This window comes from Antechinus flavipes, chromosome 1, assembly GCF_016432865.1.
Source record: "Antechinus flavipes isolate AdamAnt ecotype Samford, QLD, Australia chromosome 1, AdamAnt_v2, whole genome shotgun sequence".
Taxonomy (NCBI): domain Eukaryota; kingdom Metazoa; phylum Chordata; class Mammalia; order Dasyuromorphia; family Dasyuridae; genus Antechinus; species Antechinus flavipes.
In genome coordinates this window covers 295,467,825-295,539,913 of record NC_067398.1, presented here as the reverse complement: position 1 = coordinate 295,539,913, position 72,089 = coordinate 295,467,825, and the positions used below count along the sequence as shown (strand labels likewise).

The following is a 72,089-nucleotide window of genomic DNA, read 5'->3' as shown; positions in this document are numbered from 1 at the left end:
ACAAGAAGAAGATTTATATGATGATCAAATCTGATGGACATAGCTCTTTTCAACAATTAGGATTCAGGCCAGTTCCAATGGTCTTGTGATGAAGAGTGCTATCTGCACACAGAGAGTTCTATGGAGACTAAGTATGGATCACAACATAGTATTTTTGGTGTTGTTTGCTTAAATTTTGTTTTCTTTCTCATTTTTTCCTTTTTGATCTGATTTTTTTTGTGCAGCATGTAAAATGAAGAAATATGTGTAGAAGAATTGCATATGTGTAACCTATAGTGATTACTTGCTGTCCAGTTGAGTGGAGGGAAGGGAGAAAAAAATTTGGAATATAAGGTTTTACACAGGTAAATATTGAAAACTATGTACGCATTTGTTTTTGAAAATAAAAGGCTTTGGAGCAGCTAATTGGTGTAGTGGATAGAGCCCCAGTCCTGAAGTCAGGAGGACATGAGTTCAAATTTGACCTCAGATACTTAACACTTCCTGCTGTATGACCCTGGGCAAATCACTTAATCCCAATTTCCTCAGCAAAATAAATAAAAATTTAAAAAAAAAACAAAACTGACCAGAAAAAAAAAAAGAATAATGTGGAAGCCAAGTTTTTTTAAAAGGGGGTTGGGAATTGTAAGAAGTGAATGGGCATTTAGACATTTATTTAGTTTCTACAGTTATGAAAATTAAATTGGAGAAATGAAATAAATTAGAAAATTGAAATCTACAAGGACATCCAGGAATAATCAAGAGTGGAAGTTATCTTTTCCCAAAAGAATTATAACATTCTTCTGGGCAGGGACTGACTTTTATAATCAGGAATGTTGATCTGAGATTTGAAAAGAATCTTTTGTTCTTTGCCCCTAACCTTCCTCTGTTATCTTCCCCCTTAGAGAATGGAAGCTGCTTGGGGGCAAGGACTGGCTATGTAATGAAGGGTGGAGATTCAGGTCATGTAATTTTCATTATATCCAATTAATAGGGAATCTGGGGAGGGACTTATGCTACAAGATAGGAAATAAAATGCTGCTTTTGGAATCTCAAAGATGTGTCTACCTAGGCGCCCATTCTTGCAGAAAAATTTTCCTCCATTAAAAAAAAATTAAATTTAAAAAAATTTGCACATGTTTAATCCATATTGGATTGCTTGCTGTCCAGCGGAGAGGGGAAGAGGGTGGGAGGGAGAAAAATTCAGAAAACAAAGTTTTGCAAATGCGAATATTTAAAATTATCTTTGCACATACTTTATAGCTCTCTGTCTTTTTTCCTCTAGAACAGTTTTTGCAATAAACCAAAACCAAAAATACAACCTGGATATCTACCAAAATGGGTCAGATTAGTAAATACTAAGTAAACTGGGCCAAAATGATCCTTATGAAATATGATCAATGGAATATGAGGTGAAAGGAGGGAGGATTAGGTTTGTGCTTGCAAAATGTTATCTGTTGACATTATTGTTGATGCTGCTTATTCTTTGTGCTTGAAGAGGACCAAAATGATATCACTATTTTGGGGTGAAGGTCCAGTGTGTCTGACAGTGGCTAATCAAATCAATAAGAGTTCAGAAATCTTTACTACAGATCTTCTTGATGGTTTTTCTGTTACATCCAAGTAGCATAATGGATAGAGAGCCAGTTCTGGACTCAGAATGAAGTGACTCCAAAGCCAGCCTCATACACAACCTATGTCAGCCTGAATAAGTAACTTAAGAGACCAAAGTTCAAATTTGACCTAGCTTGTCATTCTGGGCAAGTCACTTAACCTTTATTTGTCTCAGCGCTGGAGAATGAAATGACAAATCACTCCACTTTGTCAAGAAATTCCAAGTAGAGTCACAAAGAGTTGAACATGATTGAAAGATGAGTCAACAACAATAAATTTCTGTTAAAAGGGAAGATTTCATGTGGTGAAAAATGGCGAGGGTATTTCTTGAGATGATGGGGATATAAAAACAAAAATTATCAATCATTTTAATTAATCATCTATTAGTCCACAAGCATTTATTATATTCTTGCTATGTACTAGAACTATGCTTAGAGGGTTACAAAGAAAAACCAAAAATATGGTCCCTGCCCTTAACTTATTTAATATAAAAGTAATTTTTTAAAAAATCATGTCACTAATCTTTTTTTTGATGAGGTTATTAAGCTAGTAGATCAGTAGTACACATACACATATGTCTGAGTGTATATAATATATATGTGTGTGTATGAATGTGAATATATTTGTAGATCGATAGTTTGCCTAGATTTTAGCAAAACGTTTGATAAATTCTCTCCCTTTAAGTAGTCCATGGAAAATAAGGAGAGATGTGAGATGTAGGCAAGATGATTATATAATTTGGTATATTCACACCTATGGAAAATGCCAGACTCAAAGAATAGTCATGAAAGTTTCTATCTTAACTTAAGAGTACAGTACAGTGCTGTACCCTATGTGTTAAAAAAATTTTTTTAATCAGTTCTTTGAATCTAATCATGGATGTCATGCTTATCAGATTTGTACTTGTAAAGCTAGAAGACATAGCTAACACTACTAGATAACAGAATTAGGATTCAAAAAATCTCAACAGGGTAGAATATCGCCAAATCTAATAACATTAAATTTACAGGGATAAATGTAAAGTTTTACACTTGGTTTAAAAAGTAATTGGATTTTGGGATGAAATGAATTTACTTCTGGTTTAATATACTTCTTCAATGGAGGTGAAAACTGAGATTTGGAAAGAGCTTAAGTGATTTGCCCAGGGCAACACAATTAATGAATCCCTCCCAGACTGAGGAGAAACCTGGCCATTGCTCTGGGAACCCCACCTAGCTTTTTGAGGTGTCCAAGGCCAACACTCTTCTTGATCTTTCCTGGAGAGATGTGAATGTTAAATAATCTGCCCCAGATATATGGAGGAAGCTGCAGAAGCCAGATTTGGTCCTTCATATTTCTTCCTTAAAGACAGCTGTTGACGTCTTTAATGATGGAGATAAGGCTTTAGCTGAGAAAAGAGGCCACAGAATTAAAGTGAGATTTGAAGAAAAGTCCCTACTCTTGGCTGCTATTCTGGGAATCACGAAAGTCTTTACTTTAAACTTCCTAGTCCTTGTCCTGAGTTTGAGCAGGAGCACTGGAGGAGGGCCTGCCTACAGGGGATGATCTGTCTCCCCAATGCTCTGCCCTCCAGCAGGAGTTTGGGGCTCAGTCAAACTCCCCCTCGCTCCAACTCTAACATCACAGGGAATATCCCTAGATATTCCCGGATGTGGCCAGTAGGACCATTGGATTTCTTTTTGCTATGGGAGGGGCTTCTCCATTCTTGCTCTGGCACTCTGATCTCTTTTACCTCCCCCCACTCCCTAGAGTGGGGATTGCAGGGAACTTAAAGTCTTGAGACCTCTCCTCTGCCTCATCAGGTTGTTGACCTATCATTTAAAATGCTCCCTCCTATCCTGCTCCCTTATTGGGACATGATTTAATTGTGAAATTGGGAACCCAATTCTCTCTTCTTAGACCTCCAGAGAATTTCTCAAAGAAACTGGACTCCACTTTCCTAGGATGGACCTCCTACCTTAGGGCAGTGGCTGCCATAGCTCTTTTAATTGAAGAGGCCTCAAAACTAACCTTGGGACAGCCATTTGAGTTTTAACCCTGCACCAAGTTCAGAGCATTTTAGAAGCCAAAGGGCATCAGTGGCTTGCTGGTGGTATCAGGCTCTGCTGCTAGACATCCCAGAATTAACTCTCTGGGTTTGCCACACTCTTAGCCCTGCCACCCTGCTGCTCCCTGACACCACCCTGTCTGGAGAAATTATACAGAATTGTGAAGAAGCTTTGGATTCTGTCTACTCTAGACGACTTGACTTAATGGAAATTCCCCTTGACAGCCCAGATGGGGAATGGTTTACAGATGGGTCAAGCTTTCTTGAAAATGGGGAAAGAAAGGCAGGTCATTCGGTGGTACCTCCCAATGGCACCCTAGAAGCTAAGCCACTGTTCCTGGGACTTCTGCACAGAAGGCTGAACTCATTGCCATGACCAGAGTTTTATAACTGGCGAAGGGAATGAGAGTGCACATCTATGCTGACTCCAAATATGCTTTTCATATTCTGCATGCTCATGGGGCTTTATGGAAAGAGAGGGGTCTGTTGACAAGAAAGAATTCTCCCATTTAACATGCAGAAGAAATTCTACAGCTATTGCAAACTGTCCAGGAACCCAGGGAGGTTTCGGTGATATTTTGTAAAGGACATCAGAACTACATTATAGATATACCCTTTATAATAATTTGGAAAAAAGTAAAAGAAGTACAATGGTACTCTCCTTATTTTGTTTTTCTTGTGCTTATTTCTGGAACAAAAAATGTCTAATTGCTCTTGGTCAGGTAGGAGAGAGTTGAAAGGTGGTAGACTATAGTTGTAGGATGAGATATACATAACTAATGTATAAGATTGTTTCACCTAATTATATTTTTTCAGGGAGGTTTTAATCAGTGGTGTCATGATTTGTTGTGTGTATGTAGGGGAGTGGGGCTCACGGGGAAACAATATTCCTTAAGAAATGATATCAGTGCAAAAAAGGATAAATAAAATACCTATTTCTAAAAAGAAAAATAGAGAAGGTAAGTGAAAAGGGAGAGGGGAACAAATTCTAAAAGAAAATAAATAGATTTTTGCTTAAATAAGAGATTATTTATCTCTTGCAAAATCTTATTATCCATTTAGTTAAGCAATTCATAAAAGAATTAGACACTATATGGTGTTCAATGTGTCAGTGAGGTAGGAATCATTGCAGTAAAATAACTGGGGATAAGCAGGATGAATACAGAGAGGACTGGTGAGACTTACATGAACTGATGCTAAGTGAAACGAGCAGAACCAGGAGATCATTATATACCTCAACAACGATACTGTTGAGGATGTATTCTGATGAAAGTGGATCTCTTTGATAAAGAGAGCTTTAATTGATCAAAGATGGACAGAAGCAACTACACCCAAAGGAAGAACACTGGGAAATAAATATAAACTGCTTGCACTTTTGTTTTTCTTCCCGGGTTATTTATACCTTCTGAATTCAATTCTCCCTGTGCAACAAGAAAACTGTTCGGTTCTGCACACATATATTGTATTTAGGATATACTGTAACCTATTCAACATGTAAAGGACTGCTTGCCATCTAGGGGAGGTGATGGAGGGAGGGAGGGGATGGAGGGAGGGAGGGGAAAAATCGGAACAGAAGTGAATGCAAGGGATAATGCTGTAAAAAATTACCCTGGCATGGGTTCTATCAATAAAAGGTTATTTTAAAAAAGAAAAAAATAACTGGGGATAGAGAAAGGTATCTTTTAATGTTGCTTGTGTCTTGAAAACTTTATATTAAATTTATAAGGCATCTGATACTGCAAAAGCCTAACCTGTTAAGGAAAATCACCTGTATTTTGCATATTCGGAAGTAAAGAAGGTAACTGGAATCCTGTGGCTTATTTATCTTCCTAGTGTTTTGGTCTCTTTCAAAATTTCTATGAAGTTCTATTTGGATTTTGGATCTAATGATGAAAAATAATGGGACCTAATGTGCCTGAAATTGTTTTTGTCCCGAACTCTTATCTTGTTTATCACAGAATCATAGATTTAGAAATGGAAGGGATCTTAGAAACTAATCCAATCCTCATTTTATAGATGAAGAAGCTGAAGCACAGCAGGGTTAAGACATGCCCATTGTTATCTAACCAGTAAGCTCAGAGCTAGAACAAGATTGTATAGTTTGGAGGAAAATAAAAATTATCATGTAGTTTTGAAAAACAATGTTACATTTTACTTTTTGTTATTTAGAAGTCATACCAAAGTAATCTGATGGCCTGATGCATCTGGCTTTTATTAATTCAATCCGATAAACATTTTTAATCACTAATAATGTGCAATGAATTCTGTTAGGGGGCTGAAGATCAGAACAAAATACATAAATACTTCCTCCCCTCAAATAGCTTATATTTATATATATTATGGATATGTACTCAAATAAATAGAGTTAAGAGAGGGAGAGAACACTAACATACCTTGGAGAAATAAGGAAGTTTCAGAGAGAAAATGGCAAGTGAACTGAGAAGGAAAGAAGAAAAAGAAGCTCATATCACTCATATCAGTGCTTTTCCAGTACTTTGAAGGGTTGATTTCCTGGTTTATAGTGTTTTTTTTTTAAGCTTTTTATTTACAAAACATTTACAAGGATAATTTTTCAACACTGACCCTTGCACAACTTTCTGTTCCAAATTTTTCCCTCCTTCCCCCTACTCCCTCCTGTAGATAGCAGGTAGTCCAATACATGTTAAATATGTTAAAATATATGTTAAATCCAAAATATGTGTACATATTTATACAGTTATCTTGCTGCACAAGAAAAATTGGATCTAGCATTATATACCTCAACAATGATACTGTTTGAGGATGTATTCTGATGGAAGTGGACCTCTTTGATAAAGAGAGCCTTAATTGATCAAAGATGGACAGAAGCAGCTACACCCAGAGAAAGAACACTGGAAATGAATATAAACTGCTTGCATTTATGTTTTTCCTCCCGGGTTATTTATACCTTCTGAATTCAATTCTCCCTGTGCAACAAGAAAACTGTTTGGTTCTGCACACATATATTGTATCTAGGATATACTGCAACCCATTCAACATGTAAAGGACTCTTGCCATCTGTGGGGAAGGGGTGGAGGGAGGGAGGGGAAAAATCGGAACAGAAATGAATGCAAGGGATAATGCTGTAAAAAATTACCCTGGCATGTGTTCTATCAATAAAAAATTATTTAAAAAAAAATGGATCTAGAAAGGAAAAAAACAACTGAGAGAGAACAAAATAGAAGCAAATATCAACAGAAAACATGAAAATGCTATGTTGTATTCCACATTCAGTTCCCTCTTTCTGGATGTATATGGCTTTCTTCATCATTGAACAATTGGAACTGGTTTGAATCATCTCATTGTTGAAGAAAGCCATGTCCATCAGATTTGATCATCATATAGTCTTTTTGTTGCTGTGTATAATGATCTCCTGGTTCTGCTCATTTCACTTAGCATCAGTTCATGTAAGTCTCTCCAGGCCTTTCTGAAATCATTCCTTTGGTCCTGGTTTATATTCTTTAAGGAAAAAAAAAATTCTAAACTTAAAAAACATCAAATAAAATGGGCATTTTCATATAAAAACTAGAACAAAAAAAAAAGAGTACATGTAACTGTGGGTTTATATTATGTCATGTTCAACCTGCTTTTCTTTTTAAATATATAAAAATTCAACATGTAACTTTTAAAAGTTGTCCTGCTTGTCTGTGATTATTTCTAGCTTTCCTTCTGTTCTCTTTTGTACATTTTTAAAAATGATTCAATGACCTTCTTTTCTTTAAAAAAAAAAAAAAAAAAAAACATTTTGGCTACCCTGCCATTTGCCCCATTCTTCTTCCCACTCCTCACTGGGGGGAAAAAAAAAGAAAAACAAAGAAAACCAAAGTGCCTAACAAATACACATAGTCAGCAAAATGAATTGCCATATTGGCTGGGTCTGAAAATGTCTTAATCTTCAGTTCTCTGAAATAGTGGTTGATCATTGCATTGATTGTACACTATAAATTTTAAAACAAGTTAGTTGATAGCAACCAGCTGATTCCCAATAATAGTTTTTAAAATCTTCAAAAACTCTTTTTAATACATGAATTTTTCCATTTCTGATTGATTCTAGAAGTCAAAATTCAGGGAAGTTATATGATTAGGGTTCATGATCAATGACTAGTCTCTTTCTTAAGTGAAATTGATAACCAACTCAAAGTAAAACACTATGCCTTAGTTTATCTCTCTATAAAACATTTTCACCAACAGGAGAGCTTGTTAAGTACAATGAAACATTGGCGTGAAAGGTGCTAGATTCAAGTGCAAAAAACTCTAAGCAATGTTAATATCACAGGAATAATGAGCACTGATTTTGGGAGAATGACTTAACTTCTCATTTGAATCAACTCATTATTACCAGTCTTCATTTTTGCTCACACATATATTAAATTATGAGTCTTACATTCACAAAGGAAATGTAATGAAGCAGTCATCACTGAGAGGCATAATTCAAATGTAAATCAATAAACTGGTTCAGTCTTAGGGCTTGCCCTTTTTAGAACATATCATTTAATAGCTCAGTCCTTTGAACATACATATTGTTCATGCCACAGAAGTGGCAAGGGAAATGCATAACTCTTAAGAATTCTCTCGGTCTTAGCATACTAGAGGGAAGAACAAGTTTACCGTGAGATTCAGTGAGATGCAGTTGTTAAACACCATCTATATTTTAGCTACATGAGACAACTCTGACTTCATTTGTATCTTGGCTCTGAATATTGGCATTTCAAACAAGTTAATGGCACTGGAAAATGTGGCCTGCCAAAAACCATAAAGGATTTACTCAGTGGAGCATCCCTTATTCCTGGAGAAACCAGCACAACCGGTCTTTACCACAGTCCATTGAAGGGGAGATGGAGATGTAGAAACTATCAGGCATCCAGAGTCAGAATAAAAATTTGTCAAAGGACTCAAAGACCTGAGACAAAATTTCACACTTCTAAAGTGCTCCATGATACCTTGGCCATATTTCTCTCATCTTTTTCAATATCATCATTAAAATCAAATATCATTAAAGATCTTTTTATACTATAACCCCTATTTATAAGTAAAGTCTTGTAAGGAAGAGGTGGCTTAATATAGTGCCCATTTATATAACAGCAGGTCCCTTTTACTTATAGAAATGTTTAAAATTAAGTCTATAGAACCCAAGTTAAAAATCCTGAGAAAGATTAAGGAATAAATAAAAGGGAATCCCTTTCTCAGGGATTCTTAACCTGGCCTCTATAGACTTAATTTTAAACATTTCTATAGTTTGGTAAATATAGTTTAGAATGATTGGTTTCCTTTATAATCCTACATATTTTTATTTATGAATTTTGGAATCCCCCTGAGAAGGGATCCACAAGTTTCTTCAGATTGCCAAAAAGGTTCATGCCAGAAAAAAGTGATCTATCTGATTTGGATAATTTTATCGTATACTAGCACCTATCCAGAATTAGACTGATGATAGCTCATATGTAAGATTTATAAAATGCTTATATCTTTATCTCATATCAACTTTGTGCTACTTGTCTCTCCATTTTCCAGATGTGAAAACTAAGGCACAGAGGGATTAATTATTTAAATTCACAGTTAGTATCTAAGAGAATTTGAACCCAAGATTTCCTGACTCTTAGTATGTGGGTCGTTCCCCTGAATCATGTTGCTAAAAATAACAAAAGATGAATTTATAACCTAGTAATCAGACAATCATGCAATTGTATTTATCAAGTACAATAGACAGAAATTGTTTGGGGGGGCTAAAAAAGGAGTGCATGTTTTATAGAGTTAAAGTTGGAAGAGGCCATAGAGACCATGTAGTGCAATCCTTCAATGTTACTGGTAAAACTGAGATCCAGAAAGGCATTCTCTTCTCCATATCAATGAATTCTTTTACGGGGCTGAAGATCAGAACAAAACACATAAATACTCTCTCCCCTCAAATAGCTTATATTTATATATATTATGGATATGTACTCAAATAAATAGATTTAAGAGAGGGAAAGAACACTAACACACCTTGGAGAAATAATGAACTTTCAGAGAGAAAAGGGCAAGTGAGCTGAGAAGGAAAGAAGAAAAAGAAGTTCATTCCACTCATATCAGTGCTTTTCCAGTACTTTGAAGGGTTGATTTCCTGGTTTATAGTCTTTTTTTTTTTTTAAGCTTTTTATTTACAAAACATATACAAGGACAATTTTTCAACATTGACCCTTGCACAACTTTCTGTTCCAAATTTTTCCCTCCTTCCCCTTACTCCCTCCCGTAGATGGCAGGTAGTCCAATACATGTTAAATATGTTAAAATATATGTTAAATCCAATATATGTGTACCTATTTACTTACCAAGTTTTATTTCACTTTCTCAACAGTGCTGAGAAGTCCTTTTCTTCCTTTCATATCATAACATAGTCTTTCCCCTACTCCCCTCTACATACTTTGTGGTCCAGTGACACTGGATTCTTTCCTGTTCCTTGATTCCATGTCCTGACTCCCAGTATTTTCACTGGCTGTCCCCTTTGCCTAGGACATTCTCATCTCAGTAGCCAAATTTTTCTGGCTGCTTCCTTCAGACCCTATCTATAATCCCACCTTCAGCAAGAAGTCTCTCCCAATTTTCCTTAATTCTACTTCCTCCCCTCCAAGATTATCTCCAGTTTTTACTGTGTTCATCTTGTTTGAAAGTAGTTGTTGTCTAGGGGAGGGGAAGGAGGGAGGGAGGGGAAAAATCGGAACAGAAGCGAGTGCAAGGGATAATGTAAAAAAATTACCCTGGCATAGGTTCTGTCAATAAAAATATATATAAAATAAAAAAATAAAATAAAGATGCAAAAATAAAAAAGTAGTTGTTGACGTTGTATCTATTTCTATAGATAATTGAGAGCTGGCTCTCTATAGAAAAAGTGAAAATCTAATTGAGAAGAGACAACAAAAGTATGTTGATCAGTGTTCTCAAGACCAGGCTTCTTTGAGATTATACTCCAGACAGAACTTTGGATCTCTACTGATCAATTTACTCTCATTCAAAAGTCCTCCCCATCTTGAATAGTGATTTAAAGATTCTGATTCAAGAGGCAGTATATTGAATTTCAAGTAGACTTGAGATATTAGAAAATATGACTGTCACATTTCGTGCCTTGTTTTATTTGCTTGTTTTTAATCAATTAAGCCTGAGAGACAAAGCAAGCTTTCATTAGAAACTGAGGTCCAGATGGCAAAAAGGAAGACAGGTGTTAGTCTCACCTAGTTTACAGGGAGAACAATCTAAAGAGGATGAGAGAACCTATGGAAGGTCAGGGGAGAAATTAACAAGATCTTAGTTAATGAAATCTTCATTTAAAGAGAATACCATATTTTGACAAAGTGAAACTTTGGACAAAAATAGACTTAAGTGAAGCTATAGATATTGAGAAACTAACCCCCAAAATATATAAGCAGCAAAAAGTCTTTTGAAAACCTGCCTCTCAAAACTAAAGAGTTGCCAAAGAGTAGTATTTCCTTAAAATTCAAGTCTTATTTTTAAAAGCCATTGGATCAGTGTCCTGAAGCATTCGAAAGTTGGGTCAAGGTTTGTCTGGAAAATAGAATCACAATTTTGGATATTGAAGGGACCTTAGAGATCATTTGATTCAATTGTGCTGCCCCTCTTCTATTTTACAACTGAAACAAGGTAGCTTGTATGAATAAGAAATTCTTACTAGTATGCTAGAAGATCTCCTGAAACACTTGGCCAAGCTCTGGTCTGGCAACATGTAACTGTCCTAATTAAGGAAATTAAAGTTGATAGCATTCTATTACAATAACTTTGATCTTACCTGTGGTCCCTATAACAGTAATGCTAGGCAGTGTTTCTATTGGGCTTATATCCCAAAGAAATACTAAAGAAGGGAAAGGGACCTGTATGTGCCAAAATGTTTGTGGCAGCCCTGTTTGTAGTGGCTAGAAACTGGAAATCGAATGGATGCCCATCAATTGGAGAATGGCTGGGTAAATTGTGGTATATGAATGTTATGGAATATTATTTTTCTGTAAGAAATGACCAGCAGGATGAATACAGAGAGGCTTGGCGAGACTTACATGAACTGATGCTAAGTGAAATGAGCAGAACCAGGAGATCATTATACACTTCGACAACGATATTGTATGAGGACATATTCTGATGGAAGTGGATTTCTTTGACAAAGAGACCTAACTGAGTTTCAAATGATAAATGACGGACAGAAGCAGCTACATCCAAAGAAAGAACACTGGGAAACGAATGTGAACTATCTGCATTTTTGTTTTTCTTCCCGGGTTATCTACACCTTCTGAATCCAATTCTCTCTGTGCAACAAGAGAACTGTTCGGTTCTGCAAACATATATTGTATCTAGGATATACTGCAACATAGCTAACATATATAAAACTGCTTGCCATCTAGGGGAAGGGGGTGGAGAGAGGAGGGGAAAAATCGGAACAGAAACGAGTGCAAGGGATAATGTTGTAAAAAAATTACCCTGGCATGGATTCTGTCAATATAAAGTAATTATTAAATAAAATTAAAAAAAAAAAAAACAGTAATGCTAGGTTTGGAATTAAAGGACAGAATTTAAAGTCTAGGTGCCCCAAGTAACCACTTGGGACTTATTAAATCAAAGATGAGATTTAGATGTATAAGAGATCTTAGAATCTATCTAATCTCATTTTACAGATGAAGAAATTGAGGTGCAAAGATGTCAAAGTTGACAATAAAATTTGAACCTAAGCTCCTCTGAGGTCAGTCAATAAATTTATAATAGAATGCATTCCTTATATTGACTGAATCACAGACCTTTTATATTTTGGGATACCTATCGTTCTTGGGGGCAAAATAATGAAAAAAGAAACTCTGCTAAATTAAACTTGAATTCATCACAAAGTGTGATAATTCAGGGCCACTGGGAATGTTAAATATATGATCTCACCACCTTGTATGGTATCTAGTGAAAATATGGTTAGAGGAGGCATCCTAGAGTTAAGTATTTAAACTAGATGCATATGTTGATTTTCATGGGTAGGTTGAAGAGTACATATTTGAGGCAGAAGATACTTTTTTGTGCTATTCCATGACATGGTCATGGTATGATTTTACTATTAGGTAGTTCTATTTTTTCCCTCCGTTTCAGTCACATTATATAGCATTAATTAAAATTTTGATGTTTAAAGTGCTGATCCAGTTCAGTAACAGAAAATACTTAGTAAATATATAGAAACATTGATGTTCCTGTTGATGGGGATGATATATTAAACTTCATTTGTTTAATAAGTTTTCTATAAACCTATGTCTTAGAATCACAGGACTTTAAACTTCCAAGGCCCTTAGAGGTCATTTAGGCCCATCCTGTTTTCCAGATAAAAAAACTGAGGCCCATAGATCAAGTGACTTGCCCAGACAAGTCATAGTAGGTAATAAGAATCAGAATTCAAACCTAAGGCCTCTGATTCCCTTCCAGTTCTAAACTGTGTGAACCACCGAACTAAAGGGCATAAGATCTTTTTTTTTTTTTTAATTTTTATTTAATAATAATTATATTGACAGAATCCATGCCAGGGTAATTTTTTTACATTATCCCTTGCACTCGTTTCTGTTCCAATTTTTCCCCTCCCTCCCTCCACCCCTCCCCTAGATGGGAAGCAGTCCTATATATGTTGGATATGTTGCAGTATATCCTAGATACAATATATGTTTGCAGAACCGAACAGTTCTCTTATTGTACAGGGAGAATTGGATTCAGAAGGTGTAGATAACCCGGGAAGAAAAACAAAAATGCAGATAGTTCACATTCGTTTCCCAGTGTTCTTTCTTTGGGTGTAGCTGCTTCTGTCCGTCATTTATCAATTGAAACTCAGTTAGGTCTCTTTGTCAAAGAAATCCACTTCCATCAAAATATGTCCTCATACAATATCGTTGTCAAAGTGTATAATGATCTCCTGGTTCTGCTCATTTCACTTAGCATCAGTTCATGTAAGTCTTGCCAGTCCTCTCTGTATTCATCCTGCTGGTCATTTCTTACAGAACAATAATATTCCATAACATTCATATACCACAATTTACCCAGCCATTCTCCAATTGATGGGCATCCATTCATTTTCCAGTTTCTAGCCACTACAAACAGGGCTGCTACAAACATTTTGGCACATACAGGTAAGGGCATAAGATCTTAATGAAATCTTCATTTAAAGAGAATAAATATTGGTTCTCTCATGTAACTCCAATCATGTAAAGGACTTCATTTAGATATTAGTTGGTCCTACAAAACACTTTGTATTAGAATCAAGTCAAAATTTCATAACCAAGAATATACCTCTTCTAATGAGAAAAAGTCCAAATTCAGATTTCCAGGAGTGTGAAATGCAAATGACACTTAAAACCAAATTATACAATCATAGAATTTAGGGCTGAAGAGATTTCAGCAATCATTTTATCTAATAACCCTGTGAACACCTCATAAATGAAAAAGTAGCATAGGTCAAATTTGAAACCATATCCTTTACCGCCACAGCCAGTTTTTTCTCCAAATTTTCCTTAAATTTTAGTGTTCAGGATCCAAAGTTTTATTTTTGTAAAATTAAAAAAAAAATTTAAAATTAAGAGGGAAATAACAATCATAGTTAATTATTGGATTTATTTGTGCTAAAATTAAATTGTTTCATTTTTGGTATACTTTTAAATTTTCTTTGATATACTTTTAAATAAAATTTTCAAAATGTTTAAAAATACAGTTCAGGGTTCAGTTTTTGAATTCTATTACAGTAAGAAAAACAAGGAAACATAACTAATCTTGATTTGTCTACTATTGGGTAGATTTCCAGTAGGCTGAACCTATCACTCTGCTGATATAAAAACCCTATGTTCTCTGGATATGAAATACTTAATCAAGGATTGTCAAAATGCTTGAAAATAAAACATGTCCTCAACAAGACTACTGCTATAATATCTATTGTAGAATGTGATCTAGCATTTAAATGAGTAACAACCCCCCCCCCCCAAAAAAAAATCTTTCTTCATTCTTTCTTTTCCTATATACAGAATCATCCAACCTTAGGCTTGATATGTCATTTCCTCCATGAATGAACCTGCAGTAAATAAAATAAACTGAGGTCCAGAAAGGGGAAGTAACTTTTCCAAATTCACACTGATAGTAAATAGGAAAAAATAGAATTTAAAAATTTGATTCCAGATTCCAGGTTCTACAATCTTTTTGATAGTTTTTGTGTTGTCCGTTGGTTTACTCTAACAAACAGATACTGGAACTCTTATTCCCCATCTCAATCCTGCTTTTGGGGGAAAACTAGGGCATAGGGATTATGTAATTTATAAAGCAATACACAGTGAGTCAGTGTGTCCAGACACACCATCAGCACTATCCTGGAAGCATTTGGGCCCTGTTTATTTTATGAGCGGCAGGGAAGCTTCCTGATTTTATTGTCTCCACTATCAAACACGGACACGGGGAAAGGTTCCAAAGTGTTCGGCAGAAAGTTGGCTGGCAGCAGGGAGGGTGGGAGGGCTGGGGCATAGGCAGAGGCAACCAATAGCTTCTCGTAAGGATTCTGTAAAGAGGAAGAGAAAAATGGCACAAAAGTTGATTTAAAGAGTAAGATATAAAGCATCCTATGCGACAAATATATTTTAAAAAAGATTTAACTAAGTTTTCAAGTTATTGCTGGAGACAATTTCTACGGTGATGAGCAAAAAGAATCTTCAAATTCCAAATGGAAAACTCCTCCAGCAGGAATGAGTCGCCATCCCCAGAAATCCTAGATGCTGCCCGCCCAGAAACCGACCGCCTACCCCTCTTCCTGCCCCTTCCGTTCCCCTTCCGTTCCCCTTCCCCCTCTCCTGCTAACAGGTGGGACCAGCCGACTAGCTAACAGCAGTCCACCTCCTCCCTATGAATGCTGGGAGGCAGAGTCCTTTCCGGTTGCCCTCGGGCTTAGGCCACCGCCTCCCGCGAACTTCAACTCCCGTCAATCCCCGGGAAAACCGCATCAGGGTCGCGCGGTATCTGCCGGGATTCGTAGTCCTTCGGCTTCCTGCTTCCCATAGACCAGAACGGATAAGGAAATCGGCTGCGAACTACTAGGGCGAAGGTACGGGTGGCAGAGAGGGGTCAATCCGTACCGGGCGTGGGGTTGGTGGCGAGGGAGTCGGAGGTGGTTGGGGTTGGGGTGGGGGGGGGAGGGAGGGAGGAGATCTGCACACACTCGCACACACGAGGAGTGGGGGGGGGTTGAGCCGCCGCCGCCGCCGCCTTTGCCGCCGCCAGGGTAGAGTCGGGTCCGAGGCTGTAGCGGCGCCGCCGGGGTTTGTGTCTCTCTTCCCCTTCTCCCTCTTCCCTCGTCCCCCTTTCCCCAAGTCAGCGCGCCCCGCTCGCCCCCCATCCCTGCCCCCCTCCCCCATTTCCCGCCCTCTCCTTTCCACACATACGGCCCCCCCACCTCCCCCGACCATGGATCCGGGCAGCGGCGGCGGCGGGAGCAGCAGCGGCAGCAGCAGCAGCGACTCGGCGCCCGACTGCTGGGACCAGGCGGACATGGAAGCCCCAGGCCCCGGGGGCGCCCCTCCGGCCGCCACGGCCGCTGCGGCCGAGGCCCAGAACCTCAGCGCGGCCTTCAGCCGGCAGCTCAACGTCAACGCCAAGCCCTTCGTGCCCAACGTCCACGCCGCTGAGTTCGTGCCGTCCTTCTTGCGGGGCCCGGTCCAGCAGCCGCCGCCACCGCCGCCGCCCCCAGCCGGCGCCACTGCCGCCCAGGGAGACGGCACCGGAGCAGGAGGCCCCGCCGGCCCCAAGGGTAAAAGGCCCGGGACTGGGGCGCAGGGCGGGGCAGCCCCCAAAGTGGGAAGACAGAGGGGGGCCTAGGCCTCACGGAGGCCACCAAGGTGGGGAAGAAAGGAGACTTAGAGCTGGGGGACCAGTAGGGAAAGGGGGCAGGCAGGAACATAGGCCACAGGGAGAGAGGAGGAGAGAGAAGGAGAGCTCGCAGGGGAGAGAGTAGGGGTTGGGGAAAGAGCATGGCCCACTCCGGGGGGAGCCCACATGGAATGGGGGTGGGCCAAGCCCGCCTCCTCGAAGACGGGGTGTGGAGGGGAAATGGGGGCAACAAGGTGGGCTCTTGAGCTTCCCCCCACGTGGGGTGGTGACAGCGGGCACATGGGACCGACTGGGACTGCCAGGGTGGGGCAGTAGCAAGCATGGGGACAGCAAAGATGGCTAAGAAGGCCGCGCTTGGGATTGTGCGGTGTGGCCGAGAGAGCCTAGGAGGGAGACTGGACTGGAGAGGAGCGGCCTGGGTAGGTTAACTTCAGCTAGGTGCAGCGATGTCTGCCATATATGTGATAGCGGGGGATAAGGAGAAAGCAAAATTTAGGAAATACAATGTATGTGCGTGTTAAGAGAGACCCAGGGAGTTGGGGGAGGGAAAAAAACCCTTTACTTTCCCCTTATGTTAAGTAAGGCCTAGCAAAGAGCGTTCTTTATCGTGACTTTATTACTAAAACTTAAACTATTAGTAAAACTGTAACCATGTATTTATACTGTACCATATGCCCCTGAAGAACCCACAGTGCATTGCAGCCTTCTGATAGCTTAGCAATTTTAATACTTGGGTATACAAACTTTTTCTCTCACCATTTTATTATTTTTATAAGGAGTCAAAATAACTTAATTATACCTAATTGGTTTGTGTGCTCTTTCTCACCAAGCTGTAGGTTTTACATTAAGGTAAATCCTAATTCTCTGGCATCAGAAATATTAAAAGTTTTCATTCATTGTTTTAAAACTCCATGTTGCTAAGAGATATCTGATGTTTGCTTTTTTGCACATTAGAATTTCATTTTACACTTAGCAATTTGCTCTATTTTTTCTCTCTCTCTTCAGACACTTGGATATTTGTTGCAACTTAATAACTAGACTTTTTTGTTGTTGCTGTTCATAGTTTATTAACAGGCTCTTATAATTTAATATAAAATCAAGATTGGACTGTCTTCTTACATATTCCAATACTTAGAACTTCTTAAATGGTAGTACAATATATTTTCTAGGTTTGGGTTCTGAAGAAATGTCAGTTGAGACAACATGAAGTACTCTGACCATTTAATGGTGATTTTGAAAACTATCAGTGTTGCAAATGACTGCTCCTGAATTTTATTGAATTTTCAGTATTCATTAAATATTGGATGAGCTAGATCATAGACTTTATATAAACTATGGACAAACTTTTGGATTTCTTTTTTAAAAAATTATGTTGTATTTCACTGGTAAGTATAAATTGTAAAGATGCTCTCGGAGTTGAGTTTGGATTGTGTTGCTTTGGATAAGTGTGTCAAAGTTTTCTTAAAGTTGGGGCAAAAGATGGAGTTTACAAAAATTAATTTATAGAGATTTAAGCACACATTCATTTAAATGAGTTTTACAGTCATGCTGTAATTTAGAATTTTCTTTAAAAAACACACCTGGTATTTAGCTCCAGATTTCATAAGTGGTTCCTCCTTCCTCCCTTCCTCCATTCCTTCTTTTGTTCTCTTCTTTCCTTCCCTCCCTCTCTCCCTTCCCCCCCTTCCAGTTTGTATGCTCTTTTGAAGTAGGACATTTTGGAAATCCAAGATAATTAATTTAGCACCCTTTGAATAGTACTACTGGTGCTTGTGTAGTGCTTTTGTGAATTGATGCTTGTGGTTCCCCCCCGCCCCCCCTTCCAAAGTTTTCGAAGTGCTTTACCTGTGACTTGGTATAACAACCTTATGAAGTATTTACTGCTGGTATTATTCCCTTTTTATAGATAGGAAAAACTGGGGTTTGAGAAAAGTTTCTTTCTCGTGGTCTACACATCTAGTAAGTTTTGTAATCAGGATTGGAACTTAGTTCAATTTAGTTCAGCACTCTTCTGTCAAGATTAAAAATGACTATTACCCATCTCAATTTGTATGAACTTATGCATTCCTTCTGCCAACCCTTGTACTTTATTAGTCCATCCTATTCTCAAGCATCACTTGCAAAAATCAGGCCCAACTTGATAGTTAAAAAGAGCTGTTACAAAAATAGTTGTCAAGAGGAATGATCATTTTGTGGATATATTTGCTTCTGAGCAAATGAGAGGTCTTTCTTGTCTCTTTGTTTCTCTCTCCCTGCAATTTAAATTTTAATACTCTTTTTAGTAGAGATTAGGAATTTTGAATAGGTTTTTTTTTTTTTGTTTGTTTGTTTGTTTTTACTGATTAAGAAAACCCTGAGTCCAGGAGATACTGCTTAAAACAAAAAAGAAACCATATTTTCTACCAGAAGCCTATTTGGTGCCCTAGACCTTCCCAGTTTTCTCTGTGAAATGTGTATAATTATATTTGAATGTCATAATTAATGCTATTATGAGAGTATTTCTTTTACGAAAAGAATAGATGCTTGTGGATTGGTGTTTCCCAAACTGAGTTCCAATATCTTTTGTGATAGAATTGTTTTCTACTGTTCAAGGCCAGAAAAATCACATTATGGAAGGACCAAGTAGTAGAGTCAAGTAATTTTGGATACAACCTAGAGTGAATCTTTTAAGAGGAAAAAACTGGAATATATTGTAGTCCTTGCAGTGAGAAAAGGATACAGGAGCACTCTTTCATATTTTTTGTGTTTTAAAAAGCAATGGAATTGAGACTAAGGGTGAAATTTAAGTATATGTTGTCTACACTGCTTAGATGCCAGAAAAACTATCAGAAACATTTGCAAATTGGCGCCTTAGCTGACCTCTTTAAAAGGTCCTTTCCCTTGTCTTGGATGAATAGCTGTGATTTTTCTCTAACCAGTATAGCTAGTTTGACCTCTCCCCCCACCCCCTTTCAGAAATACCTTCAGTATTACCCCTCAATAACCAGTAGAGGGGGTTTCTTTTGAGCAAAGTATCATTCACCTTCATAGGAAATTAACCTCTACTTTATTGTCAGCATTGTTTCATCAGAAATTGAATTTAGGATTCAGGCTTGACACTTGGTAGCTATGTGAAACCTCATAAAATTTATAAACATATGATTCAGGGGAAGTGGTTGAGTGATGCTAATTTAAATATAGGTATAGTACTTCAAGTATCTAAGCAAATTGATCTCTATATAAAAAGTCTTAGAATCATAATATAAAAGGGAGCCCAGAGATCAGAGTTTATTGTGCATTAGGACTGGAAATTTTGCATGATAGTTAGGCAGCCTATTGTTTTTTTCCCTTCCTGTATTTTGCTTTTCTACCTTCTAACTCCTTCCAATAGCCCATATGTGTGCCTGATCCTTAGAAATTTGGGGTCTAATCTCTTGAGGTTTTTTAGATGTCATATTCTTACAACTGGCATTAATCTTTCTAGGCATTTATTTAATTTTTTTCATATGTGAATTGAGGGGGTTGTACTTAGTGTCCTATAAACATGTACCCAATCTAGGGTTTTCTAAAGTTAATCTAATTGCTTCTATACATTGAGCTAGACTGCTGACATACTTTATACTCGATAATTTTCTTGGTCTTTGTTTTTATTTTTTAACATAATCACAAAAGAACCCCACCCCAAATATCTAGAATTTCATTAGGTTAATAATATTAATTTTCCTAGTCTCCATTTTTAAACTCTAAAACAGTTTTCTCAAGAAAATCAGCTTGATACTTTGTAGGTTTGAAGAGTTTAGTCTTGGTACTTATGCTATAGGACTCTGAGTCAAAAGTCCTGAATTTAAGACACCTGGTTATTTTCCAGTCAATCTCTTTTCATAACTAAATCCCAGCTAAATATCAAAGTAAATCACTATCTCTAGAATTTTAGAATTAGAGATCCACCTATGCCTTCACTTTTCAGAGAGGAAACTAAGGCTCAAATTGATATAACTAGAAGCTAGTGTTTTTTCCCTTGTGCTGTTGCCTTTGAATTCTTTTGTAAAATCTTATTTTATATAGCAATTGGGGAATATGAATAGATTGTCCTTATAAAGAACAATTTAAAATGCTTTACTTCATACTTAAAAGTTATATACAGGAAAACATAAAATATAGATTCTAGAGCTAGAAAGCCCCTCAGAAAATTCAGCCTGAATACCAAGACCCAGAGGGTAGAAATGACTTGTCCAAATCACCCAGCTGGTTAGTGAAAGCAGGACTAGGTCATATACAATATTTCTCCATCCTGATCACCCTTTCCTAGACACAGTTCAGTTAGCTTATGTACTTCTTAAATGGACTTTTAAAAATAAAACACTCAAAGTGATGCTGGGGCCTGAACACAGTTTCCTGAATGTTAACCCAGGCTTTTCTTTCTCTACTGTGTGGGACGCTGCTAATATTAACAGAAAAATGGTCATTACTGAAAATTACCTTCTCCCTCTCCCATGTGTATGTAGTTCTTAGTGGTATTTTACTTTTACTGAGTGCCATAGTCTGGATGTTCTGGGTTCAAGTTTAAAATCGACTAACTGGTTACACACAGTGGACAAATAATTCTTGACTAAATTGCTGAATAGTTGCAAATCTACATTGGTAGCTAGAGTTTCCTTATTAAGATTTTCCTGTGGGGGAAGGGGAGGCACATTTTATTAAACATAAATAAAAGCATCAATACTGTGTCAGCAGGCATTTATTTACTCTGTGTTGGTGTTACACTATGTACTATGTGCTGAGGAAAGATGTCTTGATGTCTTAACTGATTTTAGTATTTTAAAAGATGTTTTGTTGGTTTCAATCATTTGTGGAGTGCTTTACAGATACTATGTATTCAATAATGGGGAATTTCCTGGGTGGCCCTTTTGAGAATTTCCAAAGCTCTAAGCAGGTTGCAGATTTTAGGCTCTTGTAAATCAAAGATATCTGTTGAAGTAGATCTGTATAAGATTCCTGATTGAGTTTTAAGTTTTTATTTGTTTTGTAATCTAAAATGTTTGGTAATTGAAGTAGATAGGAAATTTTTCTTTTCTTTTTTTAAAATTTTAAACATAAAGCACTAAAAAAAGGCAGGAAATTTTTCTTTTGGTTGTAGATAGGCAGATAAATTGCAAGAGAGGAGAGATCAAGCAGGCTAAAATTTTGCTAGTACTTTCGTACTCTTAGGAATTCATCATCTAACTGTTTATAATGGGTTTTTTGGTCTTTTTTTTTTTTTTTTTTAAAGCTTACTATATCAACTCAAGTATCAAGAACAATTGATTTTTGTTTCATAGTTTTCACAGTTTACTGAGGGCATGAGTTCCTGTCCAACCTCTGACATATACTGACTTTTGCAGATCTGCATTGATAGAGAAACCTTCCAGAACCAATGAAATTATAGGTCTCACGTCCCTTATCCTATCCCTTTATCACTTCCCCCCACCCTAAGAGTTGTGACTGAGAGACTCAGCATTGAGAACTAATGGAATAAATGAAGCTACTCACTAATGCTGGCAGCTACTTAAAATACTAAGAGGTAAGGTTTGGAGGATGTTCTCCAGAGTGTTTTATTTTACTCTCCCCAAGATTAGTAGCTTATTACAGGATATTCTTTGTTCTATCTGGTTAGGAGAGGTTTGGAGGAGAGAGAGGGATTGTACATGCACATAAAAGTTAAAATTTGGTCTGAGAAGTTGGAAAAATACTGTGAAAGAAAAATAAGGAAGTTACACCTTTGGGGTTTGTTTGTAAATATGAAATGTCTTCATACATGACGATAGTATTTCTGCTTTAGAAATCATCAGACCTTTTTCACCCTAAATCATAAAATTTAAGGAAAAATAATCAAACCCCATGCCTACTTTTCTTTGTAGAAGAATTTAGGGATAGATTTGTTAGGTATGCTTAGTATACTTAGTACTGTGCTCATGCTTTTTAATTCTAATTTGAGCTTACCCACAGCAGATGCACATATGTATTTAAGACACCTTTTTGATATTCCTTGTCATCTAATAGTAGTACTTCTAAATCGTTCAATAAATTCATCACTTTGTAAGTGCTTATTATGTACCAAACACTGTGCTAAGTGCCAGGGATACAAAGATATATGTTTACAAACAAATGATTTTAGCACCATTCTGTCATGAGTGCAATTTTATGTTTAAATAACAAGATCACCATCTTCATGTATTCATTAATCCTAGTTTGAGGCCCTATCCTTCCCAATGTGCATCAGGAAACAATTCATATTTATAATCTAATCTTTGTAGATCTAAGAAGCTGTTAGCTGTGTTTGTGTATATGTGCATGTATGTATAAATGTATCATAAATATTTGCACATATATATGATACTAGCAACTCTTATTTTAAGTGATGTGGTTTTATGAAGTAATTTCATCAGATTTTAATAAATAAATGTATATAGGTTTGATTAATTGGTTTTTTCCTGTAACCCAATTTATTTAATTTTCAGTTTGAAGTTGAACCATTTATCAACATAATTCTGTCCTATGATATCTTTCACAGTATGGATATTCCATATCACATTGCAAGATGGATAACTGGTATTGACTTTTAAAAATTATACATGTTGTAGTTTAGCTGGACCTCATTTTCATTTCTATTATTAACCATTTTTATAAAATTTAATGTGGGTTATATGATATTAAACTTCCATTCTTATAGATAAAAAGTTATCTCATTACAATTTTGAGATAGCTTTGAAATAGCATATTAAAAAGATGAAGGCATCTTTGTAGGTAAAAATACATTAAACATATTCCCCTCAAGTTCTACATCAGTGCTTCATTGTGTTGTATAGGTGGTCCCAGAACTTAAATTTTGACAAGCTTTACTGCAGCTGTAAAGGATTTTTGTGTAAGACCAGCAAGGCACCATGTGCATTCTGAAAAGACACCATCAAGATAAGTTTGAAGGGATTCATCACCAGCATTTATCTGGTGATAAATATTTTCAACCATGGAAACTCATGAAGACTTTACACCAAACTTTGAAGAGTTGCAAACAACATGGGCATGTAATCAATTCTTCAAATAAGTTTGTTGGTATGGTAGAAATGCAGTATCCTACTATGGAAAGGATACTGAATTAGAAATCTTAAGGATTCTAGTTTCATCAGTCCTGCCACTTTACTCCTTGTATGATCTTAAGTCATTTAATTTCTATGACTCAAATGAGAGGGTTAGACCAGATATGACAAATTGATGGTCCGAGTTACTTCAAGGAAGGAGTTTGGAGTATAGGATTCACTTTAGTAAATATTTATTGCATGGGCTGCCCACTGAGTATAGCACTGAAAGCCTTGGAGGGTAGAAAGAATATACCCTTTTTCTTATGAAGTTTATAATGTAATAGGGAAATATAACTTCAAAAACTATGTTACACAATTATATGCAGTACATGCTAACTCACAATGGAAAGAGGACTATGTAAAGTCAAAAAATAGGATTTAGTTTTTTACCTGTTTTCATAGAAGGCTGCCTGGTAGAGTCAGCATTTAAGTTGAGCTTTAAAGGATATATGAGTTTAATAGGTAGAGAGGAACTTATAGGCATTGAATCAAAAAGATAGGTTATTTTCTAATACAAGTTCAATTGGCTGGAATATGTACACAGGAAGTGGTGTAAGAGAAGGGTGTGGTACCTCAGATTATTGATAAACTTAAATTCTAGACCAAGGAATTTGATTTAGTAGGGAGTCATTGAAAAGTTTTGAGCTGAAGTCAGATCATCAGTTCAAGGAAGATAAATTAGTAGTATTATGAAGGAGGAACAAAGACAGGATTTGCTGTGTATAATGGGAAAAACCCTGGATTTGAAATCATGAGACTTAGATTCAGATCCTACCTTTATTATCATCAGTATTACTTGGCCTCTCTGTGCCTTGGTTTCCTCAATTGTAAAATAAAGGGATTGTACTAAATGGTCCTTCCAGCTCTAAATCTGATATGCTGCCAGAACTGGTTGAAAGCTATTATAATACTCTGATTAGGTGGCAGTAGAAATAGAGAGAAGAGCATATACAGGTAGAATTTAGGAACTGAGGAGAGGAAACACCAAGGGTTCAAACATAAAAGACTGATGGTTCCACTAACAGAGATGATGGAATCAGGAGAAGTAGGTTTATGAGAAAGAACATATATATAGTCTGGGATTTTTTATTTTTTTAAAGATATTTATAGATGAGAAAATAGGCCCAGAGATCTTTGATTGACGGGGTCTCCAGATTTGTTGGTCTAAGTGTCTTACATGAATCTTTGCCCTAATTTTTAAAAAGAATTAGTAGCATTTTAATTCAACAAATACTTAAGCAGCCCTAAATGAGGCATCGTTCCCAAAATACTTAATTTAAGCAAGACTACCTAATATGTGCCGTAGCAATTGATAATCCACTATTTTGGTAAGAAAAGGGGAGGCTATGTATTTTAAACATTAAGTGTTGGTTTTGACATCCATTTTATTGTTTTGGTGTAGGACACCTTTAAGGAGCCAGGATTGGTTCAGATTTCATGACCAGTGGTATCTGAAGAAGGCCAAAGAACATATAGAATGTGAGATTATACCTGTTTTCTTAGATAGATTGATTTTTTTTGTCAGTATCACTCATCTCTTGATGTAAATTTTCATTCACTTGAAGTAAATTTTCAAATTCCTTTCTTTTTTTCTTTCATCTTTGAAAATGTGTATGTTGTGGAATATTTTAAACACTTTCCCTTTACATCTGTAATATTTTTTAAAGGATGGTTAGGTAATTAGAGGAATGGTTGACATTTAATCCTATTGTTGACTTTTCAGGTTTTCTTTCATTCCCTGTATTGTTTGAGAAAAGACTCTTAAGTATACAATGTTGGCAAAACTGTTAAACAGTTCTTCAATTAGAAGATAAGAGATGTTACAATTTGTTTAATGTTTCAGAAGATTTTAACTTGTCTCTCAAATTCTTACAAATTGTCTTAATCTTCTTTCTTGAGCACTTGGTTCATTTATAACAGTTTTTCTACAGAAATGAAATCTTTAGGGCATTTAATGGTTCATCAGCACTGAAGTCAGGAGAACCCGAGTTCAAAAGTGATCTCAAACACTTAAACACTTCCTAGCTGTGTGACCCTGGGCAATTCACTTAACTCCAATTGCCTCAGGGGAAAAAAAAAAGAAATGTGAAAATGAGAGAAAACAAAGTAGAATGATGATTAACTACATAATAATAATGAAGGCAATTTTATGCTGTTATAATCTAGATTTTTTTATAATTGCTCTTTTTATTGACAGAACCCATGCCAGGATAATTTTTACAACATTATCCCTTGCACTCTCTTCTATTCCGATTTTTCCCCTCCCTCCCTCCACCCCCTTTCCCAGATGGCAAGCAGTCCTATACATGTTAAATAGGTTACAGTATATCCTAGATGCAATATATGTGTGCAGAACCCAACAGTTCTCTTGTTGCACAGGGAGAATTGGATTCAGAAGGTATAAATAACCCAGGAAAAAAACAAAATTGCAAGCAGTTTATATTCATTCCCAGTGTCCTTTCTTTGGGTGTGGCTGCTTCTGTCCATCCTTGATCAATTGAAACTGAATTAGCTCTCTTTATTGAAGAGATCCACTTCCATCAGAATACATCCTCATACAGTATCGTTGTTGAGGTATAATGATCTCCTGGTTCTGCTCATTTCACTTAATTGCTCAAGTTTTATAAAATAGCTATCAATAGCTCACAATAGCATAAGATAGTGTGGTTTTTTTTTTTTTTTATCACAACAGCACTTTGAAGTGTTGATAATTTAAGAATTGGTATCATTTTACATTTGATAAAAGTGCGGCTCAGAATAAGTAAAATAACTTGTCTATGTATGGCCTCATGCCTAATAGATATCAAAATGGAAGTTTTCTTCTTTGGGGAGGTCTTTTAAATATTATTTTATTTATTGTTTAATAGCTTATTATTTTTCTTAATTACATGCAAAGATAGTTTTCTACTTTCACCTTTGCAAAAACTTGTGCTCCAAATTTTTCTTCCTCCTGCTCCTGCCTCCCCTTAGACAATAAGCAATCCAATATAGGTTAAGCATGTGCAATTCTTTTAAACATATTTTTCTATTCTTCATGCTATGCAAGAAAAATCAGATAAAGAGGGAAAAAGGAAAAAAAAATAAAGAAAATAAACAAACAACCAACAACAAAGGGGAAAATATTATGTTTTGATCCATATTCAGTCTCCATAGTTCTGTCTTTGGATGCAAATGATGCTTTCCATCACAAATTGCCTTGAATCACTTCATTGTTGAAAAGAGCCAAGTCTAATTATATTTGATCATCACATAATCTTGTTGCTGTATATAATTTTTTTTTTTGGTTTTACTCATTTCGAATCAGTTCATGTAAATTTCTAGATTATTCTGAAACCAATTTTTGTTTTTGTTGATTTGACAATAAATACTACCCAAGCCTCAGATTGAAATTTGTTAGAAAAATCACATAAGAGAGTGATTGCTTGTCTCTTTCTACTTTTGTAGTTTACTTATTGGTTAGGATATATCAATTTTAGGTTGTTTCGCCCCATAACGTTATGTTCTCCCTAATTCCATGAGAGGTGATACTTCAATGACACACCTTCCTAGTAAATATTTTTGGCAGATTTAAATTTATATTTTTAGTAAGCATCATGTTATTCAGTTCTGGATAAAAATGAGTTTGGGAGCTAGATATAAAGTGGATATTGAATACTACTTTATTTATTTATTTATTTTTTAAATTTTATTTTATTTAATAATAACTTTGTATTGACAGAATCCATGCCAGGATAATTTTTACACAGCATTATCCCTTGCAATCACTTATGTTTCGTTTTTTTCCCCTCCCTCCCTCCTCCCCCCCCCCCAAGATGGCAAGCAGTCCTATATATGTTAAATATGTTGCAGTATATCCTAGATACAATACATATTTGCAGAACCGAACAGTTCTCCCGCTGCACAGGGAGAATTGGTGAATACTACTTTAAAGATTAAATAAAAATTAATAACCCATAAATAAAAGAAGAGATAAATAAAAAGGTACCCCCCCAAAGCTCTGTATAAGAGTATGCCTAGAATTTGGGAGTCAAGCAGGAGTCTTGTCAATAGGTTCTGAAATAGCTGAATTTGAACTTTAACAAGAAAGTGAGACAAAATGTACTTTTTCCAAAAAGGTTTTTTTGTGTTTTGTGTTTTGTTTTAGCTGAGGCAATTGGGGTAAAGTAACTTGCCCAGGGTCACACAGCTAGGAAGTGTTAAGTGTTTGAGGTCAAATTTGAACTCAAGTCCTCCTGACTTCTAGGGCTGGTGCTCTATTCACTGCGCCAACTAACTGCCCCCAAAAATAAGTTTAAAAAATAACAAAACCTCATTGTGTAATATTCACATGACAAAGAATTGGAGAAGATTCCCAAACTCCTAAAGCAATGAGATAGAAATGACTGGTTTGAAAAGTCTAAAGAGTTGTGAAAGTTCTTAAGACTTTTCATAAACTGGCCAGTTCTAAATACCTGAATTTCAAAGTATATAGCTTGATTAAGAAATTAAGCATTCCTTTCTCTGTTTATAGATTAGCCTTTTCTTCCTTGGTGTTGGCATTGGGCATTAGAAAGCTGACATTGTAATATGTCTTCTTCCCATAATGAAAAAAAACTCCTTTTTGAACCTAAACTCAAATAATAGTCATGTTATATCATCTCTCATTTCTTGTAAATCACAAGTAGCATTGCTGCTTCAACCATCTTCCCTTGTAAAAGGTTTAATGCTCTTTACTTATTAATAAAGATAAAGTAATCACATTTTTTATAGACTACTTGCTATTTGCAATTAACTTATTTTATGTAATAGAATTGGCTTATGTTATATCTAGATTTCTGAGCTTTAGTTGTCTAAGTAAGCCTTAGAATTTAATTGGCTATTTCATTCCCCAGACTAATTTGGTCTTGGAAACCTGGGCATTATACATATTGTTAGGAAACAAGCTGATCCTGTAGAATTTTTTCTTATCTCCATCCCTTCTTCATTCCTTTTCTTCCCTTATACCCAATACTCTAGGGACATTGCTTTGTATGTAGTTGGCACTTAGTAGAAGTATATGCTTGTTTAAATTGAATTGAATATCAGATTAAGACAGAATTATATGGTTATATTCCCTTTCTAACTTTGAATATGATAAATATGAACTGGTGGTGCACATTCTAGGAATTTAGTTTTTTTTTTTTTTTTAACTTGAAAAGTTTGTTGTTTTTCATGGCATTCTTACTGCCAGTTTTGAATTGAAAATTGGATTTTTTTCCTATGAATTTCAAACTCCTTATTCCATTAACACGATTTGAGATATTAAGAATTCTTGGTGTTTACTGCTAGCAGACAATCCAGTTAAAATACTTCCTGACTTTTAAGATATTCTAAAACCCTTTGAGTGTTATGAGTAAAACTAAGTTAGATTGAAGACATAAGAAGATGGCTTAAAGTTAGTGGGCAAGTTGGTCATTTTGTTGACAGTGTGTTTCATTGCTTTGACTTAATGGCATTACAAAAATATTAGTAATAATAGAAAGGGCCCTGGAATCGAAGACAGAAAATTTATTCTCAAGATATAGCTTAACAGCTCATTAACCTCTGAACCTCATGTTTCCTCATCTGTAAAATGTAGCTATTACATGTACTTTATTATGTACAAGATTGTTGTGAAGATTAAATGAAGTTTTATTTATATTTATATATATATACATATATATATATGAAAATGCTTGGTAAATTGTAAAGTATGTGAATGTCTACAGTTAATAGAGGAATGTTTCTTCAGCATGCTTTTTAGGTGTTAAGAAGTTTTAAAAGTTCTTCATATTAGGAGATTTATGTTTTAACACTTAAATTAAACAATATAGATGGGGAAAATCTTAGCTCCTCTGGAATCATTATTCTCACGAATTAAGCGCATATTCCATATAGTAACTTGACACTGATTTGCCTTCAAAGCTTAGTGCTGTTACTAAAGAGATAAAAATGATGCAAATTGGTACAGAATATGTAGAGAATTATGAACAAGAAAACATTTGTATCAAGTTACTATACTAGATAGAAGAAAATTATTTCATTCTTTAAAAAAGAAACTTGTAATCACAGCAGCCTTGGGGATGGTTATAAAGTAGACACAACATTGACATTATTATGCAGAAGCATAGCTATAGGACCTTTTTTGATTGTTACATGATTTTGAGACCAAGAAGAAAACTTAGCAAAGTATTTTCTGAATAGTTAATTTGATAGATACTCTCAAGGTTCCCTAGATATTTTGCCTCATGGTTTTAACAAATATTTGAATGACTTAGATGCCAGCACTATACTGCACCATTTCTGGTTTTCATGAACTAAAAGGTATACTTTGCTGGAAAAATTACTGAACTAAGAGAGGTAACAAAGTTATTTAACTTCTACCAAAGTCTCAAGTTTTTTTGCTTTTAAAGGTTAGGTACCGATCTAATTTAGTCTGATCTTGGCACTCAGGATATATCACACTAGTGTTATATAAATATAAATCTCAGGTTTTAGAGTACAGAAAGGGACCTCAAAGTTCAAAGCAGGGGATTTGAACTCAGATTTTTTGAGTCACAAGAATGATGTAGTAAGTATGTATTGTACTTATTGTATAGAATTATATGCTAGGTCTTGAGGAGGTCCAGAGTTTAAGAAATTTTAAACAAAGTAAGTCTGCACATTTTCAGATTTTTTTTCCTAGGATACTTTGTTGGAAAGGAAGTATTCTGTTTTATTTTAATTTTTTTGTACTTTTAAGTTTCTTGGGTTCACTTGTAAGATAAAGTCAAAATTTTAGGAATTTACAAAGTCTAAGAAAAAATTTCAGAGAATCTCAAGTAAGAAGGGACCTATCTCGTAAGCCTATGTTCTCTCCCCCACCCTTAACAGACCAGAAAATAAACATTTCAAGACTTTTGCTAAAGGTCTATTCAGCAGAGCAAATACAGTTCTTTTATTGTGACTCTACTTTTAAAGCCTATTCTATTGATGAGTTGGCTTTACAAGTTTTCTGTATTGCTCTCTTGTTCTGTTAATAATAGAATGTTGAGGGTTTGTGTGGGGAGAGGAGAGGAAATACCATAACCTTTTTTATTCTTTAAATGGTTACAATACTAGAGTCTTAACAGATTTTAACATAGAGATTGTGGACAAAGTGTTCTAACAGTAGTAGGAAATAAAGGGTGCATTGCCTATGTTGTAGGAAGTAGAGTTCCTTGGTATAAATTCCTTGAGTGCATATTGTCATGAAATTCTGCTGTATAATCATTTAAATATGAAAACTAGGCTTTTTAAATTCTTTTATCACTTAAACCTGAAAAATTATAACCTAACATAATAGTATTGAAATAGGCTTAATAGTATTTTAGTCCACTAAGAATGGATAACGATTCACACCTAAATCTTCAGTCATTTAACATGATTACTTTGTAATATAATCTGAATATTGGTTTTATTATCAATATCCAGATATGGCTAAATCCTGAGATATGTCAGTATTCCAAGGATTTGAAATTCTACCCAACTTTCTGTTGCTATTTCTAAAACACATGCTTTCTTTGACCCAGATAAAGAAATTTTAGATTTAAAAAAAGCAGTGACAAACTCTGTGTGTGTGTGTGTGTGTGTGTGTGTGCGCGCCCATGCATGCACAAAATTAAATTGAATAGAAATCTGGAAGTTGATTTTTTTTTTTTTCCTTTGCATTTGGTTTGAAGTACTTAATCCCACATACTCTGCTGTCCAGTGACATTGGCCTCCTGTTCCAAAGACTCATTATTATCTGTAGGATTGTAATGCCAGAAAAACTGAGGCAAGACAGAGATTGGTTTTTAATCATTTTAATTGTGGAGAGTTTTAGATTAACCAAGACTAGCCGGCTGCATGGGACTCTTGTCCGAAGCATTCAGTAGTGAGCAACTGAAGCAGGGAACTTAGTTACAATCTTATAAGGGAAACAAAGGCAGATGAAAGGGGGGGGGTGAGGATACTGGGTGAGGGGACAAGCCCTAATTCCAGGAAAAGATCATAATTTAGTCGTGATAGGATAAGGTTCAAGAGAAGAAGGTTGAGGGCTGGAGACAGCAAGGCAAGGGGCAATACTCAAAAAGAGGGGGAATTATCCCAGCAAGGATTTAGAGAAGGCACCTGGAGTTTTAGGATTCAATGGTATTTTAAGGCTTCTTTTCTAACTCAATTCCCTTAGTCCCAATTGGCAAGGAAAGGGAGGGGGAGGGGGGAATTGGCCGTAATAATTTTATTCAGGGCATAGCATAATAATTTTTAATAATTCAGGGAATAACAGGATCAAACATGTAATTCTATATTCTATGATCTGGCTCCTGCTTTTATAATCTTAGAATTTGTACCCATCCATGTACTCCATGGATAGAACACCAGGCCTGTGTGAGGAAGACTAATCTTGAGTTCAGATTTGGCCTCAAGTACTTGGTAGCTATGTGATCCTGTTTGCCCCAATTCCTCATCTGTAAAATGAGTTGAAGGAGATGGCAAATCACTTCACTATCTTTTCAGAGAATCCCAAATGAGGTCTATCACAAAGAGTTAGCTGCAATTGAAAAATGACTGAACAACAAGTACTCTACCTTCCAGTGATGCTGCAGTCCTTCTCCCATGCAACACTGCAGCTCCTAATCCTGGGTTTTTCCCTTAATTGTCTCCACATATTTCTGTCTTTCCTCTGTAATCCTTTAGTTTCACTAACTTTCAAATTCTAGCTAAAATGTTACCTTCTACAAGAAGACTTTCACTATGTCTTTTAATGCTAGTGCTTTCCCTTTAAGATTATTTTTATGTCTTGTTTGTACATAATTGTACTTTGTCTCCCCGTGAATTGTGTACTCCTTTAAAGCAGGAGCTATCTTGTCCCTTTTTCTTTTTTTTTTATATCATTTACTCTTAAAACTGTGCCTAGCATACATAATGGGCACTTTAATGGCTTGTTGACTGTTTTTGATGTTTAGGTTGAATTGGCATGTCCGAACTAAAATCCTGCCCAAGAATTCTTTATCAAAACTCTTTAAAATGATTTCTACCTCTGAATTCATGTTTTCCACTTAATATTAATTTTTAAAAATTTTATTGCAAATAACATTGTAAGAAACATCTTTGTAATAAAAATATTTATCAGCTAGTGGTTCATTTAAAACACTTTTGACTCTTCCATTACCCATTTGGGTTTTTTTGGCAAAAATACCAGAGTAGTTTGCCAATACCTTCTTCACTCATCTTTTGGGATCACACAGCTAGTAAATTGTCTGAGGCCAGATTTGAATTCAGGTTTTCAGATTCTAAGCTTAGTGTTTTATTCATTGCGCCACATTGTTGCCCTTCAAAACTGTAATTAGAAAAGAATTTTGGATAATATCCCCTAATAAGTCAGTCTTAAGTATAAACAAAGAAATAATTTGAAAGTAATTCCCACTAAATTAGTTGGTTAATATTTATTAAGTTTATACTTTTATGTTTCAGGCACTGTTAGGCACTAAGGTTACAAATAAAAACTTAAATAATTTTTACCCCTAAGGAGCAAAGTTCTTGTATGTGCATATATCAGTTTATGCAACATATATATAATATGATTGTATCAGGAAGATGTTGTGATATTTTTAAAAATCAGGTTGATTTGTGATGTCATTTTGTGCTTAGTCCTCATTATGCCAGGCTTTCTATTTTTTTTTTTTTTTTTTTTTTTTGCTGAGGCAATTGGGGTTAAGTGACTTGCCCAGGGTCACACAGCCAGCAAGTGTTAAGTGTCTGAGGCTAGATCTGAACTCAGGTCTTCTTGACTTCAGGGCTGGTGCTCTGTCCACTGCACTATTAATCTGCCCCAGACTTTCTAATTCTTGAAGGGAGTATTCCTTTAGATCACAATCTTCCTTAGTCATTAAAAAAATTTTCCATTTTTTTGCCATTTTCATTTAAGGCTCACCTTTGCATTGAAGTCATTGCCCATCATCAAAATATTTGTTGATTTAATATAGGAGATCTTACAGAACATTTTTTTTTTTTAGTTAACCTTTTTATGGTCTACAACAGATACTGGGTGTCTAAGCTTCAATTAAGTTTTGTATTGTTTTCCTTTTGTTTCCTCTACCAAATAGTTCCCTCTAAAAAGGATAAAATAGTTTAGGTAAATCAATTAAATAATCAAGTTTAGTAGTATATGCATTGTTCTGCTTCCAATTCATTCTTATATCCAATTTTGGGGGAACTTAGTTATAATTATATTACTTTTTTTCCATTTGTATTATTAATGTGTACATTTGTCCTGCTTTATTTCACTTAGTATTAATTCAATATGTCTTTATAAGTCTACTATGTTTTTTATATTAATTATTATGGTGCAGTAATAATCCATTACAATATGTACATAGTTTTTTCAGTTATTTTCCAATTGATAGACAGCTACTTTGTTTCCAGTTTTTTGTTACTACAAAAAAAGAGCTACTATAAATATTTTGGTGTAGGCAGGAACTATCTTTGACTTCTTTGGATAATATGCCTGGTAGTTAGATATCAAAGGATATGGATTTTATGGTGAGTTCTTAGCATAATTCCAAATTGTCTTCCATAATGTGTGGGGTTAATTCCAAATTTCATCAAGAGTAAAGTTGTGTCTCTGACTTACTGCAGTCTCTCTAACATTGACTTCAAATTTATTGCTTTGAGATGAAGATTTAAAGGTTTTGATTTGCATTTCTATTAATGATTTGGAGTAATATTTATTGGTTAATTATTTGCAATTCTTATAAAAAGTTTACCTATGTTTTTAAAATTTATTTTTTTAACAGTCTTTTAAATGTGAGTTCTAAATTTTCTTCCTCCTTTCCCATCATCTCTGCCACTCAATGGAAAGGCAAGCAATGACATCAGTTATACATGTTAAATTTTGCAGAACATTTCCACATTAGGTATATTTTTTGAAAAAGCAAGAAAGTGCGGAAATTATACTTAAGTTTTTAAAGTTCATCTGATGGTGGATAGCGTTTTTTCATCATGAATCCTTTGGAATTGACTTGAATAATTGTATTGTTCAGAGTAGCCAAATCTTTCATAGGTAATCATAATAACTTTGCTGTTACTATATACAGTGATCTCCTGGTTCTTCCCACTTTACTTAATATCAGTTCTTGTAGGTATCTTTTTAATTTCCAGTTTTTTGCCACCACAAAAAACTACTATAATTTACTTTTTTCTAGTTAATAGTGATTGAATGCATTTTTTCATGACTATAGTAGCATTGATTTTTCAAAATACATACAAACATAATTTTTAACTTTCACTCTTGTAAAACCTTATCTTCCATATTTTTCTCCTTCCTTCCCTTCTCTCCTCTCCCCCAACAAGGAATCCAGCATAGGTTAAACATGTGCAATTCTTCTAAACGTATCTCCACATTTATATCCCCCTAAAAATAAGATCAAAAAGGGGAAAAAAAAAACAAGAGGGGGGGGGACACCAGGCAAATGACAACAAAAAAAGTGAAAATACTGAGTTGTGATCTTCATTCAGTTCCAATAGTCATATCGCTCAATGCAGATGGCTCTCTCTGTCACAAGTCTATTTGAATTGGCCTGAATCACCTCATTGAAAACTTTCTTTTTATATCAATTTATCCATTGGGGAACGTCTTATTTTTATATATTTTACTCAATTACTATATTCATTTTATATCAAAGAAATAAGAGCTTTCTCAGAGAAATTTGCTGCAAAGTTTTTTGCTATTACATCATTGTCTCTAGTACAATTTTTTTCTAAAGTTTCCCTGATTATCCCTCTTAACTAGTTCTCTTTTCACTACCCTTGCCTTTTTATAACTTAAGTTAAAGCATTCTGTTCTAGCCTTTTATTTCAACTCTGAATGTGTCTTTGTTTGAAGTGTGTCTTCAAAAACAACATATTATTGATTTCTGGTTTCTAATCCATTCTATCTGCTTCCATTTAAGAGTAAGTTTACAGTTGTAATTACTATGTATTTCCATTCATTCTATTTTCTTCTTCCCTCTCTTTTTATTCTATCCCTTCTCAAAAGTCTATTTTGCCTCTAACAACGACCTCCCTTAATTTTCCTGCCTTTTATCATTCTTCTTCCCGCTTTTTAAAAAAATTCATTTCTTCTCTTTTTGTTTTCCTCTTGGTCAAGTTATATTTCTATGCAAAATTGATTATTATATATTCTTTCCTTTTTGAACCAATTTCTATGTGAGGTTCAAGCATTACGTGCGTTGTCTGTTCCCCCTTCCCTCCACTCTAAAATCTCTTTTTACATGCCTCTTTTATGTAGAAAATTTACCCTCTTCTACCTCGCTTCTCTCAATGCATCCCTCTCCTTTTTTTTTTTGGAGATTATCTCAACATAATCGACTTAACACCTATATCTGTCTTGGAAGACTCTCATCATCTTTATCCTGATATTAAAGTTCTTAAGAGTTAATATATTATCTTCTGATAAAAGAATGTAAATATTCTAATTTTCTTGATTCTCTTATGAGTTTTTCTTTCAGCTTTACCTTTTTATGCTTCTTTTAACTCTTGTGTTTGAATATCACATGATATTTAGCTCTGATCTTTTCATCAGAATGCATAAAAGTTCTCTTATTTCATCACATATCCATTTTTTCCCTTGAAAAGAACATACTCAGTTTTGCTAAGTAAGTTATTCTTTGTGGTAATCCTACTTCCTTTGCTTTCTGGAATATCATATTCCAAGCCCTCTGCTCCTTTAATGTGGAAACCACTAATTCTTGTGTGATCCCGATTGCATCTTCACAATATTTGAATGGTTAATTGCTGACTGTTCGTATTTTTTTCTTTTACCTGAGAGCTTTGAAATTTGGCTATAACATTTTGGGAATTATCATTTTGGAATCTCTTTGAGGAGGTAAATAATAGATTCTTTCAATGTCTATTTTACTCTTTGAATCCAAGTGATTGGAGCAGTTTTTTTTGTTTTTTTTTTTTTGATAATTTCATGAAATATGATGTCATGGCTTTCAGCAATTCTATGATTTTTTTTAATTCAGTATTTTATTTTTCCAATTAATTGGAAAGATAGTTTTCTACATTCATTTTTTTAAGATTTTGAGTTCCTTTTTTTTTTTTTTTTTTTTTTGCTCCTTCTGTTAACTTCTCTCCTCCCCAAGGTAGCAAACAATCTGATATAGGTTATATATCATGTACAATAATTTTTAACATATTTCCATATGAGTCAGAGCAAAAGAGAAAACCAAAAGAAAGAAAATGTGCTTTAATCCGTATTCAGTCTCTGTAATTCTCTCTCTGGATGCAGATCCCAAATCTGTTAATCCTATGATTCTTAAATTATTTTGCCTTGATATTTTTTCCAAAGAGATATTTCACATTTTTTTCTATTTTTTTCCCCTCTCTTGACTTTTGTTTCTTGATGTCTCTTGAAGTCATTATCTTCCATTTTCCCACTTCTAATTTTTAAGGAATTATTTTCTTTTGAGATTTTGTCCCCCCCCCCCCCTTTTTTTTAAACCAGTTCTACTTTTTAAGGAGTTCTTATGTGAATATTTGTGCCTCCTTTTTCATTTGGCCTATTCTGTTTTTTAAGAAGTGATTTTTATCAGTAAATTTTGTGTACCTTTTAATCACTAAACCAATTCTGTTTAAGACAATATTCATTATTTTTTTGTGCTTTCTTTACCAAGCTGTTAATTATTCTTTCATAATTTTCATCCATCACTCTCACTTTTGTTATTGTTATTGTTGAGACAATTGGGGTTAAGTGACTTGCCCAGGGTCACACAGCTAGGAAGTGTTAAGTGTCTGAGGCGAAATTTGAACTCCAGTCTCTCCTGATTTCAGGGCTGGTGCTCTATCCACTGCATCACCTAGCTGCCCCCTCTCACTTTTTTTTAAATATTTAAAGTTGTCTTTATTAATATGAAATCATTAGAATCTTTCTAAAGTAAAAATGTACATACTTGAGCTCAACCAATAATTTCCTAACCTACGACAGCTAGGTTGCCAATCTGGTGCATCAGAGTCTAAGAACAGCAAATAAAACTGTATAGAACTGCTCAAGGAAGGCTGAGACAGAAGTGGAAAATCATCTTTTAATTGCTAGATGATCTTCAATCTTATATTTAGCAGCACCAATATTTATTTTATTTTTGCTACCAATTATAACACTATAAAACTGGACTTGTAGAGGCAGCTTTGGTAGCAATCGGAGTGGGCAGGTTACAGTTATTGAAGTTCTTGAAGATAACATTGCTGCTGCCCATAGCTATTTGGTCCTATCAGAGAAGTAGGAGACAGAGGAAAAGGAATGTCCAATGATTCAAAATTCTGCAAATCAAGATTTTTGTATCATAGCTTGAATTCCTATTTAGATTTAACATTCTGTAAATGGTGAAATCTGAGGTGCAATATAACAAAGAATACTTATGGTGGGTACAATTAATACTAAATTAATAATACTAATGCAGTTAATACATATCTGGTTGATATGATAAAATAAAATTGGGGAGGGGAACCCTTTTAATAAAATTATGTCACATTCACATGTTTTTAAATATTTTTTCTGCATTTTTCAGTAGTTCTATTTTCATGACTTCATACTATCAGTGAGATATTATTAAAATATCAAGTATATTTTTGCATAGGTAATAATGTTCATTCATTTCCCTTCTTCTAGTAGTAACAAATAGTCCATTGAGATTCTTTGGCACACACTTAGACTGGCTAAAAAAGATAGCTCTGTTGCATTGGGTTATAATACAGAATAGCCGTGTGATTTTTCTTCCCGCAGGTTTCCACATAAGCTATCATTGGTTATTTGATTTGATTTATAAAGCTTAGATTATCCACTGCACTTTTCAAAGTTAAAAAAATGACAAGGTTAGTAGATGCATACTTTTAACCAAAAGTCAGCCCTTATGGATGGTTAGATCACTGTATTTTTCTATAAATATTACTTATATATTGAATATATGTGTATGTATTATATGTGTATGTATGTATATTTTACTTGCATATATACACTCGCACACAGAGAACTTGGTTTAGGTCACACCCTGTGGGATTTAACAGCTCCGTTGGTTACTGGCTAGGACCCTAGGCAAATTACCATTACTCTCTTTTCCCAACTTCTTTCTCTTTCACTCTTAATTTCTTCCTTTAATTCTTCTAGGAATTCTTCTCAGACTTGAAGTCAGTGAGCAATTTTTTGTTTGAGATTCTGTGGCTAGTTTTCACATTTTTTTTCCTTTATTAGTTTATGATTTGGTTTTCCCTGCTACTGTAATCACTTTATGGTTAGATTTTGTTGTTTGGTCATTGTTCCATCATATTTCTTGACTTTGAATTCATGTTAATGTTGGGCTCTGATCACGTTGGGATGGGGAGATACAATGCCAAACTATAGGCTTTTTTCTGCTGATTTTTCAGAACCATTTCTAGGAATTTTCAAGTTTTTCGTGCTTCCAGTATGGTATGATCCTGGAAGAGAGTTGATTAGTGTTTGTCTGTTTTGCACTCTGTTCTTTATCCTTACTTCAGCCCCAAGTTCTATTATTCTCTTTACTTTGAAACTATGACAGGGCTCCTGCTTCCTTGTAACTGACCCCCAGTGCTGCTCTCTGTTCTGAAGATGGGACTCAGAACTATGCCTGAGCAATAAAGTTGCCAATTAGTGCCAGCAAAGGGGTTTTTATTATCTTTCTGACCAATTGTCCTACCACCCTTAACAGCTGCTGCTATGTCTACTCTTCCTGTCACCATTTTTGGATTCCAGATAAGCTTTTATCCCAGTGTCAAAAACTTTTGCCAACTTCCTAAGTTTTCTTAGGTAGAAAAAAATGTCTTACCTTGAACTTGCTACTCCAAAAATTTGATGTATCATTTTAACATTTTTTGGAAGGGAATATGGAGGGAGTTTAGCTGGTTGCCTCTAATCTATCATCTTTAGCTCTCTCCATCCAGAACTGTTTGTTCATATCTTTTGACTGTTTGTCCCTTTAGTGTCCAGATTTTTTCAGGGTATCTTTTTTGTGAATAACATCATGAACTCTGCAATACAAAATGAATACATAAGTAACTTTCTTGCTTTTGCATTCATGGGAGGGAAGAAAAAAAACAAAAACCAGCTCTCCTATCTCTTTTAAGAGCCTCCCCAAGGAGAATCTCTTAAATACCCTATTTTTCTGTAAATTCGTTGTCTTCTGGTTTTATTTATACCAAGAATGTCAAGATGGATACAGTTCCTTTCTTCATTGGTGAGTCTTCTTTGTCAGTGGAGTAGGATAGATATTTACAATATCAGCTAGATAAATCATGATAAAAAGCAGATTGGAACAACATTGGACTAATAATCATTTGTATTTGTCTTTATTAATGGGTTGTAATGGTCAAATAATTCATTATCAAGTATTCAACCTGTTGGCATTACGTCTTCTTAGCTTATTTCTTCTTTGTACAGTAGAATTAGTCTGTTGTTCAGACTATTCTCTTGGCGTAGCTTTCATAGTGTCACTTTTGCTTAATGGGACCTAAGAAACATGAAATATATGTCACTAGCCAGTTGCTAAATTAGGAGTAATACCTATATACTTGAAAACATTTTCTCTAGCTTTATTACTTTCAATCTTGAGAACAAATGACCTTGGAGTCATAGAAATTTTGCAACTGCTGTTAACTCTGAAAAAAGTCAGAGTTCATACAGATTATCAAAAGCACAGTTGGCTCTAAAAATAAAACAAGTGAGCTAACAGTGATTCAAAAAGCAAAAGCTTGGCAGAGCACACACGTGCTGAGGTCCTTTCTAGTAGGACACTCAATTTAGTGTGACCAAATCTTAGTATGTACACTTGTGATAATATAGTAAGCTATAGCCCTGGTAATGAAGGATAATGTAAAAATGAGAAAAGTTTAGCGTAGCAGGAATTCATGATCGGAACATGGGTACCACAAGTGCTTATCCAAGCTCAGGAACCATCTGATACTAGTGTGAAACAATTCTGGAATTTTGTTGTGGTTTGAGATCATCTAGACCCTCAAAGGATTGTTGTTGTGTCAAGCTTAGGGCACTTCTTGTTTCCTGGTCTTGCTCTAGCAAATGGGCTAATAGTAAATATCTATCCTTTCTTTTTTTTTTTTTTTTTTTTTTTTTTTAAATAATTTTTTATTGATAGAACGCATGCCAGGGTAATTTTTTACAGCATTATCCCTTGCATTCATTTCTGTTCCGATTTTACCCCTCCCTCCCTCCACCCCTTTCCCGAGATGGCAAGAGTCCTTTACATGTTGAATGGGTTGCAGTATATCCTAGATACAATATATGTGTGCAGAACCAAACAGTTTTCTTGTTGCACAGGGAGAATTGGATTCAGAAGGTATAAATAACCCGGGAGGAAAAACATAAATGCAAGCAGTTTATATTCATTTCCAGTGTTCTTTCTCTGGGTGTAGCTGCTTCTGCCCATCTTTGATCAATTAAGGCTCTCTTTATCAAAGAGGTCCACTTCCATCAGAATACATCCTCAAACAGTATCATTGTTGAGGTATATAATGATCTCCTGGTTCTGCTCATTTCACTCAGCATCAGTTCATGTAAGTCTCGCCAGTCCTCTCTGTATTCATCCTGCTGGTCGTTCCTTACAGAACAATAATATTCCATAACGTTCATATACCACAATTTACTCAACCATTCTCCAATTGATGGACATCCTTTCATTTTCCAGCTTCTAGCCACTACAAACAGGACTGCCACAAACGTTTTGGCACATACAGGTCCCTTTCCTTTCTTTAGTATCTCTTTGGGGTATAAGCCCAGTAGAAACACTGCTGGATCAAAGGGTATGCACAGCTTGATAACTTTTTGAGCATAGTTCCAAATTGCTCTCCAGAATGGCTGGATGTGTTCACAATTCCACCAACAGTGTATCAGTGTCCCTGTTTTCCCACATCCCCTCCAACATTCCCCATTATCTTTCCCTGTCATTCTAGCCAATCTGACAGGTGTGTAGTGGTATCTCAGAGTTGTCTTAATTTGCATTTCTCTGATTAATAATGATTTGGAGCATATTTTCATATGTCTATAAATAGTTTCAATTTCCTCGTCTGAGAATTGTCTGTTCATATCCTTTGACCATTTATCAATTGGAGAATGGTTTGATTTCTTATAGATTAGGGTCAGTTCTCTATATATTTTGGAAATGAGGCCTTTATCAGAAACTTTGATTGTAAAAATGTTTTCCCAGTTTATTTTTTCCCTTCTAATCTTGTTTGCATTTGTTTTGTTTGTACAAAAACTTTTCAGTTTGATATAATCAAAATTTTCTATGTTGTGGTCAATAGTGATCTCTAGTTCTTCTTTGGTCATAAATTCCTCCCTCTTCCACAGGTCTGACAGGTAAACTATCCTATGCTCTTCCAATTTATTTATCATCTCATTCTTTATGCCTAATATCTATCCTTTCTAATAATAAAAAGAAAGGGATCTTGGAGTGGAGTTCCTGACATTACTTAGTACATCAAAAAGGACTTATACTAGAATGTATTGTTAATGTTCTCTGAATGGTTTTATTATGTCATTTTGAGATTGACTTAATTTCCTTTTCTTTTATTTATATTTTAGTGATTGAGAGCCAAAGCTCTTTTTTTTCATTCATTTATTTTTGCTGACTCGTTTGGGGTTAAGTGACTTGCCCAGGGTCACATAGCTAGGAAGTACTCAGGTCTTCCTGACTTCAGGGCTAGTGCTCTGTCTGCTGCGCCAACTTAAATTAATTTTGAAACAAGGCTTTATATGTGGAATAGCAAGGTCCCAAACTTCTTTCTTTCTAAGCTTTTATTCATTTATTTTTAGCCATCAAAATAGAGGAATAGTTCTCTGTGTGTAAGTAATCAGGTTTATACAAAAATAGATATTTTATAGCCCATATTCTTTCCTACTAACTACCAGTTTGATATTGAACAAGTTGCTTCACTTCTCTGGCTCTCAGTTTATTCATGTGTGAAATGAAGAGGTAGATGATATCTAAATGCTCTTCTGATCTTTTTCTCTAATTTTTGAAAATAACTTTGGTTCATTTCCTACAGTATGCCCGAATTTGTTATTTGAGACTCAGTTATAAAAGCTGTGCATTATTTTTTAACTACAGAACTGGAAATGAGGAAGAATCTAATCTAATCTAGAGTTTTGGAGTAGTAAGCACTTCTGTAAATGTTGGGAAAAGTGTATAATTAATATAGAACAGCATCTTGTACAAATGATGTGTTTTGCTTTCATAAGGTTTAATTTAGCTTAGTTATTACAGTGTGGCATAATTATGTACTTTAACTAGATTGACTTTTGTAGAAATTGAGCTTTGTGTGATATTACATGTGCTGTCAGCTGCAGCCTCTATTGGACTATTTTGCTTAACTTTTTTAAAAAGGGAAACTTAGAAGTAGTAGTCGTTTCAAAACAAAATGTATTCCTTCCTCATCATGCTGTACTTATTTTATAGAAAAAATTTAGTTCATCCTCTGGTAATTGATGATGATTAGTCCTAACCTGGGCAAGTTAATTTATACAATCCATTTAAAAAAGAGTTTGCAAAACAATAATATAAAAAATTAGGAGGTTGAACAATTTAGTAATTACATATATTTTTAACAAGAACTTATTTTTATTAAACAGCACCTGTGGAACCTTCTCAAGAAGAACAGTCAGTGTTGTATGAAGGTAATTTTCTGTTATGCAATCTCTTCGTCAGAAGTTGGTTGTTTTGGGGTTGGAAGGATAGGTATTTTTTTGTAAACGTGCGTTATATCTCAATTTCTTGTTTAGGTTCAAATTCAGCTGTTAGCATGGAAGTTTCAGAACCTGTTGGTAAGACACTTTCTGACCATATTAATACAGTAATATGAAACTTTCAATCTCAAGATTTAAGGTGCAAATGTAAGTGTTATATTATAATGGCTAAATTGAGCACTGGCTTAATTGAGTCTTTGCTGTTAAGTGATTATGTAAAATGTATATTATGTTTTTCAGTTAGTTTTGGAACATTTTAATTAGATATGAATGTTACTGTAGTTAATGTGATGATCATAAAAACAACAGGACTAAGTGGTAGAATGCTGTTAAGTAAATTTAAAATATTTGTACTTGTTCAAATTTGCTTTTGGCCAAAACTTCTATTTCTTTCAGTGTTTCATTAATATTTTCTGATAATTCCAAACTGATGGAAGTTTAGATCAGATTTATATGACAGTTTTTAAAATGTCCAATAAATTTCTTCTTGAATTCCTACTTTTTATTTGTTTTTCCCATTAAGTTAAAATAATTTTCAATGTGTTTTTTGACTGTTAGAATATTTGGTGTTCACAATTAAGCAGGTTTAAAATTCACATTCATCTTTACTGTTTTTCCTTTATGAAAATGCTCCTTAACCTTTCTGAGACTTTTCTGGTGTCAGTAGCCAACAGTTTTAAACCTCTTATCAACTTCAGAAATAAGTGGAAATTTTCCTGCTTTTATATATGTGGCAGGACATTAGGAAATGAAATTGTTTTCCTGTGAGTATTTTTATAAAAAGAATCTGTTGTTTGTTGTTAAAGTGAATTCAAAAATAAATTTAAGACATTTGTCTTTCTTCTAGTAGAAAATGGAGAGACAGAAATGTCCCCAGAAGAATCATGGGAGCACAAAGAAGAACCTAGTGAAGCAGAGTCAGGGGGTGGCTCTTTGGGAGACGGAGGGCCTCCAGAGGAGAGTGTCCCAGAAATGATGATGGAGGAAGAGGAAGAAATACCAAAACCTAAATCTGTGGTAGCACCACCAGGTGCACCCAAAAAAGAGCATGTAAATGTAGTATTCATTGGGCATGTAGGTGAGTTGTAAATGGCTAAAGGCTGAAGCATTATTATATTGTTTTCATGAAAGTATTCAGTTCACTATGGCATTTCAGTCATTGAGTGCTTGCATGTCCTAACTTATTTGTATCTGTGTATATAGCCAAATCCTTTTTTTTTTGCCTTTTTTTTTTTTTGATAAGATCTACTTAATACTTTAATAGTAATTCCAACATTAAGTTTCTATGAAATCACCTCGAGTGTTTTTCTTTGGGTCTACTTATCTAGCCAAAGACAAATTTAATTAAATATTCTCCATTGCTGCTTTTGTTGGATGGTTTAGGGACCTGGGAATTGGAATGAGTATAAGGAAGAGGAAGTTATTTTCTCAGTGTTAACTCATCGTTTGTTTTCATGCAGTTTTTAGGGATCCCATTGGTGAAAAATTACAGTTCATATTGGACTTGTGCTCTCTTGACAGGAGAGCAATTTCCCCAAATAATTCTTCTCCTTGCACATATCTCTTAGGGCAAGATTATTGAACAAATATATATCATGACCAAAGCATCAATTTTTGAGGAACCACTAAAATTCTTTTGTTGTTTGTATTTTTGGTTTGGCTACTTTTATATTTTGAAGAGTGGCTATTAATGACATGGGATATTTTTAGAATTACTCAGATTCAAATGCAGCAAGAAGTAGAAAAGGAGTGAGTATTAAAGCTCAGTACTCTTGACATTCTTGATAGAGATTATTTGGAAAGAAAGTATAAAGTTGCGATTAAAAGTGAGTTGCCTCCATAACACCCAATGTATGGTTTTTATATTTCTAAGGCTGGAGGATTATTACATTATAGTTGTATGAAAGTATTGTTCATTTCGCTGTGGCATTTCAGTCATTGATAGCCTGCATGTTCTGTGTATGTTAGTAGCTAAAACCTTTTTTTTTTTTTTTTTGCTTCAGGTTTTGATAAAATCTACTTAAAACAGTAATTCCAACATCAAGTTTCTATGAAATGAAATTAAATGAACTTGAGTGTTTTATAATTCTTTAGATCTGCTTATCTAGCCAAATGTTTACTCAAATAATCTCAAATAATTATTCTTTATGATAGCATAGATAGCCTCTCCTACCTAACTTTTTAATAGTTTGCATTTTTTCAATTTGTCAGATGCTGGTAAATCAACTATTGGAGGACAAATAATGTAAGTTAGTAACATGTTTTTAATAAAATCTTTTGTTGTCGGTGTTCAAGTATGAAAACATTAACTAAGCAAATCAGTTCCAGCTACTTAAGAAGCATCAACTTTAAATCAATCTTCCAATCTCCAAACCAGTATTTACCATAGTTGAATCCATAGTCTTATACAAATTTAATTCAAAAGCTAACTTATTTGCTGAAAAATCTCATAGTGTTGTTAAAGATATCTAAAAAATGACTTTTAGAATTCAAAATTCTTGATGCATTCATTGTAGATTTCTTTTTTCAATCAACTTGAATTTAATTCACTTAGGGATTTTGTAAACTAGATCTCAAAGTATTGGATTAGGAAATGCATTCTTCTCCTTACCTATTAAGTATCAAGAACAATAACTGGATTTCCCCTCCTTAACATAGTATTAAACCTTTAAAGTAATTAGACTTTTACTCATTGATAGCTTTAAAAGTTTTAATATATACACCTATATGTGTCTTATTTTTCAGGTATTTGACTGGGATGGTTGACAAAAGAACACTTGAAAAATATGAACGAGAAGCTAAAGAAAAAAACAGAGAAACTTGGTATGGAAAATTTTTTTATTGTAATACAAAATTACTGGAAATTTGCTTAATTTTATCTAGATGTGGGACCATCATGGCTAATCTTGTGGTGCATGTTAATATTCAGAATTCTAATCATTCAGCATTTCTCTCTATTGGAATACATCTCAAATTTAGAATTATTTGGGTAGTGTGTCTTTAATAATGAATTTTAGAATCTTCGAGAGGTATAAGTTTGATTTTGTGCTAAAAAACTGAATGGCTTTTGTTCCGGTTTTCATCCATCCTTTCAGTTGTGTGGAAAAAGGCATTAGGGAGGTAGTGCAAAAAATCTAATTTATATAATCCTTTGAAACATTTATGGAGTGTAAGGCAAACTCTACATAATAGATGAAATGCTGAAAGAAAAAATGGAATTGTATTTGCAAAGTGGTATGACAATGAAGAAAATTAAAATTCCTGATTAATATTCAAAATAATTTTTTTCGTCACGTCAGGTTAGATAGAAATTTGTCATTGTTTATTGTTCAAACATACTTTGAAACATCGTTAAAGCGTTACTTGTCTTTGTGAACAGCCTTGCTTTTTCCCAGAAATTATTAGGTGGTGGGTTTTTTTGTATTATTTTGTTGTTTTTTAATCTTCATATTAATTTCTGTTATCTTAATTATACAGACATATATCCCTAGGCAGTCATATTTTGCTGCATTATTTATTATTATTATTAAATAAGAAGGTTATAACTTTTGCCCACAAATAATTTGAAATTGTTACTCCCAGGGGATTGATATTACTGACATTTTAAATTTATTTTACACACTTCAGTTAATTATAGTGACTTGGAAATAATGAGTTTTGAGATCATTTGATTGGCTCTGTTGAGATCTTAGTAATAGCAATTTTTAATACTTGATTGCTGTTTCTTATGAAGGGAATTGGGAATTGTCAGTAGGTAAACAGATGAATTCAAAGCTGGCCTTATTTACACTTGACCCTGGGCAAGTTACTTAACCCTATCTGTAAAATGTGCTGCAGAAGAAAATGGCAGATCATTTCAGTATCTTTGCAAAGAAAACCCCAAATGGGTTTATAAAGAGTTGGACATGACTGGAAAAATGACTGAAAAACAACACTGACTTTGGGCAAATCACTTCATCTCTGTTTGCCATTATCTACTGGAAAAGGAAATGGCAGTTCACTTTGCAAAGAAAACCCCATGGACAATATGGTCCTTGGGGTCAACAACTCTTATTTTTCCAAATACTTGTAATTTCCAAGATTAATTTTTGTAAGACTTTGTGTCCCAAATTTTTCTCTCTCCCTCTTTCTCTTATCTTTAACCTATACTCCAAGACAGCAAGCAACATAGGTTAAACATGTACAGTTCTTTTAAACATTTCCATATTTGTCATGAACCACGCCCTGTTAAAGAGGGAATGGGGTGGGGTAGGATTGATTCACGTGATTCCAAGTATCAGTTCTTTTTAGTTTTTAGATCACTCCAAGTATTTGTATGTAATTTTTTTAAAAGAATGATATGCAGAAAATCTTATGTAATATGGGTGCAGTTTCAAAAATAATGAATCTTTAAAATTGTACTTCTCATAGGTACTTGTCATGGGCCTTAGATACAAATCAGGAAGAACGAGACAAAGGTAAAACTGTGGAAGTGGGCCGTGCCTACTTTGAGACAGAAAAGAAGCACTTCACCATCCTAGATGCCCCTGGACACAAGAGTTTTGTCCCAAATATGATTGGTGGTGCTTCCCAAGCTGATCTGGCTGTGCTGGTAAGAAAATATATTGATTGACATTTATTTTACAGCAACTTAATTTGAATTCCAGAGATTTGAGTTCATTTTGAATAAATTGGCAAGTGGCAGAGTTCATGACTTTTTATTCAATCATTTCTTTCCTAGGAGTTTGATGATGATTATTTTTTGACTAAACTTAACTTGTAGGATGTGTGTTTGATAGAGGTTCCTTTAGCTGCTTCCAATTCAGTCTTATATACCTCCTAGATTGGAACCTAGAAAGAGAAATTACTTCTTTACACTTTATTTTTTACATCTCCGTATGTTCTGTGGGTCAGCTTGTATTTGGCAAGTGTGCTTCGCATCTAGTAAATGCTTAATAAATATATACCTACTTTACAATGTACTTATGAAATTTTCAAAAATCAGTAGTAGTGATATGAACTGACTTTTCCCCTGTCAGGAAGAAGCTCATCAGATATAACCAATTCCCAGATTATTCTTTAAGTCTTGGAGATATTGATTAGCATATCTTTAGAGAGTTCTGGTACCTGGCCTGCCAGGTGCATTCCATACTGCTCCTTGATTTCTCCTATCTTTGAGCTCCCTGGCACTTCTTCTTCTAGTCCTGGATTTCCCCTCCCCTCTTCAGTTTGTGCTTTTATGCCTGAAAAAGTCCTACGCTATTATTTCCCCTATAAAGCATCTGCTTATAATGACAATTTTTGCTAAATTCTTTTCAGGACTAAGCCCACTTTTCTTCCCTCATAGTGCCATCGCCTTCCCTTTAATGGCAGTTTTCTCCTTACTCTAGCTAACTCTGATCAGTCTAATTTGCCAATCAATGGCTTACTCCCACCTCATAGGTGTAACTCATAGAGTATTTCCTTTGTTATTTGGAAGTAACCTTGCAGAACCTTTTTTCTTCTTCTTTTTGTTACTTTTGTATATATGCTCTCCCAACTGTATTTCATATTTACCACCAACTTAATTTCATATTTGCCACTCCTGGTGCCTTTTCCATTGGCCAGACAACGGTAGGGGTGTGGAGGACACACACACACACACACACAGTGTTTCTGTGTCTCCATCCCCCTGTATTCTGCTGCGTGGAATCTCCTTCTGGGAGATTAGTAGAAGAATAAGATACAAATGGAGTAAACTATAATACTAAGAGCTATGTGAGTTCTTTAATTGCAAAAGTGCTTTGTGAGGTCCAAAGAGGAAAAGTTAATGTTAAGGCTTAGGAATAGATAAGGTTGAATGTCAGAGAAGATTTCAGGGAAGAGATGATACTTGAATTAAACTGTTAGGAGGATAATAGGAAGTTGTTTGCTGAATTGGGATGACAATATTCCAGGCATTAAGAAACTGGGTAAAAAACTTATCTGTATCTTCAGTCTATAAGATAAAGGTAGGAAAATAGAATAGATCCATTTAACTTTAGGATCTAGAATGTCTCACAAAGAATGAAGCATTTCATTCACTAGACAGTAAGGAAAGGAGTTATTGAAAATTTTTCAATAAATGAGTGAAGAAACTATACATTCATTGAGCAAAATTATTCTGTTATGAATATGATAGGTAGTTTGGAAAAGAAGAGAAAATGGAATTGGCAAGAAATAGCTATTACAAAAGTCTTGGGTGATGATAAGACCCTACTTATATTAGAGTGGTGATTGATAATACTTATAGGAATTATCTTCTTTGTTTCTTGTCTTCCTAGTTTGTATAATTGAAGTATGTAACATTTTCAAATTGGAAATACGTAAAAGAAAAACCAAATGGGTTTTTTTCTTGGATTAGGTAATCTCTGCTCGGAAAGGAGAATTTGAAACTGGATTTGAAAAAGGAGGACAGACAAGAGAACATGCCATGTTGGCAAAAACAGCAGGTGTAAAACACTTAATAGTGCTTATTAACAAGATGGATGACCCAACAGTAAATTGGAGCAATGAAAGGTGAAGAAAGCTTATATTCATTTTTGGGGGGAATATCTTGCTGTTATTTAAAATCATTTTATTTTTCTCAAAATTTTCATTTCTCAAAAAATATTTTTCATCGAAGCTCTTTTATTTATTTGTTTGTTTTTTGAGGCAGTTGGGGTTAAGTGACTTGCCCAGTGACACAGCTAGTTAAGTGTCTTGAAGCCAGATCAGATCCTCTATCCACTGTGCCATCCAGCTGCCCTCTTTTAAAAATCTCAAACCCTTCCCCTAACAAACCTCCTTGACAAGAAATAAGTCAAGTAAAAAAGATCATTTGTCCACCATTTCTGCCAGTTTTGGGGAAACATGCTATGTTCTTTTGAAGTACAGTTGATCATTACATTGATCAGATTTGAAATCTTTACAATATTAGTGTAAATTGTTGTTTTATCTTCCCCAATTTTTTGAATGTTTTATATTTGCCATTTCTTGTGTTTCAATAATATTCCTTTTCTTAAAAAATAGCCTTTTATTTTCAAAATATGTGCAAAGATAGTTTTCAATATTTGCCCTTGTAAAACCTTTGTTTTCCAAATTTTTTTCCTTCCCTTTCCTCTACCCAAGACAGCAAGTAATCCAAATATATGTTAAACATTTACAATTCTTCTATACATTCAGTAATCCAATACATTGCTTTAACAGTTTATTCTTCTGCCTTCTAGTAAATAGGAATCCACTTACCTTTTTTTTTCCACAAAAGCTCTGATGTAATTATTTTTATATCTATGAGACTCTTCTATGTTTGACCTCTTAGTGATCATAGGGGTATTCCTGGGTGACAGCAATGTATGGCTTAGTTGAATTTACATTGAATTTTAGGGTATTTTTTAAAGTATGATTTAAATTGTTTTCTGAAATAATTGGTTGAATTTTTAGCTCTATTAGAGCTATTATTATTAGAAGTACGTTAATATACTTGTCTTCCCACAGTCCCTTTAACATTTATTGATTTTGTCTTGTCTGTTTTGTCATAATATAAGATGGAATCTTGATTTGTTTTAATTTGTACTTATTTATGATTTTGAGCCTTTTTTTCATGTGGCTATTGATAGCCTGCATATACCAAGCTTTCAAAAACTTTAAAACCCTTCATCAGCCTATGGGGACTATTTGAGTTCTTTTTGAATTCTTAATGATAATATGTTATCTTATTCTTTTTCACAATTGGCTAATTTTTAATAAATATTTGTAGATATGAAGAATGTAAAGAAAAGTTGGTGCCATTTTTGAAAAAAGTTGGCTTCAATCCCAAAAAGGATATACACTTCATGCCCTGCTCAGGATTGACTGGTGCAAACCTTAAAGAGCAATCAGATTTCTGTCCTTGGTATATGTAAGTATCTTTTAGATTGAGGAAAATAATAACTATATAGTGTTCTTATCTAATAAGTCCAATACTATCATCAATTTTAAAGGTGGTTTGTCTCCCTTATCCTCTAAATACATGATCTTGTGAAATGTATTTATAGTAATGAAGAGGGATATTTTAAGAGAAATAATTATGTGAAATCCTAATTTTGGGATTGAGATCTGAGCTATCCTTGATTTTATAGAGTTCTATCAAATGCTTGCTTCAAAGATTTTTCCTCACTAGTCTACATGACATAGAAACAAAAGTAACAGATAAACAGATATTTGATGTAATTAATATTGAATTACAGTGGAGAGAATGTCGTCTTTGAAATCAGAAGACGTGTTTTTAAAATTAATTTATCATTTGTGAGGCATTGGGCAGTTCACCTCTCAAATCTTAGTTTCTTAATTTATGAGATGGAGCTCATAGTGCTTGTTTCACATATGATAAGATTAATATGAATTTATATATGGAAACACATGGTCCACTATAAAATGTTATAAACTCCTTTCTTATCCAATCTCTGGGAAATAATAAATATTGTTTAAAGGAAAAGGCTATTTGAAATCAATAGAAAATATTGTTATAATGCTTAAGCTTATATTTTTTGCGTTAGTTATCTATACCAGTTACATAACTTTTTTGATTTATGTTACTGGGCAAAACTAGTGTTACTAATTAGTATGTTATTCTTTTCAGCGGGTTACCATTTATTCCATATTTGGATAATTTGCCAAACTTCAACAGATCAGTTGATGGACCAATTAGGCTGCCAATTGTGGATAAATACAAGGTATCAAGAAAGACCGGGGATATTAGATGGGAGTATTTTAGCTTAGAGTAATTTCTGCTAACAAAGTAGCAAAAAGAGATAAAAACAATGAATTGTAATCTTTTAGTTTTTGAGGTTTTTTAATAACTCATCTTGATTCTCTAAATCCTTAGGTTGCTCTTATTAATAGTTTGTGGATAATAGCATTGGATATTTCTTGAAGAATTTACTATATTCATTCAAATGATAATTTTGGAGAATATATTATTTATTTCAAATCTGAGATTTGAGCTAATATTTACCTTTTTCAATGAGCCCTATGATTGTCCTATAATAATTAGTCTGAATAAATTTTTTTTACAAGTATTGTTTATAATGTAATCAATAAGGTTGAAAATGTAAGCCTGCATGTCTAACTAAAAAAAATTATTTCTAAAGGACATGGGCACTGTGGTCCTGGGAAAGTTGGAATCAGGCTCTATTTGTAAAGGACAGCAGCTTGTGATGATGCCAAACAAGGTAAGAATGAAAAATTTTCTAAGTAACTTATAAGATTTGAGTTAATTTTTTTTCTCAAAAAAAATCAAAGATTTGGAATATGACTATATCAAGATTTCGTAGTTACAAATCAAAGAAAATTAACCTTTCATCTAAGTAAATGTTTCATCACAGTCTTTGAGAAGAGAAAAAGAAATAGGTAAAATTGGGTGAAGGGAAATTAAGGGGCTATGGCTGGCTGTCTTTCAGTTTAAAAGAAAATAAGGGAAGATTATTTTATGTCTTTCATCAGGATCTTAATCTTAATAAATGTAGTTTTTACTATATATAGTTTAAGATGTGATTCCGTGTGTACAACTCTGCATTATAAACTATGTTGTTGATTCCCTAAGTTCTTGTTTGTCTGATTTCAGAAATCTGCCAAGATCTAAAGGAGGCCCTTGATAATTCCAAAAATAGATATCAGTATTTCATTTAAACATGCCAAACCCTAGAACTCAATTGTGATCGTTTAAATAATGTGCTTTCTAATAGTATTTGAATTAGTGACTTGTGAGATTAAAAAAATCATATTCTTACATATATAATGCCAGCTTATAATACTGTAGTTCTGCCTATAAATTTATTATTTCAATTAATGATCCCTGCATTATTATCTTGAATGTATGGAATTAGAAAAAATAACTGCTCAATAAATTTTCATTGAAATGAACTGAATACCTATGGCCTAGTAGTGGTAGACAATTAACTATTTTCTGGTGGGCCAGTTTATTACATGAGCTGTTAGGGAGTTTTATATGATAAGGATAATTACTTTTAATCCCACTGAGAAACTCCAAAGCTGTTTATCCCATTTGGCCCTTAATGGAACAGAATGGCCTAGCAAGTTGGAAACTATAGACTAATAAAGATATACATTTAAAAAACAGTAAGAATACCAGTTTCTTCATTTCAAGGCTTTTAATGATTGGCATAAAATTTTTTCTAAGGTCAAAATAGACTATAGTAGTATTCCATTGACCTTACCCTAAAACTGTAACAATGTCTTTCTGTCTCTTTGTCTCTGTCTCCTTCCCTCTCTCTTTCTCCCCCACTTCTCTTCCTCTCCTTTTCTCTTTTTCTCCTCCCTCTCTTTCAACAAGAAATCATGTAGTCTTAATGTCCAGAAATGTAATTAGTAAAAAACTTATCAGATATTACATATGAGTAAATAATTTGCTTTTGAATTTGAATCCCTAAAGAGCTAGGGAATAACCTTTTTATTTCAAAATTCACGGCAGTCATTCCTGTTTCTGAGATAAATGTATAGAAAGGGTTATATTGTTCATTTAATGAGTGTTAATATGTACCTTAGTATCATGTTTTGAGGTAATCTTGAAAGTTTACTTAATCTTTTTCCCTGACTTGAGCCAAAGTCACATCTCAAATTACTCAAACATATCAGAATTAGAAATCCAAGAGAGGAGATGGTACCATCTCAGGAATCCATTCCAATGTTTATTAATCCTCTTATCTGGAAATTCTTCCTTATATTTAATTTAAATCCTTCATGCTGCAGCTTAAGCCCATTTCCTCTTGTTCTATCCTCAGTGGAGATGGAGAACAGCTGGTCACCATCCTCAGTATAATAACCCTTCATATACTTGAAGAAGTTGTTTGACTCAAACCCACATTTGACAAAGGAATCTCGAGATAAAGATTCACATCACCTTTAGATTAGCTCCATTGGTCTTAACCATTAAAGGACATTTGTGTGTGGGGGTGGTGCTGGATTAGTTGAGCATAAAATAGTAAGTAAAGATTTCTTGTTACACTTCTGTGTGGTGGGGTTGTTAGTTTCGACCCCTTTTCTCCCTTAAGATAGACAGTTTAGTTAAAAGTATAATTCCTATCTTTAAATTCATAAAGATGAAATTGAACATTTACAAGAAATAAACATCCTTGCCTATTTTATTATTTAGAGTCATGGGGGTGGGACTGGTTGAAAATTGGTATAAATAATATTGAATCAGAATTTCACAAAGGATCCTTTCTAGTTATTTCTTCATTAATATATGGATAACATTTTAGAAAGATACTGCTTCAACACTACTAATGTTTTTTTTCATCTAATCTGTTTTAAAATTTAAAATACCTGAACAACTTTGAAAAAATGAAGACTTTTATATTACTGGGAACTGATAGGAATTGGGAGATTATGCCAAAAAATTTAAGGAAGTTGGACCTTAGAAGAATCAAAATAACTAATTCCCACTATATTGCCACTTGTTTTTATAGAATAAAGATCTAATAAATAAGTGTAAAATAAGGGCATAGTAAATGGAAGAATAAATATACAAATGATGACCTTAATTCCCCCTTTGAATATTATCAGAATAAGACAAAAAACATTTATTTATTAAGTTATTTTCTGCCAGGTAATTTTATTAATGTTTAAAGATATGAGGAATTGTTTTCTATTTTGAATGTCAGTTGTATTGTTGGTATATTTGTTCTATTTTCATCATTGGTTTTTAATGGAATAATCTTTTCCATACAACAGATACTTTTCATTGCTTAATCAGTAAGTAAAAAAAAAAACCCAACAAATTTAGCTCTACTATTTAAGCAAATATTCATAAATAATTTTATAAATTATAATATAATGAACAAGTATTTCAAATATCAAAAAAAAAAAAATCTAATCTTGGTTTCTTTAAGCACAATGTGGAAGTTCTTGGAATCCTTTCTGATGATGTAGAAACTGATTCTGTAGCCCCAGGGGAAAACCTCAAGATTAGACTGAAGGGAATTGAAGAAGAAGAAATTCTTCCAGGATTCATACTTTGTGATCCTAATAATCTTTGTCATTCTGGACGCACGTTTGATGCCCAGGTAAATGCTAGTGCACATATACTGCACATTAAAACTGAATATAGAGTACTTTGTTTCTAACTGTTAAATATTTTATTTACCTTTGCATTGTGTTACTATTTATCAATTTATAATGGTACCAGATTAACAAATAAAATAATGACACTTTGCTCATACACTCTAAATGTGTAATCTCTTATTCTACATATAACCTCCAATGGAGCATTAAAGCCATTTCTCAGAGAGCTCTGAACTTTAAATAAACATCACTTTAAAAAATGCCTGTTAAGTTGTTCATTTGATCTTCCCAACAAACTTGTTAGGCAAGGGAGAGGGGGTTGTGTCCTCAATGAAAAAAGACTCAGTGAGCTTACTTGATTTGGAGTAACATAGTAAGCAAAAAGCTAAGTCAGAAGCATTACCAACTAATGAATCTAACTCTAGCTTTTAGTTTATTTTCTTTTGACATGTTCAAATGTTTTTATCAGGAAAGATATCAGTATGCCTTTTTTAGATTATCAGTATTTTACCCTCCTTTAAAGCTATTAATGTAGCTTGTAAAAAAATTACTCATTGCAAGGAACAATTGAAATCCAAGCCATTGTGTTATTAATGATAGGCTAATTAGTGTGTTTTTTATATGCAAGAATACCATATGCAAAACTGCAGTATACTAGTTGTTTAACTTTATAGTAATAAACTTTATGTTGCTTTTCAGATAGTGATTATTGAGCACAAATCTATCATCTGCCCAGGTTATAATGCGGTGCTGCACATTCATACCTGTATCGAAGAAGTCGAGATAACAGTGAGTTTGTAATAAAATAAAAATTAACAATACCTCATTGAAAACTAGAGCTATTCTAATTCTTGATGTTACAATTCTTCCGTAATCCATAATGGCATTTTTGGGGTATTGTTGGAATGTGTTTTTGATATTGAAATTCTTGCAGAGATTGTTGAAAAATTTTTGAAATTAAGGCATATGTCTCAGGAGTCTGTGTGTGGGAGAGTTAGTAGATATTAATCCAGTTTGTTTTTTCTTTAAAATATATTTATCTGGTTTCATATAAAGCTTCTGGACTTATGTTTTGGATAGGCCTTAATCTGCTTGGTAGACAAAAAATCAGGAGAAAAAAGTAAGACACGACCACGTTTTGTCAAACAAGATCAAGTATGCATTGCCCGTTTAAGGACAGCAGGAACCATCTGCCTTGAGACCTTCAAAGATTTCCCTCAGATGGGTCGTTTTACCTTAAGAGATGAGGGTAAGAGGACTAAAAAAATAACATTCTTATAACTCTGCCTTTTGAGATGCTTTTGCTTTTAATAAAATACTTCATTCGAATCCTGTAATATTATGGGTTCAGAGAGGATTTGAAACCATGGACTATCTGAATTGAAAGGGACCTTTGAAATTCATCTATTCAAATCTACCTTCTTTTATTGATAACAAGGGTAAAGTTATTTGTATGATTTGGGAATAGAACCCAAAAGTCCTGTCTTCATAAATTGTTGAATAAAGTGTGCATCAATGAGATCTTAGATATTATAGGCTGTTTAGAATTGAAATCTTAAATATAATTTCATAGTACCAAATTTTGAAAACATTATACATGTTAAATTAAATATATTGAAAAAACTTTTTTTAATTTACTTATATCTGCAAACATTTCATGTTTGCATGAGCAGTATCTGCAACTTAACCCTTTATGACTAGAAGAAAAAATTTTTAATTAACCAAAGTTTTGAATAGTACGTTATAATGGTAATTTAAATCTTATCTTATCAAATGTATTTCAACCTCATTGATGATCTTAGTTCTGAAATGGATGATATTGAAACTTCATGAAAAACTTGGCTGAATAAAAATGGAATTAATACTTACTACCTTTGAGAAGGTCACTTTATTGGAGTTTAAGATATTTGATTTAGATTAGGGTTCATGTCTTAAAACTTAAGGCATTAACTTTGTAATCTTTGATTTCTTAGAGCATAGGGACGTAGGTCAACTTTTCACTGTTAACATTAAGCATTTGTTATGTGCCAGATAATATTCCAGATAGTAGGGTTAGAAAGGTAATACGCAACTTTCTAAACCTCCAAGGAGCTAAAAATCTGTTGTTGGACAACAGGTATAATAACAAAAGACAAAAGTCTAAGCGGAAAAGACAGTAGCACAGGGATTTAGAGAAAGCTTCGTGTGGAATATGGAGTTTGAGGTGAGTTTTAAAGAAAAGGAAGGGAGTAGGAATAGAGTTAGGAAATGGTGGTGTGTGAAAAATAACAGAATAGTGTTGTATGATGATGCTGGAAAAGTAGATTGAGGATAGGTGAAGGGGGCTTCAAAAACTAAACAGAAGTATGTATTTTATCCTATAAGCAGTAGAAAAATGTTGGAGTTTATTGAGTAAGAACGATCAGATAAACCCCTAAGGAAAATAATTTTTGCAGTTTGGGAAGGTAATACAGAGTGGAGGAAAAAGACTTGAAGGTGACAGTGAAAGTAATTTGTTAGGTGATGAGGTTCTTTCCTGAAGTAAGGTGGTAAGTGTTGCATAGAGAGAATTGCATTCTTTTCCACTTGGTTACACCCCTTGATCAGGGTAGGCAGACATAAAGTCTAACACAGTTCAATAATGTTTTCATCTAGAACTTCATATTAGTTGTAATTTTATTTTTTAGTTATTTCACCAAATTCACAGAAAAAGGAGTCTGTTCTCTCTATTATATACAGCAATAATAACTATTGCTTTGTATTAAACACTTAATTCACATTGTAAAGTTCTAGTGATAGAGATTACACCTTCTGTGTTTACCCTTTATGTTTAACCACTTTTATATACGCTATCTCAAACTTTCCATTTGGAAATTTTCTTGTCGGCTTAAAATATCAGGAAGCTTTTTGAATAATTTTTCCACTGTAAATTCTGATATTTATAGTTGTTTAAAGTAACACAGTCCATACCATCATTAGTAAAATATATCACAAGAAGTTATTCCTCTGGACTTTTTTTTTAAGTTGGTTGATTTATATATTGAAAAATGTTGCCTGAGGAGGTTAAGGTGATTTTTGTAGTTTGTCTAGACTATTAATGAAAAGGTGGTTTTTTATTTTTATTTTGTCATTGTTGTTGTCTTTTTAGGGAAGACCATTGCAATTGGAAAAGTTCTGAAACTGGTTCCAGAGAAGGACTAAGCATTTTTCTTGATGACCCTGCACAATACTGTGAGGAAAATTGACTCTGCAAAAGCCTACTTCACACCGCCTTCTCTTATTTTCTGCCCATTGATAAACTTCTCTCCATATTTTGCAAAGACAAAATTCACAGCAAAAGTCCACATTATGTCAGCTTTCTCATATTGAGAGCTCTGCTATGCCACTGTTGAATTTCCCCCAAAGTTTTTTTTCTCCTCCCAAATTCTGCTTCCTTGGACAGATTCGGCAATAGCTTTGTAAGTGATGTGGACATAATTGCCTACAATAATGAAAAACCTAAAGGAATTTTTTATTTTTAATTTTCCCCTTAGGCATATTTAGACATCTTTTTTCCAGGCAGATCATTCAGAGTGTGCGAGTGTGTGTGCACATGTTACAAAGACAACTACCATGTTAATAAAATATTCAATTTGAAATCCTTTTCGGTATTTGAATTGCTTTTGAATAATGTTTTTTATCTGGATGTAACACTGTTGCATTAGCTTTTTAACTTTCCAAGTAATTGAATACATTTTATTACTTGGACTTTTCTAAACTACCCCACCTACCCACTGTTTTAAATGAGGCATTTGCAAACAACGTTCAAGGTTGTTATTAAAGGAAAAAAATTAAGTTTTCTCCCTTTCAGTGGTTAGTGCATTCATAAAACTAAAATACGTTTGTTCAAATATGACACTGCTATGTTAGTTTTATTATTTTCGCCAAAATTAATATTTAGGTTTGTTTACTTGATTTCTTAAACATTTTAAGTTGTTATGAAAAGACAAAGAGCATTCTGTGGTTTTGTAGGTAAAAACATAATGAAATTCTTCCCCTTTGTAAAAATCTAGTAACTAATCAAATCAGTGGAATTCACAAAAAAGAAAACTTGCAAGATCTGGCATGAAGTGCCTCTATTAATATTTATAGAAGCTGCATTGAGTTTGAAAACTGCATCAGTGAAAAATGCCAGTTTGCAAGTTACTCAGATTATTCTCTGTATCCGTAACTTTGAAGACTGGGTAATTCTTGCTATTTAAAGCTAAATATGAATTAAGAATATCAGCTACCAAATATTTATGATCATAAGAATTTGCATATATTGGAGTGAGATAAGTAGAATCAAGCACAGTTTAAATTTATGATCTAAGCAATTTGACCATGAAAACCGAATTTTCTAATCTAAAATTGAAATTATTTTTTGATTGAGCCACATGCCAGCATTGTAGTTCTTTTTAGGTTGAAGCTTAACAATCTACTATAACTGTGACTTAAATCAAATTTAAGGGGAATGAGAAAAGGGAAAAAAAAATTTCAAAGTCCCTTAATTTAATTTTGAGTGTTTCCATTTATTGAAGAATTGACTTTTAGAATGTTAATTTCCCCTAATCTAAGATACTATGTAATCATGTATTTAAGTAATGAAGAGTCCCCTTCCTGTAACATCCCTCAGAAATAAAAAAGTAACAGTCAGTGACTGTATTTCCATTCACAAAATTTAAAACTTAAGACATTTTAACTTTTTCTGTTTCTTTGTAACTGTGGAACTCCCATTCATTTAACTTAAAAGGCTACATTGTATGGACAGAGCAAAATTATTGTCCTTCAGTTTCATATGATTACACTTGTAGCTACCATAATGCATGAAATTTAAATAAATTTTATTATGTCTGCAAATCTCTGGGCTTTTATTTCTGGGAAATCTGAGAGCTTTAATTGAAATTTATTAGCTCTTTTGTACTGGCAAGTGAACAAGAGCAACATACTAGCTTTTCTTGGATTTCAGAGTCTAAAAGTTACGAAATCAGTGAAATTCTATCCAAAGATTATTTTCCATTTTTGATTGAATTTTTTAATCAGATGTTTGCTCTCAAAATGTTTACACTTTCAATAGCTGCTTGTTGCCAAGACTGTTAAAAGAGAATGACATTAACCATGAAGGATATGCTAATAGTTAACAGCTATATTTAAAATCCATTTTTGAAAAGTATTTAGTAGATTTTTCACATTTAAGTAACAGACATTAAATTAATTATTCTACAGAAATTAAAGCATGGATAATTGACTGGAATGTGTTTCATATGAAAACATTCCAATTTAGAGTTGGTAAATTTTAAAGGCAGTCCTCTTTGATTTTAGCTAATATTTTACATGGGGGACTTAAGATTGTGAAGTGATTTTTGTAGCATGTGGAGATTTGGCAGATAGCCGTTTAGCCTTCTCTAAATGCTGACCTGTCATTCTCAAGTCTTCTGCAATTTGCTTACATATGAATGTTCAAGTGGCAAAGCAGTTGGGCAGTTGCCTATGTGTTTAGGATATAACCTAAACATTTTTATGTCTTTAATAATAGAAGTATTAGATAAATAAATGATTTTCCTTGAAAGTTCCTCAGAGATTGCATCTTTTTATGTTAAATAAATATGCTTCAACTTTTCATGCTAGATCATTTTGCTTAAGTTTTTAATTGATGCACTGAATTTGGGTGAAGAATGCAAAGGAAAAGATTTCATTTGTTTAGTTTTTGGAATGTAGTACAACTGCTAGTTATAATTTTATCAATGTAATGAGGTTTCTAAATAATTGCCACCTTATTTATTTCAGTGGAGAAACAAAAAAAAAAAAAATGGCATACTTACTGCTTTTAATTTGAAAAGGACTTATCCAGCCATAAGAATGGAAATGTTTTGTAAATTACAATTTTAAAGAGTTGGACTGAGTATATTGCCATGAAATAGACATTATCAAATGATAGATGGTATAAGCCCATGTATGTTTCCTTTTGAAAGTCTTGATAATGTATATGATGATTAAATGCAAGAATACCTTAAATGTTCCTTAAAAAGCCCAGGTTGTTCACTGTAACATGAAACTAATATTTGTCTACTGGTAAATGCTATAATGCTATGAGAACTGCTCATATGGACAATAAAGACCATATTAAGTGAGCTGTTATTGGCTATAGCCACTCAAGTGGAGTACTTCCAGATACTTTGGATCATACTTGAAACCAAATAAGGTTTGCTTCAAAAAAGTATGGTAACCCTAACGTCCTGAATGAACTTTTGAGGAATTAGCTCTTCCACTGGTGATCTACAGGAGCACTGGTTAATTGGCTGGCATCACTTCATACAAGATTTTTGATGACTACTCCACAAAAGAGCACTCCAACAACTTTTCTCAGTGGCAAAGTCTTCCCATTGAACACAGCTACTTGGATGATGATTCTACTGCTTTTGGTAGGGCTGTTAGGTGATCATGGTTTTAAATGAAGTTGTCAAGTCTCTTTAGTATTTGGCAACTTTAAAACTGATTTTTTAATAGCTCTGGTTACAACACTATAGTTCTGATCACATTGGCTAATGTTATATTCAGCATGGGCAGACAATACCAGTGCAAACTGTCATTAATCCTCTCACAGACATATGTAAGGTAGATAGTGGTCAATCAGGGGTGGTATTTTTTTTTCTACTCTAGAAATCTTGGCTTAGATTTTCCTCTGCTAATTTTTAAGTGAAACCTATAAGTTGATATCTGATAAATAGGATTTTCTTATAGAAGTCACACCATGGCAGTAACACAATAGTCTATGCAGTTCTAAGCAATTCAGAACATGTGAGAGTTGCATTTTGTACTCCTTATACATTTCAGTAAATAGAAGCTATTACCCAAGATTATTTTACAACAGATTTTGAGAATAGTTTCAATTTGAATCTGTTTACTATTATTAGCATTCAAGTTGGCCAAATATTGATGGAATTTTGGTTCTAAGATATTGAATTACTTTTCAGTATCATAGGACCTCACTGAGTCTTCCCTATATGAATATACTTTTCATGCACCTCTAATCCTGTACTTCCTTGAATCATCAGTATGCTAAATAAGTTATTGGTGCACTTAGGAATTGAAAATAAAACAAAACACCACCGTGGGACTAAAGCCTTTCTTATATTCTGTAATGATAATAGAACTGTTTCTTTCATTAAGCTGAAGATGCCAGATTGAGAGACCCATATGAGTGCTACCTTTTTTTTTTTTTTTCCTGGTCATCTAGCATTGGCCATGTGTGCCTGCTAAAGCTTAACATTGAACTATCAGGTTTGGAGAGAGCAGACATGGAATAAGACTATTTTCCCTCTATCCTTATTTAGCTTTAATTTTCTAAACTACTAGTTAGCTTAGTCATTGGTAGATGAAAAAGTTGTTTTGTTTCAAATACTGCTGGCCATAGGTTCTCACTACCTCCTTTTCTGCTATCCATGAAAGGGAATACATTTATATTAGAATTATAGCTTGTGAATTCCTTGGGTAATGAAATTTCTTCCCTGTTATCCATATGCACATTAAGTAGGAATTATGAGAATTTAGTTGTTAAGATAATTACTTTTTTCCTTATGTATGTTGTATTTAGTAAAAAAAACAAAAAAACAACAAAAAAAAAAAATAGGCTGTGCATTACAGCCTTTATTTTTTATGGATGAGTACTGAATACTTATACACATAGTGTATTTTATCAGATATTCATTGGTAATGAATTGCCAAATGTCTATTCCCTCTCTGTTTTTAGTAAGACTTAAGTTCTGTTAGTTCCTACAAAAACAAAACAAGAACCCTAGAAATATTTCAAGATTTTCTATGACTGAATTTATTTTCAAGTTGGGAGGATAAAGGGACTGGTTACAGTATTTTAAAAGCAAAGTCAAGTTAAGTGGGAATTTTGGGGATCCACAGTTAAAATTCGTTTTTTTTTTTCCCATATGATTTATAGCTACCTACTGTGCCTAACATGATGCCTGTGTGAGGATTACGCTTAGTCTGCTCTTGCGGCTATTCATATGACAAATAAAAAAATTTGCCTTTGTAATAACAATAAAAAATTGTCATCTTCCCTTTTGAAGGATTTGTCTCTTTGTTTATAATCACCTTCATTGTACCATACCATAAATGCAAATGTCCATGCTTCTGTACATTCTTAATTTATTTTTGTATTCCTTACTGGGCTTAGAAGCACTTACTAAGCAGTACTTTTCTTTTTTCTTTTAAGAATGGGTCTTCTAAGTTTTGTTGTACCAAGAAATAACAAATTTGTGTGTTTTGGCTATGCTTGCATACCACGTGCAAGGCTTTTGACTGGCTTATCTGACTAAAGCTTGCAAAGCATCAAACAGCACTCCAGGAAGTTGGAAATACTTAACAATATTAATAAGTCATTACAATGTACAGTTTTTTTTTCTATACTGTTTCATTGGGAACTGTCAGTGATTTAATCAGTAGACCTAACATGTACCTCAATATGTACTTTTTCACCAGGTAATGCTCTAATCTATGAAATTTCAAGATTTTTTAATATAGAGACCAAATAGTACTCTCCCTTTATTCTGTACAAAAGCAAACTATGAACTGAAGTATATACAATGGTTAAACCTATAAATGACAGCAAGATGTTTCTTTTTCCTTTTCTCATAGCTATTGGCTTTTTTTTGTAATCTCTACAACTAGAACTTTAGGTAAAAGATGTTACTCCAAATTTTGCATGAGCAGAATCCAAATGTATTTATGGCACAAAAAAAAAAAAATTGAGAAAAAGAAGCTTTAGGCTTTTTTGATTCTTAGAATTTCAACGTAGATATGTAGTGACCAAAGGGAGTTGAATTTTATTGAGTTGGGATTGCTATGAAAGGTAACTTAATTGGATAATTTTGCAACAACCAACATTGTTTCTGATCTAAGTGGGCCCAGAGGCAACTAAAAAATGGTTTTGTCTTCATTAACTAAAGGAATGAGCTACATTATCCTTTGATATCAAGCCACATCTAGGTATTATTGCAAGGTGGATAGACTACCGTGAGTATAAGACCTTTGTCCTCATTACTGTGTTTCTTTCCTAAGCATATGGTGTCCTTTTTTGAGAGATCATAGGTCTTTATGGGGGCAAGGCTGTGTTGTCCACCTTTGTTGCTATTTTTTTTTTTAAGATGAAGGTTATAATCCCCTAATCTGGAATACTTGAAGCATTTAAAAAGTATAATATTTAGATTCTGGGCAGGATGTTGTTTATTTTACTTCATTAATCCCTTTGTTTTCAGTTATGGCATTATTTTAAGCACATTACCATTGGATGATATGGTGATATGTGGACAATTTAAATAAAATCTGTTTGGACTACTGTATATCCCTTTTTAAGTCTCCCTGTATTTTTATTTGCAGTCCAGATTATTTCAAATACTTATGAAAGTGAAATTTTCTTTTGTCTGTATTCAGTGAAGCCTCTACTTTAATCTTTCCCTGGATTTAAGTTACATTAAAACTTCTTGTTCTACTGAGGCCTTATCCAAAAGAACTTCTTTGTGTGAAATCATGTGGCCTTTTTGGCCTGTTTTCTTAATTTTACACCTGAAAAAAATTAGCAATGTACAAATTTCAAATGTCACCAGCATTCAACTGCTGCCATTTTTAGTTATGTTCTACTTAGATGTTCATTAAGGCAAATTTAAATTCAACTATTTCAGAATTTTATAATGCATTCCATTCAAGCATATTTGGTGGTAATTCCTCAGCCAATAACTTTGGTGAGGAATAAATAATGGGAACACAATAGGTACTAAAGATAGGGAATTACAGTTTTTTTTAAAAAGCTTTATATGGAAGTTCATCTAGAAAATACAAAAAAGTGTTCCTAATTTTTAAAAATACTGTTTTCCTTTCCATTAACATTGGAAAAGGATTTGATTTTTATTATGTAATTTTTAGCTAATATAAACTGGAAGAAGGGAAATAACATTGAAATAATGTAATGTTGAAAGACTATTGGTCTAGGAATTAGAACTTTTGTTTTAATTACAGTCTTTCTACTACCTAATATCACTTTTGGATAAGACAATGCCTTAGGCCTTCAGTTTCCCGTCAGTAAAATTTGGTAGGACAAAGAAAATAAACTAAATATTGTGGATCTTCACACCAGGATTTATGAAATGCTTTACATAAGTTATTTCATGTTAGGGGACAAAATAAGTTTAAAGAGGTTGTGATTTTCCCAAATGAAAAGAGTCAGGGTTCAAACCTGGGTGCTTTAGGTGCCAAAACTGATTTCCATATACCACATAACAGATTTAGAATAGAAACTTTGTAAGAGGTAAAATTCTCATAGTCAATAATTTTGTAGTTCAGCTTTTCAGTCAAGTCCAAATCTTGATCCTATCTGAGGTTTTCTTGACAAAAAATATCTGAGTGGTTCTCTAGTTCCTTTGCCATCTTATTTTTACAAACCAAGATAAACTGGGTTAAACAATCTGCCCAGAGCCATACAGCTAGCAAGTATCTGAGGCCAGATTTGAATTTGGGAAGATAGGTCTTCTAGCTCCAAGCCTGGCATTCTATCCACTGTACCACTTACCTACTTAGGGGGAATAATTTAGTATTTGCATATAAAGTTCACTAAATGCAGTTGAGTTTAGAAAGTTCTAATGACTGTTAATTACTTAAGTTTAATCACTACTATTATTGCAGCATGAAAGGAACAAATAAAATTGATCAAAAACTATCCAAAACCTTTTGAAAAGTTTACCTGCTCTTTTATGGAGCTGCTAAGGGATAGATTATCTAGTAAGCAATCAAGGATGAATAAAAAGCTTTCTTCTATACTTGTCCAAGCTTGTATGGTGAATCACTAGAATGCATTTCAATTCCTACCATTACATTCTTAGGCTTCCTTTTGCCCTTTACCTACTATGACAATCCATGATAGGATTTTTAACTGGTAGTAATACTTTTTCTCTGTAGGAGAGTTACTACTCAAAGTCCAAAGTTCTCTATATTTACTATCTATTTTCTGATGTTGAAAGAAGTGTTTCCTCTTTCCTGGGGTTAGCACTATCCATCCCCATTTCTGTTTTTCAGAACAGAAATAACAAAGCTCAGGGACTTTGTTATTTCAGTTATTCAGTTTAGTCCAATAAACTTTTATAAAAAGTACCTGTCTGTTTACCAACAACAAATATTCTATCAATCCTCCTTTCTCTTTTAAATACAAGCTACTATCTTCTCTTCTACTACCAAACTTTTCATTTGATTGAGCTACATAATTTTTATTTTCTCACTTCCTGTTAATTCATTTTCTTATAAAATTCATCCTTAAAGATGCCAAATCGATTTTTTTTTTTTTTTTTTTTAGTAATCCTATTTTTTTTTGGCCTCTGTAGCATGTAACACTGTTGGAAACCTTTTTCTTGAAACTTGCTTTCGTCTCAACATTATACCAATACTTCACTATTCTTAACCTTTAATTTGTCCTTTTGATAGTTCCTCTTGTCCCATAAATGAGGATATTATCTAAAATTGATTCCTTTGTCAGTATTACTTTATACCTGTCCATCAGTGAATTTCTGATTTTCCGACTCTAGGTTGACTAATTTAAAAATTCATGAAACCTCCAGTTTATACATCTTTAATCCTTGTACTTGCAGCTACTACCTTAAAAGATATTTCCTCTTAGAAACACTTGCAGCTTTCTTTCCCAGTTTCATCCTACCTTTGTGATAATATTTGTCTGATAAAAGATGTGCATTTTCTAGTTAGCTGAGCTAACAGCCAAACAGAAGTCATTGGTTGAGGCCAAAATACCTCTTTTATCCAATGAAAACAATAACTGCTCTCAGAACAATACATAGAAAAGTACAGTGTTTGTTAAAACCCAAAGTGATAAAAAAAAAAAAAAAATTCTGCACCTGAAGCCCCATCCTAGGACAGTCAGTCATAAAACTGCTGTGGATTCTTTAGAAATAAAGGGGTTTATCACTTTTAAGGGTAGCAGCGTCAGTCCTTTGGCATTACCTTAAATATACCTCTTTTTAAAGAAATTTTAAAATTTTTATTTTCAAAATACATGCAAACATTCACCCTTGCAAAACCTTGTGTTCCATATTTATCTCCCTCCCACACTCTTTTCTGGACAACAAGTAATCATAAAAGATTACTATAGTAATAACTAACTATATAGTATAAAAACTGCACACATTCAAAAAATCAGATTAAAAAGGGAAAGAATGAGAAAGGAAAAGAGTATACGACAAAAAAAGTGATACCCATAGTTCTCTTTCTGGATGCAGATGGCTCCATCACTACTCTATTGGAATTGACCTAAATAATCCTCTTTTTAATGTTACAGACTAAGTGAAAGCAGCTACCCAACAACATCCCTTTCTCTAAGTCATTCCTTATCATCCCCTTACTATACATTTCCCCTAAACCATAAATATGTAGCAGGTGTTTTCAGGGTGACAGTACAAAAACCCTGGGAATGCAAATAAAAATAAAATCATCAGCCCTCAGAGTTTATATAATGTCTGTTTGGCTGGTACCTGCAGCTTCTGTTCTCTGGTATATTTAAATCTGTTTATCCAAAATAATTCTATGCCTCTTTTCTGTAAAATGGGGATATAATAGTACCTACTTCAGAGTGGAGAGGATCAAATAAGAATGTATACCTAATGGTGTGTGCATGGGTGATGGGATACATATCCGGTATGGGGTATGTCATTTGGTCACTAGATGGCACTATCTACAATTGAGCAACCTATTCCCTATTCTCAATCATATCAATATGCTTTTCCTCCAGCTGGCCCTGTTTTCTTCTAGAATAAATCTAGGTTAATGATCTAAAATACAGTAAACACACACACCCCAATTACCAAAAATAAGAATCCTTACTGCTTCCTTGAGCCTATATTTCACACCTTTAGGAGTTTCTCACTCTTCCACCACTCATCAGATTTTACTATTTTTTCTTAATGATTTTATTGAAACATTAAAATAATTCAAGTGGTAATTACAAGCAAACTTAAACATTCAAATTATGAGGCACAGTAGAATTGATGTGCAATATCAAATCTTTTTTTTTAACAGAAGGGATCAAATAAGGAGATCTTTAGCATGATTTTAGAGTCTACTGAAATTTCATTGGCTAAATTGTGAAATGAGGAAAATGTGGCATGTTGGAGTTGGATTTATCTCACTATGATCAGTCCCAAATTTGGTCTGATCTGTTTCACTTTCACTCGTCTTCCCATCTCCTATTTCTCCAGATATCAATATGAACCCAACAGTTTTTATCTAGGATAGTTTAGTTTCTACTTCCTGTGTCCCAGCTGCTCCAAAGGAAAACCTCAAATAGAGTGTAGATGACTTTTTTTTTTTTAGATGACTCTTTAATGCCCCATGTCCACAGTAATTCAACATTAGAAGTTCCATCAAGGAAAATGGAAACCCCTTTAAAGACTCTAGAAAATGTATTTCCACATATACTTTCTATCTTCTCCAGGACTTAATCTATTAACCCCTAGGTATTTTCAAAAGACATTAGAAAATCTGTCACTGTCAAGTGTGTTGCAAATCTTAAAACAGTGAATAATTGTGAATTATCAAACCACATGCAGGTAGGGTAAGGGAATTAATCAAAGGACTACTATTTCCAGTCAGCTATTTAATCCTCACAACAACCTGCAAGGTAGGTACTTTTTGCCTTATTTTACAGTTGAGAAAGTTGTTAGAGGTTAAATCATTTGTCCAGAGTCACAATGCAAATAAATCTGTTTGGATTTGAACTCGAGTCTTCTTGACTCCAGGTCTTTTGTTTTATCCACTGTGACACCTAGTCAGGGAAGAATGGATATCCTGTAACATTTGGTGTCATATACCTAAAGAGTTCACACCCTTTTTATTCAGAAACTTCTCCCTCCCTCCCCCCACCATATGCATTGAGGCATTTGTGTCATGGTGACAAGAGCAACAGATTTCATATAAAATCTTGTGTTCACATACTGATGCAGCTACTTAACTTGTTTAATCTTGACCAAGTACCCTAACTCCTCAAAGCTTCATTGTGTTTTTCCAAAATATTTGGGGTAGGGTATGATAGAGAATAGGCTTAGACTGGGTTATCTTTTCAGGTCCCTTTCACTTCTAAATTCTATGTTTATTTCATTTGTTTCACTCTTTTTGCCATCACTAGAATACTTTTATATTCTTAAATGTCACTGCTCTCATTCTCATCTTAGTAAAACTTTTGAGAAGGCAAACTAGGCTATCTTTTGCCTCAATTTTTACCTATCCCTTAATCACTAAATGGGTATTGCCTCAAACAATTGTGGCCTTCACTTAAAATGGCGAAGATCTCCCACTGCATCTATGCCCATCTCCAGTCATCCAGACTTTTGGCTTGCCACTGGCCTCTGATTACTCTTGAAGAGAAAATGATGTTCATGACTTTGTACAACCCTGCCTCACTTAAATCAATTCATTGCATGTCAAGACATCACCCTTCTGATGTCTCTGGATGAACAACAATCTCAAGCCTTCCTGCCTCATTGTAGAGCTATTGCAGCTTCCCTTTACAGGTTGTTGACATTATGTTTTGTTGGAATCTTTACAAACTGCTAACTCATTAGAGTTGATGTTTTGGGCCAGAACCTGAAACGAGGTACTAAGTAGAACTAATTGATACAATGCTTGTGTTCACACCTTTACTCATCAGGAGTTCACAAGCATGCCAGATTCACAAAGTAAACTTTGTAACTTTGTGAATTCACACCTCCCTTGAAGCTCTTAGGGCCAAAGAGCACTATGGGAGAAAACCCATAATCCCATTCTCTCAGAAGGGTCATATATAACCCAGTGAAGAGGATTCATTGGAATATTATTCCACTTGGCTGGCTGGTGGCAGAAGAGTATTCAGAGGAAGAAGCTACGAGTCGAGAGTTGAGCAGGAGATTGAGAAGGCTCTTTGTGGTGGCTGGGCTCCTGCACTTCCCCGACTGAGACCAAGCTGGTCTGAAAGACTCGCCAGAAAGCTAGCCGAGCCCCAAGTGAAGGAGACGAGATTCATTCCATCTTTGTGCTGGCTGGAGGCTGAAGAAAACAGAGGGAGAGGCTGAAGGACAAAACCTTTGGATTTGGAGACATTTGGAGGGAGCTCTTGGAACCAAGCAGAGAGAGAGGCCTCTAAGCTAACCGGGCTATATTGGAGATAACAAAAGATCTGAACTTTTATCACCTGGCTGCGTTTTGAGGTAATTATCTGAACTGATATTAAGGCTGCCCCCAGAAAACCTCCCTCGAGAAACCTGTTCTTTCTCCCAGAGAGAACCATTATATTTAAAAGAAGAAATTCACCACAATGTTCTAGTATCATTTCAAAAACAAATGTATGTAAAACTGCAATCATTTTCTTCCCTAAACCCAAACATTTCTAAAAAATGCTGCTATAAACATATTTCTGCATGTGGATCCTTTCAGTCTTTGATCAATTTGACATATATGGTTAGGACTAGAGGGTATATACATTTTGGTTACTCCAGATAGAGTTTAATGTTGTTTTCCAGAATGGCTGGGCCAGTTCATATCTACAACTGTGAATTAGTGTGCTTGATTTCCCATATCCTCTGCAATAAATTCCATAATAATATTTTTGTTACTTTTTGCCATCTTCTTTCTTAGTTTCTCTTTTCATGTTGCTGAATTGAGCTATAATAAATCATACAACTGAGTTGAGAGAGTCTACTACAAATTTGTTACCTAATCTCCACTTGGTTCTTACTATCACAAAGCAAATCTTTTATTTTTCCCTGATCTTCTATCACACTAATTATAAGGGATGTTCTAAACATTCTCTTCTGTCAAATCTCCTACTTCTCTACCTTTGATTCTCCTCATTTTCTTTAGCAGACTGGCCCTGAAGACACTTATTCTCTCTTAAACTTCAATCTCTCCCTATCTTCTGGTTCTTTTCTTCCTGTTTGAAATACTCTCAAGTCTTTCCATTCTTAAAAAACTTTTATTGGACCCTACCAGTTTCTCAAGCTATTGTGCTGTCTCCCTTCCTTTTTTACAACCAAACTCCTAGAAAAAGCTGTCAGCACTTCCTGTGCTCTCATTTACTTTTCAACTTTGCAATCTGGTTTCATCACTAAACTCAAACTGTCCTTGCCAAAGTTGACAATGATATCTTAACTGCCAGTTCTGATGGCTTTTTTTTTTTTTTCCAATACTCATCCTACTTAATTTCTGCCAGTCAGTCAACTTTGTTGACAACATTGTTATACTGAACACCTGCTATGTGCCAGACCCTTTGTTAAGTGCTAGGGATACAAAAAGGCAAGATAGTCCTTGTCCTTGAGAAGCTCAAATCTTAAGGAAAACAATTTAAAATATATAAACAAACTATATTTAAGATAATAAAGTTTTTTTGGTTTGTTTTTTGCTGAGGCAATTGGGGTTAAGTGACTTGCTCAGGATCACACAGTAAGTGTTAAGTGTCTGGGGCAGATTTGAACTCAGGTCCTCCTGACTTAAGGGCTGGTGCTCTATCTACCCTATCTAGCTGCCCATAAGTTTTTGTTTTTTGTTTTAAAGGGAAGGCATTAAAATAAAGAGATTGCAAAAGGCTTCTTATAGAATGCCCTGAAACATGTGTGGCTTGAATCATGTTAAAGAGAGATTGTTT

The 72,089-nt window shown here is 34.3% G+C and overlaps 1 protein-coding gene across 2 annotated transcripts; it reads left to right on the top strand.

Annotated features, from left to right (window-relative positions):
• The first annotated feature begins 15,819 nt into the window (after positions 1-15,819).
• GSPT1 (G1 to S phase transition 1) lies at positions 15,820-63,491 on the top strand. Of its 2 annotated transcripts, none has more exons than XM_051962891.1 (15): positions 15,820-16,433; positions 43,262-43,306; positions 43,412-43,453; positions 44,226-44,453; positions 45,587-45,620; positions 46,121-46,198; positions 47,786-47,966; positions 49,737-49,891; positions 51,111-51,251; positions 51,972-52,065; positions 52,483-52,563; positions 55,243-55,416; positions 56,114-56,203; positions 56,495-56,663; positions 58,542-63,491. In XM_051962891.1, the coding sequence occupies exons 1-15, from the start codon at positions 16,091-16,093 to the stop codon at positions 58,592-58,594; spliced, it is 1,908 nt and encodes a 635-aa protein (XP_051818851.1). In that variant the 5' UTR covers positions 15,820-16,090; the 3' UTR covers positions 58,595-63,491. The 2 variants fall into 2 exon arrangements, with proteins under 2 accessions (XP_051818851.1, XP_051818843.1); XM_051962883.1 differs by having other exon boundaries at positions 44,223-44,453.
• Positions 63,492-72,089: the final 8,598 nt, after the last annotated feature.

Excerpts from the sequence above, each read along its gene's own strand:
- GSPT1 (XM_051962883.1), top strand. The coding sequence starts at position 16,091 with ATGGATCCGGGCAGCGGCGGCGGCGGGAGCAGCAGCGGCAGCAGCAGC. Across the intron at positions 45,621-46,120 it reads ACTATTGGAGGACAAATAAT|GTATTTGACTGGGATGGTTG; the intron begins GTAAGTTAGTAA and ends CTTATTTTTCAG. Across the intron at positions 46,199-47,785 it reads GAAAAAAACAGAGAAACTTG|GTACTTGTCATGGGCCTTAG; the intron begins GTATGGAAAATT and ends TACTTCTCATAG.